This window comes from Tachysurus vachellii, chromosome 7, assembly GCF_030014155.1.
Source record: "Tachysurus vachellii isolate PV-2020 chromosome 7, HZAU_Pvac_v1, whole genome shotgun sequence".
NCBI classification, from domain to species: domain Eukaryota; kingdom Metazoa; phylum Chordata; class Actinopteri; order Siluriformes; family Bagridae; genus Tachysurus; species Tachysurus vachellii.
In genome coordinates, this window is record NC_083466.1 from 27440568 (window position 1) to 27492697 (window position 52130).

Below are 52130 nucleotides of genomic sequence, written 5' to 3' on the forward strand. Positions count from 1 at the left end.
CTTGGAACCTAAATAGCGAAGCTTCATTTCTATATGAGGTACGTCTGCTAAACCTTTACTACAACCACAGCCAGGTATATCAGGTTTAACCCCAATGTCAATTGTTGGCTGGAGCATCTTGAGATTATTAGGGCAAACTGAGCACAGATTGTCCTGTTTGGTAACATGTTAATAAAATGTGACAAATAAAACATAATGTACAGGACAAACAGGAATCAGAGACAAAAAAAAATACTTGAATCTAGACACTTACGGTATCTTTGGGTTTCTTCTGTCAGTCTTGGCTTCCTCTAGCGGCAGTGGATATCAGCTGCCCAAAGAGTCTATAAAGGTTGTGTGTGATTCCTGCACTAAGGAAAAGTCTAAACTGTATTATCATTTCTGTCTTTAGAACCATTCTGTCTTTAAATATTATAGGCTCAAACATGGTAGTTACACTAGAACACAACCATTTTCTTGTTGACATCAGGAATGTCTTTGTACAGTTAAATCACTCAGTGCACTTAAAGTACACTTATCCTGCTTTCACGACAAAACCCCCAATCAGAATACACATATAGATGTTGTAGATGTTGACTTTATGATTTATTTTTTATTTTATTCATACCATATTGTATAGTCTTGACTTTTTACACTTCCTGAGTTCATTCATTCATTCATCTTCTACCGCTTATCCGAACTACCTCGGGTCACGGGGAGCCTGTGCCGGGGAGCCACGGGGATCTCAGGCGTCATCGGGCATCAAGGCAGGATACACCCTGGACACACACACACACTCATTCACTCACACAATAGGGACAATTTTCCAGAGATGCCAATCAACCTACCATGCATGTCTTTGGACCGGGGGAGGAAACCGGAGTACCCGGAGGAAACCCCCGAGGCACGGGGAGAACATGCAAACTCCACACACACAAGGCGGAGGCGGGAATCGAACCCCGACCCTGGAGGTGTGAGGCGAACATGCTAACCACTAAGCCACCGTGCTCCCACACTTCCTGAGTTGACTTGAAAAATTCCTTTATCTGTCCTTATTCCTTTATATCTCTGTCCTTATAAAATGTTTTCAGATGTTCTCTTACCTGCACTACAGTCACATGTTAAAGTCACAATAAATGATGTGTAAAAGTTTGAATCAGTTTACAGTGTGGAAACTGTCATTAGATCAGAAATGTTTTGTGAATGGATGGATAGTAATAGAAGGTCGGTCTCTGGGGGTTGAAACCCTTATACCTTAAAGTTCTAGAAATGCACCTTTGTGGTGCCAGTTTTGATCTAAATGTATAAAATACACTCCAACTCAGAGGTGGTGGTAAAAGCAAAGAAGTAAAGAAAGAATATTATTTTTCTGCAGCAAAAGGTGTCTTCCATACAGTGTAAAGTTTACACAGTGAAGAGGCAAATTCTAGTGTTTTATCTCCCCCTTTTATACCCCAGGTTTGTGTGTGTGTGTTTGTGTGTATGTGTGTGTTTGTGTGTGTTTTCATTAGTCTGAGTAATTACATTACTTACACTGATTATTCAATTCAAGTTTATTGTATAGTGCTTTTTACAATTGACATTGTCTCAAAGCAGCTTTACAGAACAAACATAGAGCAGAAGGTTATTGTAAAGAATGATATAAAGATTAATAAAATACAAAATTCAAGATTAATATTAGACATATTTAAATATGTTTGCATTTATCCCCAATGAGCAAGTCTGAGGTGACTCAGGTGACTGTGGGGAGGAAAAACTCCCTTAGACGGTAAAGGAAGAAACCCTGAGAGGAACCAGACTCAAAGGGGAACCTCATCCTCATATGGGTGACACTGAGGGGTGTGATTATAAATATACAGTCTGATAAATGTGTACTGATGCAAAAGATCACATGGAGTTGGCATCTCTCTATAGTATCACAGAGTCCAACTGGAGCTGGTAGATCTCTAGATGTCTCAGGATTCTCACAGTCGACCTCATCTCAGTGGAGGTCCGAGATCTTCATCACACGGAAGACAATCGGAGCTGGCACAATGTCTGGATGCCTCGGGATGGTAGAAAGAGAGAAGCAGTGGAGTGGGATTAACGTAGCTGCTGTTCATAATATTAGCAAGCACTAGATGATAATGTGCATTTGGTCAGATGTAATAGAGCACAATATTATGGGCTGTATTATGTGTGTACACCTGATTAAAGAGATGAGTTTTTAATCTACATTTAAACTGGGAAAGTGTGTCTGAGGCCCGAACACTATCAGGAAGACTATTCCAAAGTTTGGGAGCTAAATAAGAAAACGCTCTACCACCTTTAGTAGACTTAGATATTCTGGGAATTAGCAGAAGTCCTGAGTTTTGTGATCTCAGAGAGCGTGAAGGATTGTAACGTGTTAGAAGACTAGTTAGATACATGGGAGCTAAACCATTAAGAGCCTTGTACGTGAGTAGCAGCAGTTTGTAATCAATTCTAAACTTAACAGGTAGCCAGTGTAGAGATGATAAAATTGGGGTTATATGATCATATTTTCTTGTCCTACTGAGAACTCTGGCAGCTGCATTTTGGACTAACTGTAGCCTATTTATTAAAGATGCAGGACAACCACCTAGTAACGCATTACAATAGTCCAGTCTAGAGGTCATGAAAGCGTGAACTAGCTTCTCAGCATCAGAGACAGACAGGATTTTTAAGGACGTACCAAATGCTATACATGTAAATGTAAGGCAGGAGAATTTGCTCTGGATGGGACACCAATACATCACAGGGCACCGTGCGCACACACACACACATACACACACACGCCCAGAGGCAATTCTTGCATTGCCAGTTCACCTACTGTACAAGTGAATGAGACAAAAATAATATGTTGCTCACCAGCTTGGAAAACATTTACATTTACAGCATTTAGCAGACGCACTTATCCAGAGCAACTTACATTATCTCATATTTATACAACTGAGCAATTGAGGGTTAAGGGCCTTACTCAGGGGCCCAGCAGTGGCAGCTCAGTGGACCTGGGATCAAACTCACAACCTTCTGATTGGTAGCCCAACACCTTAACACTTGTAATGACCTGTGCTAAAGAAAGTCCATAATTCTGTCCTTTTTCTCCTCATTTTAAACAAAGAACAAAACATTTAAACATTTCGGTATTTAAACCAGCTCCATTCTGAGTATAAATGTGTTTGTTGATTATTTGTTACACTGTATTCCAGTTGGATGGCCACATGCTGAGGAATGATCATAAGTATGTGCACCCTCTTACAGTCTTCTTCCCTCCTGCAGTCATAAACTGTACATGTTGTAATCAGTTTAAGAGTTTGTCCTGTATGACTTTTGGTGTTTGAATGAAACGACGTGGTTTTGTGAGACATACGGCTCTCTATACAGGCTTCGTCTGAATGTTTGTTCTGCTTGTATCTGCTCTTGTCACCAGCAGCAGCTTTGTTCTCTTCAGTAATGAGACCTTGAGACAAACAGAAAGCTCCAGGTTCACAGGTAGGTTTTACTGTGTAGAATATTGACTATCTTTTGATCTCATCACTAAAATGACGTGTAGACTGAGGCATGTAGGATGAAACTGCACATAACTGATCCTAATATCTCAATTTGTTCCCTGAACCTGAAGGTGGCTTAAAGAAGAGCACAAGCACAGAAAGGAGCTAAAAAACTGTGAAAGTGTTGAACTGAGATTAATGACTCACTTAATCACAAAACTTTCAGAGTTAAAGAGTCAATTTTTTCTTCACTGTTTATTTTTAAATAATAATATTTAACTATCTGCTTTATTTATTCCTATAGCTCAATATACTTTATCAGGGCTCTCATGTATCACGCATTGAGAGTGACAGTCACTCATTTCGGTCTTTTGTCACGTTCTCCCGCCACACATTGTATTTCTCACGCAGAAAAACTTTTTGACTATTTATCATATATTTAATAAGCCGCAGCGCCCAAAATGTATCAGTCCGCACCGCTGTCTCTATGGAACCGGGCAGGAATCAAGCGCGTCTCCCCTGGAGTTCTTAGTCGAGCCTGACACTTATCAGCCAATCAAAACAAGAGGCTACACAATAGCCAATCAGAATATAGCACTATGGTATATGGGTAAGATTTAACGCAACAACCAATGAAAAAAAAACATTCATTAGCGAGGGTATTTTCGATGGTCGGTTTGAACAAAACCTCATTACGAAACAGTTTGTCTCTGGACGGGACATTGTCCTCAATCATGACCCTAAAAATGGCTGGGCTTGTGCTGAACTGTTTTATATGGGAGCAACATTACTAATGATAAAGGGGTCCAAAAAGGCAACAAACACAATAAACACCACCAGTCATAATCAATCTCTCTCTCTCTCTCTCTCTCTCTCTCTCTCTCTCTCTCTTTCTCTCTCTCTCTCTCTCACACACACACACACACACAAATTAATAAACGGAGATGTCACGCTTGACTGTCTTCAAAACTTGAGAGCCCTGCTGATCCTAATATCTCAAGGTGACTTAAAGAAGAGCACAAACACAGAAAGGAGCTGAAAAAAAAAACAGTGAAAGTGTTGAACTGAGATTAAATGACTCTCGTTAGTCTTTTTCTTCACTGTTTATTTTTAAATAATAAAATGTAACTGTCTGCTATATTCATTCGTTTACCTCAATATACTGTATTTAATAAGAAATAGTGATGCACTTTAGTGGGGTGTACATTTTTTTTTACTGTATCACGTGTTTGCACGTATTTTTTTTCGGTTGCCAGGCGACACCTGTGACGTCACAGAGTAGAATCGATTTAGAAGCGAACAGAACCGACACAGAATTGTGAAAAAATCATTAAGCTTTCAGAAATCTGTCGTACAATGAGCCAGTAAGGTGTTTGATTTAGTTACTCTGATCTTTGGAGAGATTAAAAATGATTTTTTTTTGTGTAGTTTATAACGCTGTATTGGATCTTCTACTGCGCCCCCTGCTGTTAACCGCTGGAACTGCAGCCACAACAGCCTTCATTATCTGTTGTTTTAAACGTGACGATGGAGAACAAACCACCGTCCCTGAAGGTACAACTATTTCTCAGTCCTGGTGTAAACATGCAGTGTTCAGTTTACTTTTCTCTGATAATGAACATCACTAAAGTCTTTTTATTCAGGAGCTTTGTTTAAAAGTGGAATAATTGTAATTCTGTAGAGTTTCACCAGGATCACAAGTGAAAAATATTGTTAATAAATAAACACTTCGATCATAGACGATGATGTGGGATTTTGTATTTATTTATTTTTATATCCAGTGTATGAACAGACCACGGAACCGGCTCTGGTCCGACCCATAGAGGTTGTTCAGGACCAGATGAAGGTAAGTTTGTTCTGTTATCTTTAACCCTGTAGTGAACATTTACAGTCTCTTACTAACAGCAGAACTGCAGCTTCACATTTACACCATTCACACTCTAATGTTTCTTTACACTAATGACACAATGTACATTTAGTTTTTATAAATGTTTATGTAACTTTAATAAATATTCTGTTAATATGAAGCTATAATGTGTCAATTTAAATATCACACAACACACACAACACACACACACACACAAATAATACTCTAAATCAGTGTTTTTCAACCTTTTTTGAGCCAAGGTATGTTTTTTTTCATTGAAAAAAAAAATCACAAGGCACACCACCAACCGAAAATGTTAAAAAAAATTAACCTTTGTAGCCTATGTTACCAATATAAAGTCATTCTTGTCAGAGTGTCTTGAATAGGAATCAAATAAACACAAAGAAAAAAGTCTTCTTATCTTTCATATTTTTACTCATTCAGTGTCAAACCTGGGCCTGTTTGGATGAACACAGAGCTTATATCCTACAGGAGTTAAAGAAAAACAGACCCAAAGCTCTTCCTCAACAGCTCTCAGTCTCTCTCTGTTTTTAGTTTTTATAGTAGTCAGGCTTAAGAAGCTCACACAGTCATGGAAAATGGGAGCAATGTCAAAATAGCTTTGTTTGCCAGAATGGGGAACTCCTTGGCAGCAGCCAAACAAAAACTGTAGATCAACAAATCTTAGCTTTAAACCACGTGGAGTATAGTGGAGTATGTCCACTAATATCAGTAGATTCATCAAGTTGCAAAGCAAATTTCTTACTGATATGAATCTTTTCCAAAACCACACTTTCTATGTCTGCAGACATGTCATCAATATGTTTGTAATTTGTGTTATCTGAAAGAGGGACTTTGGCTATTTCTTTAACCGCTTCATGTCCGAGCATCTCATTTACAATGTCTTTGCAGGCGGGACGTATTAATTACTCTGCCACAGTGTGGGACTTTTTTCAGCAACGTGGTAGATATCTTTAAGAACTCTCTCATTTACCTTTGTGGTTTTTATCATAAAATTTGCCTGATCTCTCTGTGTGTTCATGCAGGTGAACAAAATAGTCTGCATTCTTGTGTAGAAGAAAAGGGTGTTTCATTCTGAGTAGTGTTTATGCTTTCTTGGGACCATAGCACAGTTGGATAGCTTTTCACCACGCACCTAGCACAACGGAGTCAGTATTGTTGTATCCCCGGTGAAAGTAAATCCAAATGAAATATAGCTTTCACTGTATTTCCTCACACACTCTATACTTCAATTTGCACATTTATATTTCAATTTGCACATTATTTTTTTCCACTTTACATACAACTGTCTATTATATATGTGTTCATTTCTTATCATTGCCATTCTGTTTACACTGTGGAGCTCCTGTACTAGAAAAAAATCCTCGTATATTGGCAATAAAGACCTTTCTGATTCTGATTCTCAAAAGAGACTTTGCTCAAGGTCACGGTTTCTGCTTTCTTTTTGACGCCCACTCATACTAGGGCCTTCGTCTGGGTCCGAATTTGGTACAAGGCCTAGTTTGGAGTTAGCATCACTAATTCTCTTGTCTCAAGGTACAAGGCAATTAGCTGCCTGCTGCCACCTATAGGTACACAGATACGTGTATATATATATATATATCTTCTTCTTCTTTCGGCTTTTCCCTTCAGGGGTCGCCACAGCGAATCATCTCTCTCCACCTAACCCTATCTTCTGCATCCTCAACACTTGCACCCACTAGCTTCAAATCCTCTTTAATTACATCCATATACCTCCTCTTTGGCCTTCCTCTTTGCCTCCTGCCTGGCAGCTCCATGTCCAACATTCTCCTACCAATATACTCACTCTCCCTCCTCTGAACATGTCCAAACCATCTTAATCTCGCCTCCCTAACTTTGTCCCCCAAACGTCCAACATGGGCTGTCCCTCTGATGTACTCGTTCCTAATCCTGTCCAATCTTGTCACACCCAAAGAGAACCTCAACATCTTCAGTTCGGCTACCTCAAGCTCTGACTCCTGTCTCTTCTTCAGTGTCACTGTCTCTAAACCATACAGCACGGCCGGTCTCACCACTGTCCTGTACACCTTCCCCTTGATTCTTGCTGATATTTTCCTATCACACAGAACTCCTGACACCTTTCTCCACCCACTCCAACCTGCCTGCACTCGCTTCTTTACTTCTTTCCCACTCTCTCCATTACTCTGGACTGTTGACCCCAAGTACTTAAACTCCTGTACCTTCTTCACCTCTTCACCCTGTAACCTTACTATTCCACTTCCCCCCCTTTCATTCACACACATGTACTCAGTCTTACTACGACTGACTTTCATTCCTCTTCTCTCCAGCGCAAACCTCCACCTCTCCAGGTTTTCCTCCACCTGCTCCCTGCTCTCACTACAGATCACAATGTCATCTGCAAACATCATCGTCCAAGGAGACTCCTGTCTGACCTCCTCTGACAACTGGTCCATCACTATAGCAAACAGGAAGGGGCTCAGAGCCGATCCCTGATGCAGTCCCACCTCCACTGTAAACTCCTCTGTCTGACCTACAGCACACCTCACCACTGTCCTGCTCCTCTCATACATGTCCTGCACCACTCTGACATACTTCTCTGCTACTCCTGACTTCCTCATACAGTACCACAGCTCTTCTCTTGGCACCCTGTCATACGCTTTCTCTAAGTCTACAAACACACAGTGCAACTCCCTCTGACCATCCCTATACTTCTCCATCAACATTCTCAGAGCAAAAATTGCATCTGTTGTGCTCTTTCTGGGCATGAAGCCATACTGCTGCTCACAAATTTCCACCACCTTCCTTAACCTAGCTTCCACTACTCTTTCCCACAACTTCATTGTATGGCTCATCAACTTTATCCCCCTATAGTTGCTGCAACTCTGCACGTCACCCTTATTCTTAAAGATCGGCACTAACACACTCCTTCTCCATTCCTCAGGCATCCTCTCACTTTCTAATACCCTGTTGAACAAACTAGTTAAAAATTCCACTGCTGCCTCTCCTAGACACTTCCAGACCTCTACCGGGATGTCGTCAGGACCAACTGCCTTTCCACTTTTCATCCTCTTCAAGGCCTTCCTGACTTCATCCTTTCTAATCTTATCTACTTCCTGTTCCACAGAGTTCACCCCTTCTACCCTTTTTTCCCCTCTGATTTTCCTCATTCATCAGCTCCTCAAAGTATTCCTTCCATCTCCTCTGTACACTCTCCTCACTTGTGAGCACCCTTCCATCTCTATCCTTAATAATTCTAACTTGCTGCACATCCTTCCCATCTCGATCCCTCTGCCTAACTAACCTGTACAAGTCCTTCTCTCCTTCTCTAGTGTCTAACCTAGTGTACAACTCGTCATATGCCTTCTGCTTGGCCTTAGACACCTCCCTCTTCACTCTGCGCTGTAACTCCTTGTATTCCTGTCTATTCTCTTCAGTCCTGTCCATATCCCACTTCTTCTTGGCTAATCTCTTCCTCTGTATACTATCCTGAACTTCCTCATTCCACCACCAAGTCTCCTTATCTTCTTTCCTCCTTCCAGATGACACACCCAGCACCTTTCTCCCTGTCTCCCTGATCACTTCTGCTGTAGTTTCCCAGTCATCCGGCAGCACTACCTGACCACCCAGAGCCTGCCTCAACTTCTGTCTAAATTCCTCACAACATTCCTCCTTTTTCAGCTTCCACCACTTAGTTTTCTTCTCTATCTTTGACCTCTTCCTCTTACAGACCATCAGAGTCATCCTACACACCACCATCCTATGCTGTCTGGCTACACTCTCTCCCACTACCACTTTACATTCACTAATCTCTTTCAGATTGCCTCTTCTACAAAGGATGTAGTCTACCTGTGTTCTCCTACCTCCACTCTTGTAAGTCACTCTATGTTCCCCCCTCTTCTGAAAATACGTGTTAACCACAGCCATGTCCATCCTCTTAGCAAAGTCTACTACCATCTGTCCTTCAAGGTTCCTTTCCTTAACTCCAAACTTGCCCATCACCTCCTCATCACCTGTGTTCCCCTCACCAACATGTCCATTAAAATCCGCTCCTATCACCACTCTCTCACCCGTGGGAATACTCTCAATCACCTCATCGAATTCACACCAGAATCTCTCTTTCTCCTCTAACTCACAACCTACCTGTGGGGCATAACCACTAACAACATTCAACATCACCCCTTCAATCTCTAACTTCAGACTCATCACCCTGTCTGACACTCTCTTCACCTCCAGAACATTCCTCACAAACTCCTCCTTCAGGACCACACCTACCCCATTTCTCTTACTATCCACACCATAATAAAACAGCTTGAATCCTGCTCCTATACTACGAGCCTTGCTACCCTTCCACTTGGTCTCCTGTACACACAGTATATCCACCTTCCTTCTCTCCATCATATCAGCCAGCTCTCTACCTTTCCCTGTCATAGTACCAACATTCAGAGTCCCTATTCTCAGTCCTACACTCTTATACTGACAACTCGCATGGTTAGATTTGGCAATGTTTTATGCCGGATGCCCTTCCTGACGCAACCCTCTCTAGTCTATCACGGCACACTAGTGTGCCGGCGCACAGTGGTTAAAAAACACTGCTCTAAATGTTCCATTTTTTTTTCATGTGCCCTCAAGTCTAAACCTCTCTTACACCATGGGTGTGTTTTAGGAGTGTGAGAGAGAGCGAGAGACTCCCAGAATCCTCCAAGAGGAGAAGAAGGAGACGATGAAGACTCTGGCACATGAAGAGGAGTTACTAAAGGTAAACATTTCTCAAAAATACATGGCTACCTCTGTGAACTCTGTGTGTGTGTGTACTTGTTTCCTCCAATTTTTAAGCTATCCTCATGAGTGTTAACATGTGAAAGCAACTGAGTTTAAACCACTTTTCAAGGAGTTACTTTTCAAGGAGTTACTGAAGGTAAACATTTCTTCTCACTAAATTACGACTGCTATACTTGCTTGTTTCTTCATGTTTTAGGAACATTTTATCATTTTCAGACTTTAGACTGTTCTCCTGAGTAATGAATCAGTATTTTATGGTGTCTGAATGTGTGTGTAGATGTGTAATCACCAGGAGGAGTTACTGAAGCAAACATTTCTTCTCAGGAATCTGTGTGCACTTGTTTCCTCATATTTTTCCTCACTTTTCCACCAATATATTTAGACTATTCTCCTAGTCTAGTCAAGTCAAGTCAAGAAGCTTTTATTGTCATTTCAACCATATATAGTTGTTGCAGTACATAGTAAAATGAGACAACGTTTCTCCAGGATCATGGTGCTACATAAAACAAAGACAGGGCTAAGGACTTGTAAGTAGTCTTAGCTACATAACGTGCAACTGTGCAACCTGGTGCAAACAGTGCAGGACAAGACAGACAAGACAGTGCAGGACAAAAGACAGTGTAGACAAAACGTTACAAGACAATACAAAAAGTACAAAAAATACAATACACAAAAGACAATAAACAGTAAACAGAATCTGCGCCGACCGACCAGTGTTAATACTGTGTGTGAATACTGAATGTTCAAACAATATTTCGTGCAGTAACATCAGAATAAACAGTTTCTTAGCAGCAGGTCCTTGGGATAATATATAGAATTGTGCAAAAACAGCAAATGACTGAAATATTGTATAGTATGTGCAAAATGGCTGAGATATTGTACAATATGAGCAAAAACGGCTGAAATGTTGGACAGTTTGTGCAAAACAGCATGTAAACAGTTTGATGGATTGTAAGCAGCATGTAAACAGTTTGATGTTTCAGTGTGTGTGTTTTGTGAGGGTCTGAGGGTCAATATCTCAGCCTAGTAATGAGTCAGTATTTAAAAGTGTCTGAATGTGTGAGTAGAAGTAAATAAATTCATTGGGCCTTAAATGTTATTCTCTCTGGACACTATGGCTGATGCTGAGAAGGATTTGGAGACTATCCATCAGCTGGAGATGGAGAAGACTCACCTGACAAAACACGTAGAGAAGCTGAAAGGATCATTGGAGGACATGGAGAAACAGCTCCTTGATAAACTGATGCAGTGTGTTGAACTTTTGAATGTAAGTGAGAAAAGCCTTGCACCAATCAGCTCCTTTATCAAGACCATGAGGACTTTACTTCTGTTTAAGCATTAAGTGCTCGAATTAAACCTCATGTGTTTTCTGTATATGTTTTAGGAGCGAGAGGCTCACAGCATCCTTCAAGCAGAGAATGATGAGATGAAGAAGACCATCACTCAGCTGGAGGAGAAGAAGAAGATTCTGATTCAGAATGAGGAGTTACTGAAGGTAAACATTCCTTCTCATGAAACAATGATACTGTTTCTCTTACCCTCTTACCTCAAAGCCCTTATCACTCCTCGCACTGCACCCTGTACGCTCAGATATACCAGCACTGCGCGACTGGTTCTTACCATCAGGGTAAGAGGCAAGTATACAAAAAGATTTTTCTGTTCTGGCACCAAGGTGGTGGAATGAACTTCCCCTAGGGGTCCGGACAGCTTAGTCATTGGCTATTTTCAGACGACGGTTTGAAGACCTACTTATTCATGAAACACTTCAACTGGCATCTTAAGTATATAACCTAGTGAACCAGAGTTAATGTATCCAATAATACTGGATAAGGGTGTCTGCCAAATGCTGTAAATATAAATGTACTGTAAATACTTTAGTAAACTCTTTGTAAACACTGTGTGTGTGTATGTGTGTGTGTACTTGTTTCCTCACATCTTTCCTCACTTTTCCACCAAAACATCTAGACTATTCTCCTGAGTAATAAGTCAGTATTTAAAAGTGTCTGAATGTGTGAGTAGAAGTAAATAAAGTCACTGAGCCTTAATTGTTGTTCTCTCAGCTTGGTCAGGCTGAAGGTGAGGAGAAACATCAGAAGGATGTGGAGACCATAACTCAGCTGCAGAAGGAGAGGTCTGACCTGACAAAGCAGGTGGAGATACTGAGAGACACAGTAGAGGAATTGGATAAGGAGTTCGTTGAGTCTATCATAGAGTATGACGAGCTAACGAACGTAAGTGAGAAAAGCCTTACACTAATCAGCCCTTTTAGTAATAAGATGAGCACTTTAATTCTGATTAAACAGATTCATGGACTGGGTTTCAATGGCCAAGCAGCTGCATCTAGGCCTTAAATCACTAAGTGCAATGCAAAGCGTCAGATGCAGTGGTGTAAAGCACACCGCCACTGGTCTCTAGAGCAGTAGAGACATGTTCTCTGGAGTGACAAATCAAGCTTCTCTGTCTGGAAATCCGATGGAGGAGTCTGGGTTTGGTGGTTGTCAGGAGTACTTGCCTGACTGCATTGTGCCAAGTGTAATGTTTGGTGGATGGGGGATTATGGTAGGGGGTTGTTTTTCAAGGGTTGGGCTTGGTCCCTTAGTTCCAGTGGAAGGAACCCTTAATGTTTCAGCATACCAAGACACTTTGGACAATTTCATGCTCCCAACCTTGTGGGAACAGTTCGGGGATTGCCCCTTCCTGTTCCAACATGACTGCACACCTGTGCAAAAATCAAGGTCCATAAAGACATAAATGAGCGAGTTTGATTTGATGTGGAGGAACTTGACTGGCCTGCACAGAGTCCTGACCTCAACCTGATGGAACACCTTAGGATAAATTAAACATGTTGTGTTTAACATGGTGTGACATCTTTCCTCACTTCCCACCAACACATTTAGACTATTCTCCTGAGTAATGAGACAGTATTTAAAAGTGTCTGAGTGTGTGAGTAGAAGTAAATAAATTCATTGGGCCTTAATTCTTATTCTCTCAGGACACTCTGGCTGATGCTGAGAAGGATTTGGAGACTGTACATCAGCTGGAGATGGAGAAGACTCACCTGACAAAACACGTAGAGAAGCTGAAAGGATCATTGGAGGACATGGAGAAACAGCTCCTTGATAAACTATTGCAGTGTGTTGAACTTGTGAATGTAAGTGAGAAAAGCCTTGCACCAATCAGCTCCTTTATCAAGACTATGAGGACTTTACTTCTGTTTAAGCATTAAGTGCTCGAATTAAACCTTATGTGTCCTCTGTATGTGTTTTAGGAGCGAGAGGCTCACAGCATCCTTCATGCAGAGAATGATGAGATGAAGAAGACCATCACTCATCTGGAAGAGAAGAACAGTGAGATGAAGAAGACTCTAATTCAGAAAGAGGAGTTGCTGAAGGTAAACATTTCTTCTTATGAAACAATGATACTGTAGTGAACTCTTTGTAAACAGTGTGTGGTCGTGTGTGTGTGTGTGTACATTTAGAGTATTCTCCTGAGTAATGAGTCAGTATTTAAAAGTGTCTGAATGTGTGAGTAGAAGTAAATAAATTCATTGGGCCTTAATTGTTGTTCTCCCAGCTTTGTCTGGCTGAAGGTGAGGAGAAACATCAGAAGGATGAGGAGACCATAACTCAGTTGCAGAAGGAGAGGTCTGACCTGACAAAGCAGGTGGAGATACTGAGAGACACAGTAGAGGAATTGGATAAGGAGTTCTTTGAGTCTATCAGAGAGTATGACAAGCTAACGAACGTAAGTGAGAAAAGCATTGCACTAATCAGCCCTTTTAGTAATAAGATGAGGACTTTAATTCCAATTAAACAGATTCATGGACTGCGTTTCAATGGCTGAGCAGCTGCATCTAAGCCTTAAATCATTAAGTGCAATGCAAAGTGTCAGATGCAGTGGTGTAAGGCCCACCGCCACTGGTCTCTAGAGCAGTGGAGACATGTTCTCTGGAGTGACAAATCAAGCTTCTCTGTCTGGAAATTCGATGGAGGAGTCTGGGTTTGGTGGTTGTCAGGAGAACGGTACTTGCCTGACTGCACTGTGCCAAGTGTAATGTTTGATGGAAGGGGGATTATGGTAGGGGTTGTTTTTCAAGGGTTGGGCTTGGCCCCTTAGTTCCAGTGGAAGGAACTCTTAATAATTCAGCATACCAAGACATTTTGGACAATTTTATGCTCCCAACCTTGTGGGAACAGTTCGGGGATTGCCCCTTCCTGTTCCAACATGACTGCACACCTGTGCAAAAATCAAGGTCCATAAAGACATGGATGAGCGAGTTTGATCAAGCTCTGTGCGCGCTGACCAAGATGGCGCCAGTGAGGTCAGCTGCCGTCACGACTGCTCCAGTTACAATTTGACTTTTTTGTTTATTTTATATTTTTATTTATATAGCTACAGTTTTACTTATAGAAGATGGACATCATTAGATATGACAGAGACACTCTGATATCTATTGGTGTACAATCCACTCACCCTTCACTGTTTTTAAACTCGGACCCATGCTGGCCGAGCGAGATCCTGAGGGGGAACAAAGGATGCGACCCACACCGGCGTCCGCGAGGGAAACGAGCCAGTGTCAGGAACAGGCTGAGGGCACGCGCACACTGCACTCCCTTACCTAGTATCCTGTTAGCCAATGTCCAGTCTGGAAAACAAGCTTGATGACCTCAGGGCAAGGGTCAAGTTTCAGAGGGACATTCGGGACTGCAACCTTCTCTGCTTCATCGAGACATGGCTGAACCCTGCGGTACCGGACCACGCCATCCAGCCGGCCGAGTTTTTCTCGGTTCATCGCATGGACAGAACACTGGAGTCGGGGAAGTCAAGGGGTGGTGGAGTGTGTCTGATGGTGAACAACCACTGGTGCGACAGCGCGAGCATCGTTCCTCTTACACGCTCCTGCACACCAAATCTGGAGCTACTGACCATCAAATGTCGGCCCTTCTATCTACCTCGGGAATTCAGCTCGGTCATAGTCAGTGCCGTTTATATTCCACCTCAAGCGGACACAGACACTGCAGTATGGGACTTACACGACACACTAACGCTACACCAAACAGCATCGGGACGCTGCACTCATTGTGGTGGGTGAATTTAATAGTGCCAACCTCAAACGCGCACTACCGAACTTTCAGCAGCACATCACCTGCCCCACCAGGGGCGAAAGGACACTGGACCACTGCTACATACCATTTAAGAACAGCTACAAGGCAGTATCACATCCACTGTTTGGGAAATCGGACCATGCCGCCATCTTCCTCATGCCTGTTTACAAACAAAGGTTGAAACAGGAAGCTCCAGTTCAGAGGGAGGTTGCGCGCTGGACTGACCAATCAGTGTGCGCAGAGTGGTAAAGGAAACAAAGCGGCGCTACGGGAGGAAACTAGGGTCACGGTTCCAACATGGTGGCTCTGGGAGCCTGTGGCAGGGACTAAGGAACATTACGGACTATAGAACACTTGCTTCTAGAATGGGGAATGCGGACGCTTCTCTGGCTGACGAGCTAAACACCTTTTACGCTCGCTTTGAGGCTGCAGATAACCACGCAAGCGGTGCTAGCGGCACAAACAGTATGCACGCTGAGAGAGCTGGAGATGTAAACACGTTCACCATCTCAGAGCATGATGTGAGGAGGGCATTCAGGAGAGTGAATACCAGGAAGGCAGCAGGATCAGACGGCATCACAGGTCGGGTTCTGAAAGCCTGCGCTGACCAGCTAGCACCGGTGTTCACTGAGATATTCAACCTCTCACTGGAACAGTCTGTTGTCCCTTCATGCTTCAAACAGTCCACCATTGTTCCTGTCCCGAAGAAACCCCAGCCCACCTGCCTCAATGACTACCGCCCTGTAGCTCTGACCTCAGTAGTGATGAAGTGCTTCCAGAGACTTCATCACTGCATCACTACCAGACACACTGGATCCACTACAGTTCGCATACTGCCAGAACCGCTCTACTGAGGACGCCATTGCTCATCTTCTCCACACCACGATGAGCCACCTGGACTACAGAAAAGGGAATTATGCGAAAATGCTGTTTGTGGACTACAGTTCAGCGTTCAAAACCATAATTCCCTCCACGCTCATCTCCAAGTTGGAGGTCCTGGGACTCAGCCTGCCGCTGTGTCAGTGGATAGACAGACCACTTCCTGACAGACAGACCACAAGCTGTACGGGTGGGCAAACACACATCATCCACCCTCACTCTCAGCACTGGAGCCCCCCAGGGCTGTGTTCTGAGCTCTCTGCTGTACTCACTGTACACTTATGTCTGTGTGGCCACTTCCAACTCCATCACAATCATCAAGTTTGCTGACGACACTGTTGTGGTGGGCCTGATCTCCAACAATGACGAGACGGCCTACCTACAGGAAACTAAAAACCTGGAGAGATGGTGCCAGAAGAACAATCTTCTCCTGAACGTCAGCAAAACTAAAGAGTTGATAGTGAACTTCAGCACAAAGCAGGAGCAGTCATACCAACCGCTAAACATCAACGGGACCCCAGTAGAGAGAGTGGACAGTTTCCGGTACCTAGGTGTTCACATCACACAGGACCTGTCTTGGTCCTGTCACATCAACACCCTGGTGAAGAAGGCCTGGCAGCAACTGTACCACCTGAGACGCTTAAGGGACTTCAAACTACCATCTCAGGTGCTAAAGACCTTCTACACCTGCACCATTGACAGCGTCCTGACGGGTAGCATCACTTCCTGGTTCGGGAACAGCACCATGCAGGACAGGCGAGCCCTCCAGAGGGTGGTGCGGTCAGCTGAACGTACCATCCACACTGAGCTCCCTGACCTGCAGGACATCTACAGCACGCAGTGCCGGACCAGAGCCAGGAAGATTGTAAAAGATCTCAGCCATCCCAACAATGGACTCTTTTCTTTGTTGTGTTCAGGGAAACGCTTCTGCTCCCTGAAAGCAAACACAGAGAGGATGAGGAGAAGCTTCTTCCCGCAGGCCATCCGGATCTTAAACCAGGAGACACCCAGGATCTAACACTGGACCTCTCTCTCCATCCCCACTGTTCTATGCATCCCACCTTTTTTTTGCACGGACACTTTAATTCTGGACTGTCACTGTCACTTTAACTCTGGACTTGCACAGCACAGTGCCACTTTATACACTCCATACACTATTTACACACCATACTTCACCTGAACATTCTAAGGTCACTTTAACTCTGGACTTGCACAGCACAGTGCCACTTTATACACTATTTACACACCATACTGGACACTATAAGGACAATCTTTAAAAACCATACACATTTATGTATATGTATATTTATGTATACAGTATGTATATACATTATTTCTTCATATTCTCCATATATTTCATATTGTTATATAGTTTATACTTTCTTATTATTTTATTCTCTTTTTATTTTTTGCTTTTTTATACTTTTTATATCTTTATTCTTATACCGGACAGTTGCATAAAGCATTTTACTGCATATCATACCCTGTATGTATGTGTATGCGACAAATAAAATTGATTTGATTTGGGGGAACTTGACTGGCCTGCACAGAGTCCTGACCTCAACCTGATGGAACACCTTAGGATGAATTAAACATGTGGTGTGTGTGTGTGTGTGTGTGTGTGTGTGTGTGTGTGTGTGTGTGTGTGTGTGTGTGTGTGTGTGTGTGTGCGCGCACTTGTTTCCTCACATCTTTCCTCACTTCCCACCAACACATTTAGACTATTCTGAGTAATGAGTCAGTATTTAAAAGTGTCTGAATGTGTGAGTAGAAGTAAATAAATTCATTGGGCCTTAATTGTTATTCTCTCAGTCCACTCTGGCTGATGCTGAGAAGGATTTGGAGACTATCCATCAGCTGGAGATGGAGAAGGCTCACCTGACAAAACACGTAGAGAAGCTGAAAGGATCATTGGAGGACATGGAGAAACAGCTCCTTGATAAACTATTGCAGTGTGTTGAACTTGTGAATGTAAGTGAGAAAAGCCTTGCACCAATCAGCTCCTTTATCAAGACCATGAGGACTTTACTTCTGTTTAAGCATTAAGTGCTCGAATTAAACCTCATGTGTTTTCTGTATGTGTTTTAGGAGCGAGAGGCTCACAGCATCCTTCAAGCAGAGAATGATGAGATGAAGAAGACCATCACTCATCTGGAGGAGAAGAACAGTGAGATGAAGAAGACTCTAATTCAGAAGGAGGAGTTACTGAAGGTAAACATTTCTTTTTATGAAAAAATTATACTGTAGTGAACTCTTTGTAAACAGTGTGTGCTTGTGTGTGTGTGTTTGTTTCCTCACATTTTTTCTCACTTTTTGAACCAATACATTTACACTATTCTCCTGAGTAATAAGTGAGTATAATAAGCATCTGAATGTGTGTGTAGAACTACAGTAAATGAAGTCACTGAGCCTTGTTTTGTTCTCTCAGCTCAGTCAGGCTGAAGGTGAGGAGAAACATCAGAAGGATGTGGAGACCATCACTCAGCTGGAGAAGGAGAGGTCTGACCTGACAAAGCAGGTGGAGATACTGAGAGACACAGTAATGGAACTGGAAAACGAGTCCTTTGAGTTTGACAGAGAGTATGAGCTAATGAACGTAAGTGTTAAAAAACCTAACATTAACCATCTTCTTGTTTATTTTTTTCTCCTTCTGAAATCTGTTTAAACATTAAACACTCAAATTTCCACCTTGTGTTATTTATGTGTGTGTTTTAGGAGTGTGAGCGAGAGTGGGAGGTTCACAGCCTCCTTCACACAGAGTATAATGAGATAAAGAAGGTAAAAATTTCATCTCAATAAACCTGCTTATTTCCTCACGTTTTCAGACTTTAGACTGTTCTCCTGAGTAATGAATCAGTATTTTAAAGGTGTCTGAATGTGTGTGTAGAAGTAAATAAATTAATTGAGCCTTAATTGTTGTTCTCTCAGCTCAGTCAGGCTGAAGGTGAGGAGAAACATCAGAATGATGTGGAGACCATCACTCAGCTGCAGAAGGAGAGGTGTGACCTGACAAACCAGGTGGAGATACTGAGAGACACAGTAGAGGAATTGGATAAGGAGTTCGTGGAGTCTATCATAGAGTATGACGAGCTAACGAACGTAAGTGAGAAAAGCCTTGCACTAATCAGCCCTTTTAGTAATAAGATGAGGACTTTAATTACAATTAAACAGATTCATGGACTGGGTTTCAATGGCCGAGCAGCTGCATCTAAGCCTTAAATCACTAAGTGCAATGAAAAGCGTCAGATGCAGTGGTGTAAAGCACACCACCACTGGTCTCTAGAGCAGTGGAGACATGTTCTCTGGAGTGTCAAATCAATCATTTGAGAATCATTTTGGACAATTGCATGCTCCCAAACTTGTGGGAACAGTTAGGGGATTGCCCCTTCCTGTTCCAACATGATTGCACGCCTGTGCAAAATTCAAGGTCCATAAAGACATAAATGAGCGAGTTTGATTTGGAGGAACTTGACTGGCCTGCACAGAGTCCTGACCTCAACCTGATGGAACACCTTAGGATAAATTAAACATGTTGTGTGTGTGCACTTGTTTCGTCACATCTTTCCTCACCTTTCCTCCAATATATTTAGACTATTCTCCTGAGTAATGAGTCAGTATTTAAAAGTGTCTGAATGTGTGAGTAGAAGTAAATAAATTCATTGGGCCTTAATTGTTATTCTCTCAGGCCACTCTGGCTGATGCTGAGAAGGATTTGGAGACTATCCATCAGCTGGAGATGGAGAAGACTCGCCTGACAAAACATGTAGAGAAGCTGAAAGGATCATTGGAGGACATGGAGAAACAGCTCCTTGATAAACTGATGCAGTGTGTTGAACTTGTGAATGTAAGTGAGAAAAGCCTTGCACCAATCAACTCCTTTATCAAGACCATGAGGACTTTACTTCTGTTTAAGCATTAAGTGCTCGAATTAAACCTCGTGTTTTCTGTATGTGTTTTAGGAGCGAGAGGCTCACAGCATCCTTCATGCAGAGAATGATGAGATGAAGAAGACCATCACTCAGCTGGAGGAGAAGAAGAAGATTCTGATTCAGAATGAGGAGTTACTGAAGGTAAACATTCCTTCTCATGAAACATTGATACAGTAGAGAACTCTTTGTAAACACTGTGTGTGTGTGTGTGTGTGTGTGTGTGTGTACATGTTTCCTCACATCTTTCCTCACTTTTCCACTAATGAGTCAGTATTTAAAAGTGTCTGAATGTGTGAGTAGAAGTAAATAAATTCATTGAGCCTTAATTGTTGTTCTCTCAGCTCAGTCAGGCTGAAGGTGAGGAGAAACATCAGAACGATGTGGAGACCATAACTCAGCTACAGAAGGAGAGGTCTGACCTGACAAAGCAGGTGGAGATACTGAGAGACACAGTAGAGGAACTGGATAAGGAGTTCTTTGAGTCTATCAGAGAGTATGACGAGCTAACAAACGTAAGTGAGAAAAGCCTTGCACTAATCAGCCCTTTTAGTAATAAGTTGAGGACTTTAAATCTGTTGTGGAAGTTTGAGTTTTTAGAGATTTAAAGTATGAAGTACTTTAAATCTATGAAATTGTACTTTAAAGTATGAAATTGTTATTTCTTGGAGATTTTAACATACATGTGTGTTGCACTATAGACTCTTTAGCCAAAGAGTTGATTACGTTGATAAATGCCTTTGTTCTAGATCAGTGGTTCCCAAAACTTTACAGAGACGTACCCCCCCAGGAATTTAACAGGAATTTTATTCCCCCCCCGGATTTTGGATTTGGATTATGGTCCGGATTTTTTTTTAAACACATGATGTACCTTCATAAAATAACTTATTTGATCAAACACAACTTTATTATACAAATCATATATATTTTTATAATTTTTTTTAAATGACTCACTGTTTAATGAGATGGATGTGCTTGAAATTACTTGCATAACTCTGGGATGTTTGGTTGTGTCGGATATAGTTTTAGTCTTAAATCATTGTCCTAGCAGAGTCTTTATGCTGGTAAGCACTGAAAACCCACTTTCGTACAGGTATGTTATCGAGATGGGGAGTAATGTTTACAAAGCGCGATCTGCTAAGGCAGGATAATCTGGTAGTGATTTTTGTGTAAACTCAATTTTCAAAGCGCCACTCGTAGAGATTTCAATGAGACTCTCTTGCTCAGAAATGGGCAGGTGTGCTGTGGGGTGGCAGAGAATGGATGGCAAATCCAGTTGTTTGCATTGTTTCTCTCTGGAAAATACCATCATAAATATACCGAACATAATCCAGCAGCTGAGCCAAACCAGCTACATCAGTCGATTCGTCGATTTGTAAAGCGCAGAAATCGCTGGATTTTATGCGAAGCAATACTCGTTTTAAAACGTCTTCTGCCATATCAGCGATAAAAACTATGTGTGAATTACATGCGATACATAAAGACATGCACTTACACATGACACTTGAATGGACACAGATTTTTGTTTACCGCAGATAGGGTAATTTGATTGGATGTCATGAATTTGACCTTTTATGGCACTACCTGGCTACTTTGCTGTGAGTACACTAGAGTGGGCACGTCTTTATAGTTATTCTGAGAAATACATGTCTGGTTGAATATTAGTTGCGGTATAATTACATTAACAGTACATTTCAGCATTTTGTTCGCGTACCCCCTCTGTTATTTGGCGTACCCATATACCCAGGGGTACGCATATACCCAGTTTGGGAACCACCGATCTACAGTCCCTGACAAAAGTCTTGTCGCTTGTGTACAAATTGACCTGAAATGCCGCTGAAATATATTTCTAATCAAGATTTTTTTTTACAAGAGATGGCTCATTTTAATCCCAACAGCTTTTGTAATAATGTTTCAGTGCAAAACGAAACTGTCAAAAAGTATTCTAATATTCACAGCTTGGTAAAGCCCATTGAGTCAGTTTTTGCAGACATAAGTGTTGTCGCCTTGTCATATGAGCTTCACCTGTGACTAATAATGGATCAATTAGGTCTCAGGTGTGTATAAAAAGAACCCCAGTACACTATCAACTGCAACTAGACCTCTGCAAACATGCCTAAGATTCACCCTGAGACTAAAGTTTTGATTATCAAGAGGCTGAAGACCAGATCCACTGCTGATGTGGCAGAAACCTTCAATGTGTCTCAGCGTCAAGTACAGAGGATAAAAAAAGATTTGAAGAGACTGGAGATGTTTTGGACAAGCCCAGGTCAGGCAGACCCCGCAAGACAACTGCTCGAGTGGACCGTTTGTTGGCTCAAAAATCCAAGGCTAGCCCATTTTCCACTGCAGCAGAGCACCACAAGGCCTGGTTACCTGAAGTCCCCTGTGTCAACCAGAACAATTTGTCGGATTCTGTCTCGAAATGGCCTCCATGGTCGAATCAGTGCCCAGAAGCCAGCACTAAACAAAAGACAATTGAAAAACCATGTGGCATTTGCCAAGGCCCACAGCCTGCTAAAAGGTTGGACGCTGGAAAAGTGGCAGAAGGTGGATTTTTCAGATGAATCTTCTATTGAATTACACCACAGTCGCCGCAAATATTGCAGGAGACCTACTGGAGCCTGCATAGATCCAAGATTCACCCAGAAAACAGTGAAGTTTGGTGGCGGAAAAATCATGGTCTGGGGTTACATCCAGTATGGGGGTGTGCGAGAGATCTGCAGGGTGGAAGGCAACATCAATAGTCTAAAATACGAAGAAATCTTAGCTACCTCTTATATTCCCAACCATAAAAGAGGCCAAATTCTGCAGCAGGATGGTGCTCCATCGCATACTTCCATCTCCACATCAAAGTTCCTCAAGGCGAAGAAGATCAAGATGCTCCAGGATTGGCCAGCCCAGTCACCAGACATGAACATCATTGAGCATATGTGGGGTAGGATGAAAGAGGAAGCATGGAAGATGAAACCAAAGAATATTGATGAACTCTGGGAGGCATGCAAGACTGCTTTCTTTGCTATTCCTGATGACTTCATCAATAAATTGTATGAATCCTTGCCAAACCGCATGGATGCAGTCCTTCAAGCTCATGGAAGTCATACAAGATATTAAATTTGGATCTCACAGCACCACTACTTAATTTGCTGACATATTTTTGTATTTGCAGTAAATTTGTTCAATTTCTGAGAGGCGGCAAAACTTTTTTTTTGACCTTTTTTTTTTTGAAAGGTCAAAATTTGACCTTTCTGTCTTGATTAAATGATAAATCTTTTTTTCAGTAAAACTAATTTATTTCAGTGCATTAAACATCATTTGGGAGGGTTTTAGCTTTTCATATGAGCTATTTCTAACAACAATTGATGAATTAAAAGTCAGGTTAATAGAAGGTGTTTCTACAAAATAGATAAGCGACGAAACTTTTGTCAGGGACTGTAGATCATCATATAAATGTACCTACCCATCAAGGTGGACACACTCTTGATCTTGTGTTATCATATGGTATTTCTCTTTATGATCTGGAGATAGTGGATAATGGGTTTTCTGATCATAAATATCTCAGTTTAAAGTTGACATTCTCTGTGCCAGAAAGCCTGCTTTTGTCTCTTAATCTCTTTCTGTACTCTGTGTTATGTGTGTGTACTTTATCTTTTTTTGGCCTCTTTTTCTCTTGTCTTTTCCCATAACCTGCTTTGCTCTCTGGAGAGTCTACGCCAAGCTCGTCAGCCCTTAGCAGCGGGTTTTCTTAAACCTTGCAAGCAAGCAATCTTATCTTATCTTATCTTATCTTATCTTATCCAACCACTGGCAATGACAGTTTGTAGTCACAATAACTACCAGTCATGAGCATAGAAGGACAAGGCCTTACAAACATCTCTAAATTATCAATTTCCACCACAATTCCGATTAAACAGATTCATGGACTGGATTCATGGATTAGATTCATTCCTCCAACACATTTAGACTATTCTCCTGAGTAATGAGTCAGTATTTAAAAGTGTCTGGATGTGTGAGTAGAAGTAAATACATTTATTTATTTCCCACATAACTTATCAGTCATATATTCTGTATTCATATTTAATACTCATAATGTCTATAGTATCACATCTGCATTGTCTTGTATAGTCTGTATTATCTTGTATAGTGTTATTTATGTCTGTACTTTTGAGAGTCACAAACAGCTGGAACCAATTTCCTTGTGTGTGTCAACACACTTGGCCAATAAACCTGATTCTGATTTATTGAGCCTTAATTGTTATTCTCTCAGTCCACTCTGGCTGATGCTGAGAAGTATTTGGAGACTGTCCATCAGCTGGAGATGGAGAACACTCACCTGACAAAACACGTGGAGAAGCTGAAAGGATCATTGGAGGACATGGAGAAACAGCTCCTTGATAAACTATTGCAGAGTGTTGAACTTTTGAATGTAAGTGAGAAAAGCCTTGCACCAATCAGCTCCTTTATCAAGACCATGAGGACTTTACTTCTGTTTAAGCATTAAGTGCTCGAATTAAACCTCATGTGTTTTCTGTATGTGTTTTAGGAGCGAGAGGCTCACAGCATCCTTCATGCAGAGAATGATGAAATTAAGAAGACCATCACTCATCTGGAGGAGAAAAATAGTGAGATGAATACATTCCTTCTCATGAAACAATGATACGGTAGTAAACTCTTTGTAAACACTGTGTATGTGTGTGTGTACTTGTTTCTTCCCATCGTTCGTTAATTATCCACTAACTCATTTAGAGTATTCTCCTGAGTAATGAGTCAGTATTTACAAGTCTCCGAATGTGTGAGTAGAAGTAAATAAATTCATTGGGTCATAATTGTTCTCTCAGCTCAGTCTGGCTGAAAGTGTAGAAAGGAAGAAGGATGTGGAGACCATCACTCAGCTGGAGAAGGAGAGGTCTGACCTGACAATTAAGTATCTTTTTGTAAAATTTTTTTCTCCAACTTAAATCTGGTTAAACATTAATCACTTGGATTTCCACCTTTTGTTCTTTATGTGTGTGTTTTAGGAGTGTGAACGAGAGTGGGAGGTTCACAGCCTCCTTCAGAGTGAGTATAATGAGATGAGGAATATCCTGATTCACATGGAGGAGCTACAAAAGGTAAACATTTCTTCTCCTGAAACTGTGACTGTTCTTGTACTGTAACTCTTTCCTTGTCTGCTGTACTAAACCACATGTCTTTAATGGACCAGAAAATAAGGCACAGTTCAAATAGCATAAATATGAAATCTCTGTTTTTACAGAAACAGGACCAACCACTTGGGTTCAGTGAGAGACGGGATCCACATCAGGATCGGTGTGATTTCCTTGTGAAAATACACAAAGAAGTGACTCTGCAACTGACAGAAAATAAGAATAAAGAAAGAAAGAATATAAAAAATGTTTCCTAATGTTTCATTCTGATGATTGATGTGAACATGAACTTGAGTTTACAGTCAGTGGTAAGATTATTTATGGTAAGAGTAATGGTTCTGTGGCAGTGGGTCGCTGTGCTGTAGTAAAGAAAAAATACAGCTGTAATAATGTTGTGTTGTGGAAATTTTGAGAAAATATCACACTGGTAGGCACGGGCAAGAGAAAAGTGTTTGGTTCACAATTTAATTGTGCTGTTGCGCAACAGAACCCAACGCTTCTTGTGTAGCATGAGAGAGGATGGGCCCTGATCATTCATTACATTGAGATTTTATAAGCATGATTCAAACACACCAAACTGAAGCAAGGAAAACATCCTCAATCAGTGGCTAGATGCACAATGCATGATCGTCTCCTCACTCACTCTCTCTCCCACTCATTTTCTACCGCTTATCCAAACTACCTCGGGTCACGGGGAGCCTGTGCCTATCTCAGGCGTCATCGGGCATCAAGGCAGGATACACCCTGGACGGAGTGCCAACCCATCGCAGGGCACACACACTCTCATTCAACTTACGCAATCACACACTATGGACAATTTTCCAGAGATGCCAATCAACCTACCATGCATGTCTTTGGACCGGGGAGGAAACCGGAGTACCCGGAGGAAACCCCCGAGGCATGGGGAGAACATGCAAACTCAACACACACAAGGCGGAGGAGGGAATCGAACCCCCAACCCTGGAGGTATGAGGCGAACGTGCTAACCACTAAGCCACCGTGCCGCCATGAACGTCTCCTGATCAGGATAATCTTACCATTGCCAGGGTCTGCCTAGAGTTGTTTATGAGCCAACTCCTCTCCAGCTCATTCTGACGCTCTAATATTTTAATATTTACGCCTAGCTGCTTATGTACTGCGTGATTTCTCGTTTAAGTATCACTGATATTGTAACACTCCATCTATGCTATCTGTTCTTATACATTTCACTGTAAAGAAAACAAATAAATCTGTTTTATTCCACTCTGTAATTTTACATCATTCATTATACACAATTAGTGCATAGTGCAATGGTGGCTAAATGGTGAAGGCTCTGGGTTGTTGATCAGGAGAACTGACTTCAAGCTCCTGCACTGTCAATCTGCCACCTTTGGACAAAACCCTTGAGCTTGAGCAAGGCCCATAACCCTTTCTCACCCCAGCACAGGCTCTAAGGACCTGGTAGGCTGCCTTCCTGATGTTCCTGCCTTCCTAACCTAAAAACATTATTCATGTTGTGATCAGGGATTATGAAAGCATTTCCCTCTCCTTTACACTCCCCAAGCTGCACATCTGCATCCACAAGCTTATAGAATGACCCTGTTGGTGCTGTTACTCTAGCTTGATATTCCGATGGTTTTATCCACCAATGGCTTCTGTTGGGAAAAATTCTTATGATGGTTTTATGGATTGTATCATCTGTCAGTTTCCTGATGTATCCTACAGCTACTTCCATAAACAGTGATGTCATCAGAGCTTTATCAGAACATGTCTCAGTGTGCATCAACTAGAGTGTTCTGCACAGTGGCCACCAGTTGGTTCATTATCATAAGGCCTTCCTCTAAACCGGAACTATCTGTTTCAGCCTTTATTTCTATCTGGAAATGAGGAAGATGGGGCGTGGTAAACAATCTCCCAAATGATGGACGAGACCTTGTAGTCTTATAGTCATATTTGCTTGTAGCAGTGGTGGAAGACTGGATGACTTCTAGAATCTCTTTTGCTGCTACAGTTGAAAAGTCTTCAGCAGTCAGGTGGCAAAGAAGGTACCTCGTCTGCTGTGCTTTAGTGGTGAGGATGACAATTTTTGATGGTGGTGCCAAAAAAACTTAACAACTGTTCAACACTGGACTGTGTGTAGGGTCTTTTTAAATTCCACTGTCATCTCAAGAGTCTTGTCAGTGTTAAACTCCAGATTATTGTGTCTGCATTAGAGGTAGAGCCTTTCCACCTCCTATGTAGACTTAGACCTGTCACCATTAGCAAATTTTATGGATTTTGACAATAAGTTTAATGGAGAAGAGCAGAAAGAACAAGCAGTGCATCCAAGTACTGGATGTGATTTGTCCCAGCTTCACTTGCTGCTCTCGGTTGGTTAGGAAACCTGTGATCCAGCTACAGGTGAGTTTTGGCATGGAGATCTGAGTTTGTGGTGAATGATATTTGGCGTGATCATATTAGTCCAGGAAAACAAATTGTGCAAGGTGCAAGAAGTATTTTATCTGTGTGGAAATGGAAAAGGAGAGGTGTTGACTCGGGGGAAGCGTTGATGGCTTGTTAATGAATATTGAACCTGGAGAACACATGTTCAGGTCTTTTTGTAGAGTGTTGTCCGAGTTCAGTGGTGTTAAGTAGTTCATGAGGGGTTGTAGGCCTCTCCACACTGATGGTGGGACATCGGCTGAAAATGTGTAGAGTTTAGAGAATAGTATTTTTAGCTCTACTGATTTTATTATGTCACTGAGTTTCTCTTGTCAAAAATGCTGAACCTTTTCACATCTGTACTTAGTGTTGTCCAGTTATGATCCAGTTACCCAGGACAATAACAGGTAAATACCAGGTGTGAATGGGACCCGATGTCATCTGTTCATTGCACTAGCAGGGGCCTTGGGGACAGGAGACCCCACATACTGTATACAGCGGGTAAAATAAGTATTGAACACGTCACCATTTTTCTCAGTAAATTTATTTCTAAAGGTGCTATTGACATGAAATTTTCACCAGATGTTGGTAACAACCCATTCAATCCACACGTGCAAAGATTATGCAAAAAATCAAACCATAGATGTCCGTAAATTAAGTTATGTTTAATAATGTTAAATGACACAGGGAAAAAGTATTGAACACATGAAGAAAGGGAGGTGCAAAAAGGCATGGAAAGCCAAGACCATCAGTAATTCGAAAGCATTCCTGCCCCTTGTCAATGCACATTAATATCAGCTGGTTCTGTCCAAACTGATGGCCTATAAAAAGGTCTCGTTTCCAAGGTATCACACAAGAAACATCTCATGATAGGTAAAAGCAAAGATCTCTCTCAAGACCTTCGCAACCTTATTATTGCAAAACATTCTGATGGCATTGGTTACAGAAGGATTTCAAAACTTCTGAATGTTCCAGTGAGCACTGTTGGGGCCATAATCCCATAATATACATCCATCAACTTGTTTACATGCTGCTTACATTCATCAAACTGTTTACATGCTTACATTCATCAAACTGTTTACATGCTTACTATTTACAAACTGTTTACATGCTGTTTTGCACACTTTTTTGCTCTTTGCACACACTGTCTAACATTTCAGTCATTTGGCACATACAGTATTTCAGTTGTTGCTGTTTTTGCAACAACTTTTTGCAATCTCAGGGACCTGCTGCTAAGAAACTGTGTTCATTCTAGTATCACTGCAAGCAATATTGTCTGAACATACAGTATTTACATACAGTGTTTACACTGGTCGGTCGGCGCTGTTTCTGTTTACTGTCTTTTGTGTATTGTCTTGTAACTTTTTGTATGCACTGTCTTTTGTCCTGCACTGTCTTGTTTGTCTTGTCCTGCACTGTCTTGTCTGTCTTTATGTGGCTAGGACTACTTACTAAGTCCTAGCCCTGTCTTTGTTTTATGTAGCACCATGTAGCACCTGGAGAAACATTCTCATTTTACTATGTACTGCAACAGCTATATATGGTTGAAATGACAATAAAAGCTTCTTGACTTGATAATCCGTAAGTGGAAAGAACATCATTTCACCATAAACAGGCCACAACCAGGTGCTCCTCGCAAGATTTCTGACAGAGGAGTGAAAAGAATTATCAGCAGTGTTGTCCAAGAGCCAAGGATCACTTGTGGACAGCTTCAAAAAGACCTGGAATCAGCAGGTACAGTTGTTTCAAAGAAAACAATAAGTAATGCACTCAACCGTCATGGCCTGTATGCACGCTCACCACGCAAGACTCCGCTACTGAAGAAAAGACATGTTGATGCTCGTTTAAAGTTTGCTGCAAAACATTTGCACAAGCCTGTGAAATACTGGGAGAATATAGTCTGGTCAGATGAGACCAAAATTGAACTCTTTGGATGCCATAATATACATACCATGTTTGGAGGAGAAATGGCACTGCACATCACCCCAAAAACACCATACCAACAGGTTTTTAAAGCAGGTGGTTGAAGCGGTTCAGTTTTGCCACTTGAGAGGAATCGTCCATCGAGACATCAAAGACGAGAACATTCTAGTTTACATGTGTACCGGAGATGTCAAGATCATCGACTTTGGATCTGGGGCTCTTTTGAAGGACATGGCCTACACAGACTTTGAAGGTAAGACGGGTGAAGAACTGGATCAACCAGGAATAAGGGTCCTTGTCCAAACCTCCTAGCAACAATTAATCAAACTGACTGCTCATGTTGATCTTTGCATGTTTCCTGATTTGTACCAAATGGCCTGTTTCTTTCTTCCTGTTAGGAACCAGAGTTTACAGCCAACCTGAATGGATCCTGCAACAACGCTACGAAGCACTTCCGCTCACCGTCAGGTCTCTGGGCGCCCTGCTGTTTGACATGGTGTGTGGATACATTCCCTTTAAGAGAGACAGAGACATTGTCCAGGCTATGCCCGGTTTCACTAAGCATGTTTCTAAAGGTGAGTTCCTGTGTGTCCAGTATTTCTGGTAAACAGCTGTCTCCCTGTCAGCATCTCGATTCGATGCGACGCACAACTGTTGCTCTGCCTGGTTTATTTATTTACCTATTTATTAACTCGGACACGTTATTATTAGGTATTTATATTCTGTACTCGAGGGATGAAGTTTCAGAAGCAGCTCTGGACAGCTCTGGTTCTATAGGCTCATTTTAATTTAGGTTTCCTCATTTTAAGAGGAGGTTTTTGTCTCATGCCCCACTGAGGATTCGGATACAACAGCGACTGTCGGCGACGTGGACGGGTTTCGATCCAGCAACCGTTCATGTCTGCATTCACTAAACGTCTTACAGTGGATTTGTTTTTTAAACCAACGTGCCTTTTACTTTTGGTATCTGTGTTTGTGACAGTGCTCTAAAATCAAACAACATTCAAGAATGTAAGCTGCCAAAAAGGTGCTGAACTTTTCATGTGTCCAAACAGGATGAATGTTGTTCCTCACTGAGAAAGCCAAAGAGATCTAAATAGCACAAGTGTGGAGTTTTTTCCTCATTTTGTTTAGTGTTTTTTTTTTTTTTTTTAAATCTGACTAATTGTATTCTTGTTTAAAATACAGGACCAAATGCCAATTCAAAACGTTACAATGGGATCTTTTATAGTGCAAAACCAAAATTTGAATGTATTTGTTCTTATACTATTTAAATGGAATCTGGATTTGTTTTGTTTGTTTGTTTTTTGTAGAAAAATTCCAAAGGCATGTTTTATTAAATATAAAAATCAAAATTTTTATTTTCCAGACCAGAGCTTGTTGTTCTTTAGGTGTTCAGCAGCTCCGCCCTAAAAGCTGGCAACCGTTAATTTCTTAAGTGTTTTTAAGGCCATGTCCACACTAATACGTTTTCGTTTGAAAACAAATATTTTTCTCTCCGTTTTGGCCTTTCGTCCACACTGAGACAGCATTTTAAGTCAATGAAAACATAGCTGTTGGAAGACGCTCTCCAAAGCGGATAAATTTGAAAATGCCGTCTTCGTGTCTTAGTGTAGACTGTGAAGAAGGAGGCTTTTGAATACTATGACGCATTTTTAGTCATGTGATGCAGTCGAAAGTAAATAAACGTATAGCGGAAATGATGCAGGTCGAAGCTTTACTCATGCGCAGTAGGGAGATGTAAGCGTTTTCATACATTTCAGTGTGGATGAGCAACTTTTGGAAAACGTAAATATATCCGGATTAGTGTGGACATGGCCATAAACGCTTTGTGTTTTGTTCGTCTATTATCTCGTTAACGTTGTAGCAGCTTCACATGCTGTCATGACACAACTAAACTATTGTTTTGTTATTTCTGTCTCTCTCTTTTTTTTTGCAAACAAGCATAAGGCAAATATTAATACAGAATTCCATTTTTGTTTTGCATGTAAAAGTAGTACATTAAAAGAATTACAACAACAATAATAATAATAATCAAGCATCGGGTCAGTTCTGGCAGGCTACGTCGTCAAGCGTGCATCAGCTGTTCATCAGCTGTCCATGACGCGCACCAATCCGGTTACGACATCCATATTACCCGACCATTTAAATTCCCATTCATTGAGCCGCTTTCTAGCGCGTCGCTCCCGCTGCGACTTAAACTCCCTCCTGCAACCCCAACTCCACCATGCCAGAACCTGTGTTCGTTGTACCAGTTTACGTCTTAAATCTCCACGTCTTGCTGCTCCCAGAACAGAACCATACCGCCAACACTAACTGTATACTATCATCTAATAAATTCTCATTTGACAAAGTGGTCCTGACAGAAATAATAATAATAATAATAATAATAATAATAATAATAATAGTTTGTTTTTTCTTTCTACGTCCTTTCTATTATTATTATTTATTATTATATACTGGTTGTGTTCACGTTGTTCGGTGTTGAACGGGTGTTAACGTGCAGTCCTGAGGCGGATCACCAGGCAGACGGTCGACCCCTCCTGGATGTTGTAGTCTGACAGGGTGCGATTGTCCTCCAGGATGGTGTAGCCTAGGATCAGGATCTGGTGGTCTTGGGGAATCCCTCTTAGAGCAGATATGGCGGTCTTTACGTCTTCAACCCTGCTTCCTGGCTGGACCTTGAGGGGGAAGACGTCGCCGAACTGGGTCTCCACAACGATTTCTATTTAAATCTATATGGAAAAATAATTAATATTAGACACTACATTAAAAAAAATGTAAGCAGCACATAAAGCTTATTTAAGTTTGTTTACTAGTGACTACAAAAAATATTTTGTATACACGCTGAATCACTTTGTGCTGCTAAAACCCTATTTTGAATCACTTTGTGATGCTAAAAGCCGTTATTGAATCACTTTGTGCTGCTATAAGAAAATAAAATTAAAATCTTTCATATTTTAATATTTTATTTTTAATTATATTAAAATATGAATTATGAATTGAACAAATAAAATATTTAAAAAACAATAAAAAAAAAAAACAGGATTAAATTAAAAACAAATTATTGTTATATACACACACTCAGTGAGTCTATATTACTTTAAGATTTATTTTTGATATTTTACATATTTCGTGGTCCATGGTCAATGGTGCCACAGGAAAAAATGTACTCTTATATATGAAATTATATGATGTGCAATTGAGTATCAGAATATCATTCAGTGTGTTCATTATATCACTGATAGATGTTTGAGGGATCTAGTTTAAAAAAACAACAACAAAAAAACAGATTTACAAAATTGTATAAAAATTACTTGAAGTTCTATGAACAAAGCTTAAGGTTTAAGATTTAACCTTAAAAGAGCCGTTGTGTTCATGTCGTTCGGTGTTGAACGTTTATCCACCGAAGCCGTGCAGTGTGCATCCCTATGGATTGGTCAGTTTGACTGACTGGCGTGTTAGGGGGTACACCAAAACACAGCTGTCACAGGTCCTGAAGTGGAGCACCAGCATAATGGTCGACCCCTTCAGGATGTTGTAGTTGGACAGGTTGTGACCCGTCATCCAGGAGGGTGTCACCCATGAGCAGCCACTGGTGGTATCTTTTTTAGGACCTGCATCCTCTCCTTGACGCTCCCAATTGTGTCTCCTGGATCAACCTGGAGGTTGAAAGGATTTCCAGTGAAGGTGGTCACTCTGACTTCAAACATCTCCATTGTAATCTATATGGAAAAATAATAATAATTAATATTAAACACTACATTACCAAAAACGTAAGCAGCACATAAAGCTTATTTAAGTGTTTGTTTACTAGTTACTACAAAAAATATAAATATCATTTCCTCTGAGGAAAAAAATGACTTACATCCCGCCGAAATTGAATTTGAAATTCGGGCTGGGTCACACGCCCTACTTTTATACAATGTTTTCGCACGCCTTCTCTGCTTACGCTCATGTTTAGCCTGCCCCCATATCGATGACATCATCACTGATCTGCTATATGAAGAGGAAGCAGCAGAAGAAGAAGGTGGAGGGTGTTAGTAGTGGTGGTTGGTTGTAGTGTTGTGAGAGATTGATTATTGTGCTGTTGTGATAGTTCTTGTTCTGGTTTTGACTTCTGCCTGATTGACTCTGAGCTTGTTTTACCCTTGTAATTGCTACTGTGGTTACACTTTGTATATATACATACTGTATATATATATCACTGTAATATTGTTCAATGTGTCACTGGCAGTAGGGGTGTGGCTGCCTTTTTTCTTTAGGACTGGGTTCCTTTTTCCCCCTGTGTGTTTCGGAGTCACTTCAGGGTGGGCCCAGGCCAAAATAATAAACAAACAATTCTAATAGTTAGGTAACTATTCTTACCTGAAAGCAAAGAAAAGAAAAATACAGTGGGACTTCCCTAACTCCCTAACATTGTACTGTTGATTGTATACACTGTTTATCTATGAAAATATACCAGTACACTTATCTAGAAATTCTATTTTGTGTCTTTGTTTTTGTCCATTTATAACGGTATCAAATCACTGAATCCAGAGCTATAACTCTGTGCAGCCCAACCCTAGACTGGGTGGTAAACAGACCTCATGTGCACATCTCATACATGTCCAGCATGAGGGGAAATTTCATGTCCTATGTGCAAAATGATCAAGATTTAGCAGAACCAAAAAATACTTGGTTGATATTTTCCTAGCTGCAGAACTAAAAGTACTGGGGGTGGAACCGGACCCTGTCTAATTTCACCTATAAGCCTAAGCCCTAGTCCAGGACATGTTGCACAACAAAGGGTGTATACCTGAGGTGGTGTACTGAGGTTACGTAAAGTGATCTTACCTTGAGAACTTTGGTGTTAACAGACTTCCTCTCCTTGTAGTAGAAGTGAACCATCTGAACAGTCAGGTACCCTGGGAGACGACTGATTTTAGACTGAAACGCACAGATAAACAAACATGTATTGTAAAAAAAAAAAAAACATGCAAATAATAAAAACGTTTTAGCGTCATACTGATTTCCTATAGAGCGTACAGAGTTGGGGGCGCGGCAGTAGCACGCAGAGGCCACTCCGGATTCAATATGGTGTATTTACGTTCTTTTAAGGTTTTATTTGCGCTATTTAGCCCGACTACTGCTTGTACATGGATACCAGAGACAGTGGTGTTCATGTATACAACCACCAGGAACTAATAAAGTACAGAAATCGTGCAACAACCAAACTGCACGATGATGTACTGGATAGGCTTTGTGACCTCTGCTTGATGCGGAGACCAGGCCTCCAGTCCCCGGTGTCGCCTGATACCGGAGACCAGGGGAGGGGATGCCGAAAGCGATGTGTGTCTGTGTCTGTGCTAGGCTAAAAACAAACCCTAGCCGGCTGGCTCTCCTGTCCATTCTAGTAGCAAATGTTTGCTCCCTGGACAATAAACTGTACAACATCCGACTCAAACACTCTACATGGTGAGAGATTAGAAACTGCTGTGTGTTTGTTTTCACGGAGACGTGGCTCAGCGACAGAGTTCCGGACGCCGCCATTCAGCTGGACGGGCTAACTTCATTTAGAGCCGACAGAAATGCAGCTCTGTGCGGTAAGACTCGCGGTGGTGGTGTGTGTTTATATCAACACGGAATGGTGCAAGAACTCTGTGCTTGTTTCTACGTACTGCTCATCGTCAGTGCAGTTTGTGACTGTCTCCAAGACCATCACCACACTCTCCAACCAGAAGCCGTAGATGACTGCTAACGTGCGAGCACTGCTGAAGATTAGAGACCTAGCCTTCAGAAAAGGGGACAGGGTGGCCCTAAGAACAGCAAGGGCCAAACTGTCCTGAGCCATCAAAGAAGCAAAGCGCGCACACGCCCAGACAATCCACAGCCACTTCCAAGACAGTGGAAACACCCGGCGCATGTGGCAGGGCATACAGGCGATCACGACCTACAAGACAGCTTCACCTGCTTGTGATAGCGACGCCTCCCTCCCAGATGCGCCGAACGACTTCTACACTCAGTTTGAGGTGCAGAACAACGTAGCGGCAAGGAAGACCATCCCTCTACTGGTCTGAGTATGACCAGATACTCTGTCTATCTACGGCCGACATGAGGAGAACTCCATGCAGAGTTAATCCACGGAAGGCTGCTGGACCAGATACAACAACCTTTCTCAGAATGTGGATAAAACTAAAGAGATGGTTGTGGTCTTCAGGAGAGCTCAGAGTGACCACTCTCCGCTTAACATCGACGGATCATCTGTAGAGATCGTCAAGAGCACCAAATTTCTTGGTGTTCATCTAGCGGAGAACTTTATCTGTTCACTCAACACCAGCTCTATCATCAAGAAAGTCCAGCAGCATCTCTACATCCTACAAAGGCTGAGAAAGGCACATCTCCCTCCCCCCATCCTGACCATGTTCTACAGAGGGACCATTGAGAGCATTCTGAGCAACAGCATCACTGCCTGGTTTGGGAACTGTACGATCTCGGATTGCAAATCCCTGCAGCGGATAGTGAGGACAGCGGAGAAGATCACTGGAGTCTCTCTTCCCTCTATCATGGACACTTACACCACATGCTGCATCCGCAAAGCCAACAGCATTGTGAATGACCCCACACACCCCTCGCACACACTCTTCACCCTCCTGCCATCTGGAAAAAGGTACCCAAGCATTTGGTCCCTCACGACCAGACTGTGTAATAGTTTCTTCCCACAAGCCATCAGACTTCTCAATAACTGAACTGAACTGTACTGAGCACAACATACACACACATCATCTGTATGGACTGCATAGACCCTCACAAAACACACACACTGACACATCAAACTGTTTACATATACAATATTTCAGTCATTTGCTGTTTTCGCACAATTCTATATATTATCCCAAGGACCTGCTGCTAAGAAACTGTTTATTCTGATGTTACTGCACGAAATATTGTTTGAACATTCAGTATTCACACACAGTATTAACACTGTTCGGTCGGTGCTGTTTCTGGTTACTGTTTATTGTCTTTTGTGCATTGTATTTTTTGTACTTTTTGTATTGTCTTGTAACGTTTTGTCTACACTGTCTTGTCTGTCTTGTCCTGCACTGTTTGCACCAGGTTGCACAGTTGCACTTTATGTGGCTAGGACTACTTACAAGTCCTTAGCCCTGTCTTTGTTTTATGTAGCACCATGATCCTGGAGAAACGTTGTCTCATGTCACTGTGTACTGTAACAACTATACTGTATATGGTTGAAATGACAATAAAAGCTTCTTGACTTGACTGAGAAAATGTTTTCATTTCCTCTTGTAGTTGCAGGATTAAGAGAAAAGGAAGATAACAGGATTAGTATAACTCAGAAAAGAAAGAAAGAAAATCTGTTATACTTTTATTACAGCACATCCCTAAGTGAGTGTCAGTGAGCTGTTACTATAGAAACAATAACATTATATTAACATTAGCATTCAAATGCGTTAATATAAACCTGTGCTTCTAATCTGCACTACAATCAGAGCAATACAGAAAATTGGTCAAATTTTGTCCAATCAGAATGCAGAGTACCACCCCCCACCCCCCTCTCAGATACTCACCAATCTAATTCCGTTTGCTAGATATTTGACCTCCTAGTTGATGAAGCAGCTGAGCTGTAGATTGCTCTCCAGACCTACGACGGGTTCCTCGTCCTCTGACTCCATGCACTTCATTCTGCACATGGATGAGTTAAAGAGGAATGTGTGCACATGCACATTGTATGTGTGTGTATATATATATATATAAATAAATGTCCAACACTGTGAATCAGAATCAGCATTACAGATCTTAAAGGATATGTTGTGTCAAACACCACCCCAAAAAACTGGTCAATGAAGTTTTTCTTTGTGGATGAAGCTGCAGTGCCGCCATCACAGTCACTCATCTGTAAACCAGGAACATTTTTACAGTGACACATTTTAAGTAACTTTCTGTTAACCATATAACTAGTGTGTCTTACCTGAATGGGGGTTTCAGGTTCTTGAGTTTCTAATTTCTGCTGGAGAACCCGCATCAACTGAACCCAGCACTCATTGGCATCCTGAACACACACAGATACGATGAGAGTGATTGCGGGGGTAGAGTGCAGAAATCAGAGGGTAGTTATTAATTACCTAATGACCCTTTAGGTTTATGGATGTATGGTTTAGAGTAGAGGGGGAAGAGATCAGTTACCTGTTGGCCCTTTGGTGCTATGGTGTTATGGGTAAGGAGCAGGGTGTAGGGATGAGGGTGTAGTACAGTATATTAACCTGCTGTACGTACTGTCCCTGATCATCTTTCTCAGCAAACTGAGGGAAGGCCATATGCAGGAATTGCAGCAAGATGATTGAGGGGAAACTAGAGGATGTTTTATCCATCGACTCGTACAGGTCACACAGAGCTACACACACACACACACACACACACAATTGTAACACTGTCCTGTCTTGGGTCACTACTCTGTTGGATCAATCTGTGGTCAGCATGGTTTGTAGCACCGCCCACATTTCTGTCCTGAAAATAACACACTGACCTGCTGTGAAGTATTGAGATGGCGCATTTGCTCCAGAGGACCTCAACGCACCAGAATACCTGCACACACACACATACAAATGTCTCAAGTTCCTCCACACACAGTAAATGACGGTTCTGTAATTAGGTTCTGAGTTCAGGCACTGAGCAGAGACACTGCACTGTGGCATTCAGGTAGCACGTGATCCCCAAGTTCGTCAGTCCACATGGTAACTCCATCTACACACACAATATGGAGAGTTTAGGTTATCTCTGAAATAATAACATCAGTAATACTGATAAACAAACGTAAAGTGTCTCATGGCTGAAGCGAGCTGCTCCTCCGTCATGTCCTCTACAAACATCGGCCGGCTCTTCGGGCAGCGTGTCAGCCGATCCAATCATCAAGAACGTCATTCCATACACACACACACACACACACCTGAGTTTTTGTTCTTTCTCTGTTAATCTCTCCATCAGAGACGACTTTTATTTGTACTCATGTTTTTGATCTTAATGTTTCCCCACTCCTCATCCTGAGAGAGAGAGAGAGAGAGAGAGAGAGTAAAGATTTCACGGTGAAATAGACTGTGCAGTCTGTAATTGACCATTGTGCAAATAAGCAGATGTAAACAATAAGTGGATTATTGTAAACATCCAATAGCAGCAGTTGATGGCAGCATTTTAATGTAACAGTTCTATACAGAAGACTCACTAGCCATCTACTGGTTAAAGTCTAGTAATGAACATAAAGACTTTAATAAAGAACATAAAGAATTTAATAATAATCAAATATTACAGGATGTGCTATTACTACATTCCAACTAGTACAGTTCTATCACACAAACCTACTGTAACTTTACTTGATATGTACCTGGGTGTGGATGTTGAGGTTGTATGTTACTTACTGTCAGCTGCCCCTAAGATAGCTGCTAATGCCTTGTGTATGTTTGCCTGTGTAAAAAGCCATGATCTCATTTTATAAAAACAACTAGAAAAAGAATGACGGAGCTATTTTCATTCATTCTTACTTTTGTAATGTTAGATCAGTCATACATGTTTTCAGATTAATGCAGATTTATGCAAATTCATGCCCAATACATGTTTATCTTATAAATGTTTTCTCTGATTTTTTCTTAGATATTCACTCACATTGTGTTTAATTGACATAAAAAAGAGGTGATGTGCATTCATTACTAATCCTGTAGACACAAAGTAGTTTAATTTATAAATGAAACATTTTAAGAAGATATCAGCAATAATTGCTGATTCTGTGTGCAAAATGTCAATATTATCCTATATGTTCATTGTCTTATAGACAGCTTATATAATTATAATTATATATATATATATATATATATATATATATATATATATATATATATATATATATATATATATATATATATATATATATATATATATGTTTTCCCTTTCCTACTCATATAAACTCCAATGTTATCATTCTTAGGTCTATTTTTGACAGTTCAAAAAGCACTTCGCATCATACTGTGTATGATTGTGTACAGGACCAGTAAATTGTTCATTTGAATTCAAAGCTTTAAAATATTAGATTTTTATTTAGACAAAAAACAACAACTGAAGAGTATCTTTAGCAATAGTCTTATCTGATGTAGCAATTATAAATAATTCCTGCTAATTGCTTTCATTCTTGGATGAATGTTAATTTGAACACTACATGAATAGCACTGTTATATCCAGAAAAAAGCATAATCATCACATTAATATTACTATACATTTATTAATGAGTTGTCTAAGTTCATAGTTCTCTTCATGCACTTTTACCCTTGCATAATTCAGGACAGGTCAGCATTCAGAAGACCTCAGCTGGGAAACGTCACTTCAGTAAAGCCAATAACAGCTAGTGAAATTGTCTTTATGTGCAAATATAACGTAGTTATACACCAAGTCCATGAACAATATGAATTTTAATACCTTGTAAACAACTCTACTTTAACCTGCTGTGACACGCTGGACTTATAACTATATAAGTCCACTTTGTGGACTTTGTAACTATAAAATTTTAATATATAATACTAAAATAAGTTTGTGTACAAATCCCACACCGCCCCTAGAAAATAGAGGAATTAACTAATATTAGCCATTAGCTAACTTCACTGCTGTTTTTGTAGCAGTAACATTCAGATGCCTCACCAATGACGTAGAGCAGAAAAAAAAACCCAACCAACCAATCAGCACTGTGTCCCGCATATTGGGCGTGAATTTAAAACTGACCACGGTTAAAAAAAAAAAAAAAAAAGCACCGTAATTTTTTTCCTCAGAGGAAATGATATTTATACACTTTGTACTTTGTAGGATTAACAGCCGTTAATATATTTCGCCGATATGTAAATATAACGATATGCTTTGGTGGATGTAATGTTTTTGTGTGAATCAATGTGAAACATTTCAGATGGACTTTCCCGCGTTTTCTGAGGTAATCTTAACAGTCACTGATTTGACGTTTAACTATGCACGAGCGCCGCGGATCTGACCAATTAAATAATACCTTTGGGTCACCACAGCGTCTCTGATTGGTTCTCGTGGCAGAATGACAGCACGAGCGTAAAGAGTGTATAAAAGTAGGGCACATGAACGAAGTGCGCATTTCAAATTCAGTTACGGCAGCAGAATGTAAGTATTTTTTTTCCTCAGAGGAAATTATATTTATATTATTTGTAGTGTCTTAGTTTATATTATATTATTATATTATTAGTATATTAATGTAGTGTCTAATTTTAATTATTATTATTTTTCCATATAGATTACAAATGGGAGAATTTTTTTTGATCAGGGTGAAAACCCTCACTGAGGTCGAGTTCAGCGTCGGTGTCGAAGAGGGCGACACCATCCTGAGGGTCAAGGAGAGGATCCAGGACCTCATAGGGATTCCCCCGGAGCACCAGTGGCTGCTCATGGGTGACACCGTCCTGGATGATGGTCACAACCTGACCGAGTACAACATCCAGGTGGGGTCGATCATCAAGCTGGTGCTCCGCCTCAGGACCTTTGACCCGACTGGGGAAACGCCGGCCAAACTGGCCAAAGCACCGGCCAAAGCCCTCCTTACAACATAGTCAATTCTACACTGGACCAAAAAAAAACCCAACAGCTCTTTTAAGAGCTACCGAAATATCAATTAAGAGATTTTCCTGCTTTACAGAATGTGTTTTGCTATGTGTTATACTGAAAAAGGCTTTATTGTGAATTAACTATAATATTATATTTAATGTTGTATGTGTATAACAATATCAATATAGGGTTTATAGCGTGTTGTGGCCTTACGAGCTGAAATAAAACAATAAACAGATCACCTGAACAGATTCCCAGGCGGCTGGAACACGAAATTCCCTCCTCTGAAGCTGTACATCTTCCTGTAGTCCCTCCTCTACCGAACAGCAGCGATATCCTTTATCCCCATAGCAACGATACTAAAAAGCATGTCCGAGGTAAGTCCCAACTGGTCCATGAATTCCTCCCAGTCACATCGTTAACTAAACTAAACGGAAAGTAGCAATAACAAATACAGACGCTTTAACACACTTTGTCAGTGGTTATTTACTCTATATTAGCCTTAAAACCTGCAGGAGACAAAAAAACCAAACCTCTCACATCGATCTGCAGTTCTAAACACCCCTTTATCCAGTCATAATTCTCAGTATAACCTGCAGAGGCGGGAATAAGTGGGAAAAAGGCCAAGCACAAAAAAATGAACAAACTGCTAGGCAAAGACGTTTTGAGCCAGTGCATTACTAACAAACCATGCAGTAACTCTTAAAGGGGAAGTGCACAATTATTTTATCAGTATACACAAACACAGTTATGATATTATATGAACCACAAGCAATCATAAATGCCCCACTACATGAAAATAAAAGAAATGATACTTAATATAACCCTAGCTAGGCTACACTAATGTTTTAACTGGACTCTTCAAAATGACCTTCGGGGACTCATAACTATAAAAGTGTAATATATAATACTAAAATCAGTTTGTGTACAAATCTCACACTGCCCCTAGAAAAGAAAGGAATTAACTAACATTAGCCATTAGCTAACATCACTGCTGTTTCTGTGGCAGTAAGATTCCATTCAGATCAGCCAATCAGCATTGTGTCCCGCATATTGGGTGCAAATTTTAAAGACCACAGTTATAAAAAAATAAATTAAAAAAAATCTTAAAAGTCACTGATTTGACTGTTAACTAGGCACGAGCGCCGCAGATCTGACCAATTAAATAACAGCTGTAGGTCACCACGGCGTCTCTGATTGGCTCTCGTGGCAGCAAGACAGCACGAGCGTAAAGAGAGAGTATAAAAGTAGGGCACATGATGAAATTTCTAGATGGATAACATATTTGTCAAGACCGCCATAACTTTCCTAAAAGGGATCCCACAGGACCACCAAATCCTGATAGTAGGAGACACCGTCATGGAGGACGTTCACAACCTGATCTATTATAACATCCAGGCGGGTTCGACCGTTACGCTGATGCTCAGCCTCAGGACCTTTGACCCCATTGAGAAAACGCCGGCTAAACTGGCCATAGCAAAGGCCAAAGCCCTCTATATGTCTTAGTCAGTTAAACGCTCAATGCTGAACTAAACAAACACAACAGCTCTTTTAAGAGCCACCCAAATATCAATAGAGATTTTCCTTCTTTACTGAATGTGTTTTCTATGCGTTATACTGAATATAGGCTTTAATGTGACTTAAATATAATATATTTAATTTTGTATGTGTCTCTATTCATGCAGTAACTCTTAAAGGGGAAGTGCACAATTATTTTATCAGTATACACGAACACAGTTATGATATTATATGAACCACAATCAATCATAAATATCCCATTACATGAAAATAAAAGAAATGATACTTAATATAACCCTAGCTAGGCTACATAAATGTTTCAGCAGCACAAAGTGATTCAATATAGGTTGTTACGATCCCAGAGGGTGTTTATGGGTATGGATGGGATGTAACAACATGAAATGATTATAAGGTTTGATTTTTGGTGTGTATATGGCAATCAACAACAAGGACAACAAATAGTGGGCAAAACCTGTATCTATTAATATACAAATGGTGGTGACAAGTGAAAAAAAAGGTGATGATAATATTTACAATATTTACAGAAAACAGATGAAGACACAAAAGGGGAAAGGGACACGAGCGGTGCCAAAACAAGGAAATAAGCAAAACAAAACCGCTCTAACTTGAATTTAACCCTCTAACCTAAGCTATAAAGGAAAAGTAATGAGACAAATCTTCAGCGTCGAACGACGCCCTAACTACCCTACACTGCCTACCCAAAGCACAAAATGATTCAATATAAGTTTTTAGAAGCACAAAATGATTCAAATTAATGTTACAGCAGCACAAAATAATTCAATATATGGTTTTTGCAGCAGGGGTCGACAATTATGCTGGTGCTCCGCCTCAGGACCTGTGACATCAACATCGATGTGGTGTACGCCCTGAACACAATGGCTCTGAATGATCAAGAATGATCTTTAACCTAAAAGGGATACCCCCACACCACCAGTGGCTACTCCAGGAGGGGTCCATCATTATTCTGGTGCTCCGCCTCAGGAGTGGACAATAAGGATATGTCCTGCTTTTTTTTTAATTTGTTATTTGTTCTATTTGTTCACTTGTTTTAAAATAAAAAATAAAATTGTGAAATATTAAAAAGATTTTTACTTTATTTTATTTCAACAACTGAATCTAGTAATGTCTACTTATGTTGGGTGACAGGATATTTGGGATGTGTGTCGGGTGATTCATGTGGACAGCACTAAACTTTAAGTGAACCTTCACCCTACTTGACGTATATTGGTGCTCAGAGTGCAGGCATTGCCCTTTCGCACTCGTCCCACCTCACCGGGGCTTGGGAACACTACAGGTCTAGGCTCATGACTGAGTGCGGGTCATACAGATGTAGTCTCAACATACATTTCTCTCGTTATAACAGCACAAACTGATTCCATATAGTGTTATAACAGCGCAAAGTGATTCAAAATAGCGTAACAGTATGTAACAGTAATATTTCACAGTAGCTTACATTATTAGCATTTCACAGGCATTAACTGTGACATTTCACAATATAGTACAGTGTTGAGACTTTTATTGTGAAAATAATGCCATCAGCAAAAATCACAGGACTCGGCCGCTGTTAGTGATGAACACACTCGTGTAGGTTGGACCGCGGAATGTAAAAAAGAAAGAAATGAACAGACGTTGGTAGTGTTAAGTGTACTGTGAGACCATATTTTAAGCCTTATTTAAAAAAAAACATTATCTGTTAACTTAAGCTTTTCTTGGTGCTTACAACGTTCTCTCTTTCTTTACTGTAGGTTCTTCCCACAGCATCTTTTTGCGGTAAGTTAACCACTGGGGAATAAAGTTGTGAGGTAACATTATCCATACCAAAATTATTTATTTAAATGTTTGGGGTTTAACTGGACCAAAGTAATGTCACCTTGTTCGAACTGAGCTAACTTTAGTTTTGCTCTGTACTGCAAAAGCATTGACCAACTGAAGGCTACTTTTTCATCGCACTTGAAAGAAACATAGTTTTTCTCTCTGCCTTTTTGTTTATAGGCGCTTTTTGGGCATTAATCCGGAGACAGGCACAAAGTCAAAGAAGCAGAAAGGACTCATCAACCAGCAAATCTGTACACTCATAAGAAAACTTGCTGATTTTGAATGGATGTCAGTCTTGTGTGATCCAAAATATTTGTTCTTTGTTTAGCTAGAGGCAGTTATGCACTTTGACACTTACTATGTTCTTTGTTTAACTAGAGGCAGTTATGCACTTTATAAACTTACTATGTTCTATATTGTCTCTTTGTTCAATAAAGAAACACAATGAATGAGTTAATGTCAGTCTATGCTGTAAAAAGCCTTGTTGCAATTACATTTTAATGAAGTTGAATCAACTTGAAATTACAATTCATTTAAACTTTCTTGAAAGGTGAGGAGTTGCTATTAATTATAAAAATAAACTTAAAATAACTTAAGCTAATTAAAATTCATTTTTATAATTTATAGCAACTCCTCATTGGTCAAGAAGGTGAAATTTAATAGTAAATTCAAGTTAATTAAATTTAAAAATGTAAGTGCAGGTTTTTACAGTGTAACGTACAGTATAAGCAGTTCTGGAAAATCTTTTTCGAGACAGTCATTGAATAATAAATAAATGTATGAATGTAATAAATGTATGAAATAAATGTATGAAATTTTTGTTTTTGTGTTTATTTGAATTTATTGTTTTAATGTTAAGTTACTGGTATAGCCAGTACTATTACAGTGTACACTGTAAATCTACAGCAAAACTAACTGCATACATAACTGAACTTACATTAACTGTAACTTAACAGCTAAATGCAATTATTATATGGAATAATGCTGCTATATCACAGTAATCTAAAAAGACATTACTTGTAATTCCACAGTAAAATAACATATTACTACAGGAGCATACTGCTAAATCACAGTAAAACGAAGGCCTAACTACTGTGAGTTTACAGTAAGCAGCTGTCATTTCACAAGTCTTTACTGTAAAAATGACACTAATTTACTGTGAAGTTACATACAGTACCTTCCTGTGAAAGTAATGCAACTATTTGCCAGTAATTTACTGTGAATTTACAGTCAAATAATTTACAGTGTAGTTATACAACAAGTCCTCATATTATGAACAATATGAAGGTTTTAATCCCTTGTACACAACTGTACTCTAACCTGTTGTGACACGATATTACACCGTGAGGGTTAAGAATACACTAAAGTAATGCTGGTGATCTATTTACATTGCATTCATTATGTATAAGTTTCACCTACAGAACTAGTCTCTTACACTAAAATTACAGGGGAACAGTCTCCTGGATGCACCATGCATAAGGAGATTATATAGTTCATATTTACAGCACAAATATGAACTGGACTCTTCAAAATGACCTTCGGGGACTCATAACTATAAAAGTGTAATATATAATACTAAAATCAGTTCCTGTACAAATCTCACACTGCCCCTAGAAAAGAAAAGAATTAACTAATATTAGCCATTAGTTAACATCACTGCTGTTTCTATGGCAGTAACATTTCATTCAGATGCCTCACCAATGATGTAGTGCAGAAAAAAAAACCAACCAACCAATCAGCACTGTGTCCCGCATATTGGGCGCGAATTTTAAAACTGACCACGGTTAAAAAAAAAAAAAAAAAGCACCGGAATGTAAGCAATTTTTTTCCTCAGAGAAAATGATATTTATACAAACGTAGTTAAATATAACGATATGCTTTGTAGGATTAACAGCCGTTAATATATGTCGCCGAAATGAAAATATAACAATACCCAGATAGCAATTACGTTTGGGCCACATGTGGGTATTATCTGGCACATATGGCCTAGATGTGGCGTGGCTATACAGATATGGGCCAAATTGTGGCCATATTTGTTTTGCCATAACTTTAAAATCGGCGGGAAATGCTCTCTTGGTTCACAACTCATTTTGATGTATATGGCCCAGATAACAACGAACACATGAGAACCATATGTGGTTGAGCTATGGCACACAGTGAGAAACACCGAATTGTGGTAAACATTTGGCTTTTAAGTGGAAAAACACAGGAATCCTGAAATCAAGTGCGGCAGACATCCACCGTTCCACACCTCAGGTTGCTATGCATCTTCCCTCCTATTGGTGGAGTGAGACTATGGCACGAATGTGACTGAGACACGGGCAGCGGGCGGCATTTCTGCTTTCCTCACGACTGTGTAGGCTACGTTCAGGTAAGTGATTGGCACTTTAAAGTCATATAATTGAAATATGCAGCATTATGTGTCAATATTGCATGTTATTAAGCGTTTAGTTATTAGTTTAATTGAGGAAGGGGTCAAATTAGCTAATATTTTCCTCAGTTTAACAATACAGTTTAATGTACGCTAGGGGTCTGCTGGTTTGCCGTTTTAAATTCCGATGTTTTTTGGCTATAAATCAACAGTACTTAAGTAAAGTTGGTCGCATATTTACAGATTCGAGTTTCTCGAGTCAATAACTCCTGAGCTAAACGCTGTTACTACACAAATAACACCTCTTTTTATATCGTAGTAATGTAGAGACGCAGCTACAACCCAATTTTCCTCAAAATCAGCTTTCCTCCACGGTGGACAAAATACATGTCTCTATGTGCGAACCAAGGGACTGTCTGCAAAGTGCAAAACCCGAAAAGCGTTCTTTTTTATATGAAAATATTTCTCCCAAAAGTAAAACACATTTCCCCCAAATAAGTGTTGTAGTATAACTATCAGGACATCAGTGATGTGTGAGCTGAATTTGGTGACAGTACGGTGTATTACGGGTTTTTATTGACTGTTTTTTAGTATTCGCTTTTCGGGATTTGCACTTTGCAGACGGTCCCTTGGAATCTGTCTCATGCACTGAAAGTCAAGCATGTCTTTTTTAAAGCAGTTTTTTTTCACCGGTTGGTGAAAAAGTATTCTAAAAATACATTCTAAAAACAAAATCTAAATAATTTGTCATAAGAAATTATGGTATTATTATGGCCCACATATTGAAAAATACAATTTACAATTCCTTTTGAAAATACACTGGAATTTTTTTTTGGTCAATCAGAGGTGGTTAATTATTGCAATTAAAATATTAAAGGAAATAATTTATATTAAATGATTTTTTCCCCATTATCCTCCAGCTCTAACTTCCAGGTTGTATTGCTGCTAGCATTATTTAAATTCATCTTTATTGCAGGTGCAGTCAGGCAGAATCCCCTTACTGCAAAAGCCTCAAATAAAGACATTGAAATCAACATAATTAAATGGTTGCACCTCGCTGGAGACCGAGAGGGGGGTAGGAGGGTGCGAATGAAGAAACACGAGGCCCAACAAAACACTGCCGACCCTCATTAGGCACATCAAAACCACATCAAAACTCAATTTCTCAATTCAAGTTCTCTTAAGTTACACTGATATTTTTGTATTTTTTTCTGTGATTTTTAATACTCTGAGTTGCCGACAAACACAAACTAATCTGGGCCACAGCTCAACTGTTTATCTGGCCCAAATCTGGGCCAAAGGAAATTTGCTGACTGGGTATGCTTTGGTGGATGTAATGTTTTTGTGTGAATCAATAAGTTGATCAGTAGGTTACAGGTGACCTGCTTGCTAGTAACAAACATTTTGTTTAACTTATTATAAGTAATAAATGTTATTTAATTAATGTTATAAACATTTCAGATGGACTTTCCCACGTTTTCTGAGGTAATCTTAACAGTCGCTGATTTGATGTTTAACTAGGCACGAGCGCCGCAGATCTGACCAATTAAACAAGAGGTCACCACGGCGTTTCTGATTGGGTCAAGACAGCACGAGCGTAAAGAGAGCGTATAAAGGTAGGGCATGTGGACCAAGCTCGCATTTCAAATGAAATTTCTAGATGGATAACATATTTGTGGAGACCCAGTTCGGCGACGTCTTCCCCATCCAGGTCCAGCTAGGAGGCAGGATTGAAGACGTCAAGACCGCCATAACTTCCCAAAGGACCGCCAAATCCTGATAGTAGGCGACACCGTCATGGATGATGGTCACACTCTGACCTATTATAACATCCAGGCGGGTTCGACCGTTACGCTGGTGCTCCGCCTCAGGACCTTTGACTCCATTGAGGAAACGCCAGCCAAACTGGCCATAACACCGGACAAAGCCCTCTAAACGGCATCGTCGGATAAACGTTCAACACCAAACGTAATAAACACAACAGCTCTTTTAAAAGCTACCCAAATAAGAGCCACCCTCACAGGGTCCTCTTTCCACCTCATGGTCGAAGAGGGAGACACCATACTGAGGGTCAAAGAGAGGATCCAGGACCTCATAGGGATTCCCCCGAAGCACCAGTGGCTGCTCATGGGCGACACCGTCCTGGATGACGGTCACAACCTGATGGACTACAACATCCTATGTGTTATAGTGAATATAGGCTTTAATGTGAATTAAATATAATATTATGTTTAATGATTCAATATAGGGTTTATATCGTGGTGGCCTTTAAAACAGCAAATGGCCTCTTCACCCTTACGAGCTGAAATAAAACAATAAACACTTGGGAACACTACAGGTCTAGGCTCATGAGTGAGTGCGGGTCATACAGATGTAGTCTCAAAACACATTTCTCTGCGTTATAACAGCACAAAGTGATTCCATATAGCGTTATAACAGAACAAAGTGATTCCACATAGCGTTATAACAGAACAAAGTGATTCAATATAGCGTTATAACAGCACAAAGTGATTCAATATAGTTATAACTGCACACAGTGATTCAATATAGCATTACAGCAACACACAGTGATTCAATATAGGCTTATAGCAGCACAAAGTGATACAATATAGCGTTATAACAGCACAAAGTGATTCAATATAGCATTACAGCAACACAAAGTGATTCAATATAGGGTTTTAGCAGCACAAAGTGATTCAATATAGCGTTATAACAGCACAAAGTGATTCAATAGTGTTATAACAGCACAAAGTGATTCAATATAGGGTTTTAGCAGCACAAAGTGATTCAATATAGCGTTATAGCAGCACAAAGTGATTCAATATAGGGTTTTAACAGCGCAAAAAGCATAATCATCACATTAATATTACTATATATTTATTAATGAGATGTCTACGTTCATAGTTCTCTTCATGCACTTTTACCCTTGCATAATTCAGGACAGGTCAGCATTCAGAAGACTTCAGCTGGGAAACGTCACTTCAGTAAAGCCAATAATAGCCGGTGAAATTGTCTTTATGTACAAATATAACATAGTTATACAACAAGTCCTCATATTATGAACAATATGAAGGTTTTAATCCCTTGTACACAACTGTACTCTAACCTGTTGTGACACGATATTACACCGTGAGGGTTAATAATGCACTAAAGTAATGCTGGTGATCTATTTACATTGCATTCATTATGTATAACAAGTTTCACCTACAGAACTAGTCTCTTACACTAAAATTACAGGGGAACAGGCTCCTGGATGCACCATGCATAAGGAGATTATATAGTTCATATTTATAGCACAAATATGAACTGGACTCTTCAAAATGACCTTCGGGAACTATAAAAGTGTAATATATAATACTAAAATCAATTTGTGTACAAATCTCACACTGCCCCTAGAAAAGAAAGGAATTAACTAATATTAGCCATTAGCTAACATCACTGCTGTTTCTGTGGCAGTAACATTCAATTTGGATGCCTCACCAATGACGTAGTGCAGAAAAAAACCCAACCAACCAATCAGCACTGTGTCCCGCATATTGGGCGCGAATTTTAAAACTGACCACGGTTAAAAAAAAAAAAAGGGCGCCGGAATGTAAGCAATTTTTTCCTCAGAGGAAATGATATTTATACAAACGTAGTTAAATATAACGATATGCTTTGTAGGATTAAGAGCCGTTAATATATGTCGCTGATATGTAAATATAACGATATGATGGATGTAATGTTTTTGTGTGAATCAATAAGTTGATCAATAGGTTACAGCTGACCTGCTTGCTAGTAAAAAAAAAAATTAGTTTAACTTATTATAAGTAATAAATGTTATTTAATTAATGTTATAAAACATTTCAGATGGACTTTCCCACGTTTTCTGAGGTAATCTTAACAGTCGCTGATTTGATGTTTAACTAGGCACGAGCGCCGCAGATCTGACCAATTAAACAAGAGGTCACCACGGCGTTTCTGATTGGCTCTCGTGGCAGCAAGACAGCACGAGCGTAAAGAGAGCGTATAAAAGTAGGGCACGTGAACCAAGCTCGCATTTCAAATGAAATTTCTAGATGGATAACATATTTGTGGAGACCCAGTTTGGCGACGTCTTCCCCATCCAGGTCCAGCTATGAGGATTGAAGACGTCAAGACCGCCATAACTTCCCAAAGGACCGCCAAATCCTGATAGTAGGCGACACCGTCATGTATGACGGTCACAACCTGACCTATTATAACATCCAGGCGGGTTCGACCGTTACGCTGGTCCTCCGCCTCAGGACCTTTGACCCCACTGAGGAAACGCCAGCCAAACTGGCCATAACACCGGCCAAAGCTCTCTATACGGCATCGTCGGATAAACGTTCAACACCAAACGTAATAAACACAACAGCTCTTTTAAGAGCTACCCAAATAAGAGCCACCCTCACAGGGTCCTCTTTCCACCTCACGGTCGAAGAGGGAGACACCATACTGAGGGTCAAAGAGAGGATCCAGTACCTCATAGGGATTCCCCCGAAGCACCAGTGGCTGCTCCTGGGCGACACCGTCCTGGATGACGGTCACAACCTGACGGTCTACAACATCCAGGCGGGGTCGATCATCAAGCTGGTGCTCCGCCTCAGGACCTTTGACCCGACTGGGGAAACGCCGGCCAAACTGGCCAAAGCACCGGCCAAAGCTCTCCTTACGGCATAATCAGTACAACGCCGAACCGAAAAACAACACAACAGCTCTTTTAAGAGCTACCGAAATATCAATTAAGAGATTTTCCTTCTTTACAGAATGTCTTATACTGAAAAAGGCTTTATTGTGAATTAACTATAATATTATATTTAATGTTGTATGTGTATAACAATATCAATACAGGGTTTATAGCGTGTTGTGGCCTTACGAGCTGAAATAAAACAAACAGATCACCTGAACAGATTCCCAGGCGGCTGGAACACGAAATTCCCTCCTCTGAAGCTGTACATCTTTCTGTAGTCCCTCCTCTACCGAACAGCAGCGATATCCTTTATCCCCATAGCAACGATACTCCAAAGCACGTCCGAGGTAAGTCCCAACTGGTCCATGAATTCCTCCCAGTCACATCGTTAACTAAACTAAACGTAATGTTTACTGTAGGAAAGCAGTCAGATAGTCACGAGAATTAGCGTAGCTTCGGCTGCTCTGTGCAGCACTCAGAAGAAACAAGTCGTAAACTTTACTCTTGTACAGATTATATACACAAATAAATAAATAAAAGTAGTAATAACACTCGGTCAGCCAAATACAGACGCTTTAACACATTTTGTCAGTGGTTATTTACTCTATATTAGCCTTAAAA

General features: G+C 40.6%; 3 protein-coding genes and 1 long non-coding RNA gene across 4 annotated transcripts; 3 read left to right on the top strand and 1 right to left on the bottom strand.

Moving 5' to 3' along the window:
- Positions 1 to 11233: 11233 nt before the first annotated feature.
- Positions 11234 to 25603, top strand: LOC132849259 (restin homolog). Its single transcript, XM_060875512.1, has 19 exons — positions 11234 to 11386; positions 11504 to 11614; positions 12180 to 12350; positions 13112 to 13270; positions 13388 to 13510; positions 13693 to 13863; positions 17916 to 18074; positions 18192 to 18314; positions 18532 to 18699; positions 18819 to 18881; positions 19032 to 19202; positions 19789 to 19947; positions 20063 to 20125; positions 20377 to 20544; positions 24297 to 24455; positions 24573 to 24651; positions 24868 to 24935; positions 25048 to 25140; positions 25284 to 25603. The coding sequence occupies exons 1-17, from the start codon at positions 11234 to 11236 to the stop codon at positions 24879 to 24881; spliced, it is 2214 nt and encodes a 737-aa protein (XP_060731495.1). The 3' UTR covers positions 24882 to 24935; positions 25048 to 25140; positions 25284 to 25603.
- Positions 25102 to 30103, top strand: LOC132849260 (serine/threonine-protein kinase pim-2-like). Its single transcript, XM_060875513.1, has 4 exons — positions 25102 to 25140; positions 25284 to 25336; positions 29580 to 29749; positions 29895 to 30103. Exons 1-4 carry the CDS (start codon positions 25102 to 25104, stop codon positions 30101 to 30103), a joined length of 471 nt encoding a protein of 156 aa, XP_060731496.1.
- Positions 30104 to 30425: 322 nt separating this feature from the next.
- LOC132849092 (uncharacterized) lies at positions 30426 to 37500 on the bottom strand. The gene is made up of 7 exons (XR_009648811.1): positions 37466 to 37500; positions 37289 to 37390; positions 37065 to 37179; positions 34333 to 34425; positions 33365 to 33495; positions 32854 to 33221; positions 30426 to 32231 (listed from the first exon to the last, which is right to left on the bottom strand). It is a non-coding gene; the product is annotated as an uncharacterized LOC132849092 (long non-coding RNA).
- A 13507-nt stretch (positions 37501 to 51007) lies between these two features.
- Positions 51008 to 51678, top strand: LOC132849261 (polyubiquitin-like). Its single transcript, XM_060875514.1, has one exon. It carries the CDS (start codon positions 51008 to 51010, stop codon positions 51497 to 51499), a length of 492 nt encoding a protein of 163 aa, XP_060731497.1. The 3' UTR covers positions 51500 to 51678.
- The last annotated feature ends 452 nt before the right edge of the window (positions 51679 to 52130 follow it).

Excerpts from the sequence above, each read along its gene's own strand:
- LOC132849259 (XM_060875512.1), top strand. The coding sequence starts at position 11,234 with ATGGCTGATGCTGAGAAGGATTTGGAGACTATCCATCAGCTGGAGATG. Across the intron at positions 13,271-13,387 it reads AGTGTGTTGAACTTGTGAAT|GAGCGAGAGGCTCACAGCAT; the intron begins GTAAGTGAGAAA and ends TATGTGTTTTAG. Across the intron at positions 20,126-20,376 it reads TGAAGAAGACCATCACTCAG|AGTCAGGCTGAAGGTGAGGA; the intron begins CTGGAGGAGAAG and ends TTCTCTCAGCTC.
- LOC132849260 (XM_060875513.1), top strand. The coding sequence starts at position 25,102 with ATGAGGAATATCCTGATTCACATGGAGGAGCTACAAAAG. Across the intron at positions 25,337-29,579 it reads CGGGATCCACATCAGGATCG|GTTTTTAAAGCAGGTGGTTG; the intron begins GTGTGATTTCCT and ends CCATACCAACAG. Across the intron at positions 29,750-29,894 it reads GGCCTACACAGACTTTGAAG|GAACCAGAGTTTACAGCCAA; the intron begins GTAAGACGGGTG and ends TCTTCCTGTTAG.
- LOC132849261 (XM_060875514.1), top strand. The coding sequence starts at position 51,008 with ATGTATGACGGTCACAACCTGACCTATTATAACATCCAGGCGGGTTCG.